The sequence below is a fragment of the Miscanthus floridulus genome, chromosome 1 (genome assembly GCF_019320115.1).
Source record: "Miscanthus floridulus cultivar M001 chromosome 1, ASM1932011v1, whole genome shotgun sequence".
NCBI lineage: Eukaryota > Viridiplantae > Streptophyta > Magnoliopsida > Poales > Poaceae > Miscanthus > Miscanthus floridulus.
Genome location: NC_089580.1, coordinates 59,961,744 through 60,028,256, shown reverse-complemented (window position 1 = coordinate 60,028,256; position 66,513 = coordinate 59,961,744). Strand labels below are relative to the sequence as shown.

Below are 66,513 nucleotides of genomic sequence, written 5' to 3'. Positions count from 1 at the left end.
ATGCGCGCACAGGCGCATGTAACTGTGCCAGCGGCAGGATGGCTTCCATGGCAGTGTCTGTGCCCACGGGTAGCAGAGCGAGAAGAGGGAGAGCAGCGTGGCATGGGTGATGGCCACGTGCCGCACGCAGCGCGCTTGGGTGGCGCCGCAAGCAAGGACCGGCATGACGCGGCGCAGAAAGGGAGAGAGAGAGCTGGCGGTGTCTTAATAGCGAGGACGAGCCATGAGAGAGAGCGGGCACCTTCTAGAGCGAGCCACGCGGGCAGCCGCGCGTCCAAACGCTGGAGGTGGCATGGAGTTGGCCAAACGGTGCACGGCGGTGAGGGAGGCAGGCGAGCTGCTGCCAGTTCTACTATAGCCGACTGAACCCTCCTCTTACCTTCTATTTTTCTCTAGATTACGCTAAGCAACGTGATCTACTCCTTTAAACAAAGTTGTTCATCCCTCTCTAATCTTCATCTTTGCTTCAAGGATCTACATCTAAAACTAACTGGTTTTGAGGTTTTTGAATTTTAAAAACATGAACATGAAACTGTGAACTGCATTCAGTTTTAGGATTTTCCAAAATCAGTTTTAATTAGCGAACTTTGGGAATTAATTAGTGAACAATCATTAATCAAACATCACAACCAATTACACATTATCAAAGTTCAAACACACTACCAATCAATGAATCAAAAGTTGCCCAACTTTTATTTGTGAAAATTCCTTTTATAAATTCCCAAAACTTGAACTCCAAAACTGATTTTTAGGGACTCTAGCAAAAATAGCTAAGTATGGAATTCAGTATTGAATTCAACATTTGAGCTCAAATTTAAACATGTTTGACTTGAAAACATTTCACCACTTTGCTTCTATTTCACAGAGCACATTTTGAACAACAAAGTTTATTTTAGCAAAATTTTATTTGTTTAAGGAATTTCACATATATAAATTCACAAAATTCCTTAGTTGATATTATTGATAGGATTTCTAACACACATACTTTACATATGAACCAAAATGCATTATGATTGATGCATCCAAAGCATGTTTGATACAATGCTTGATGATTATGCATAATGATGATCATGGTTAAGTTTTTAATTGCTTCTTAACATCTAGGATGTTACATCAAGCCTCTGAATTAAACCTAGATCCATTGTTGTGAATTACTCTTATGAGATTTGCAGAAGTTGTTTATGTTGCATCGTCCATATACATTTTTTCAGCAGCTATTTCATTTAGTAATGATCTGCACAAGACAATTAAGGTAAAAATCTTCTTTGATGTTTGTTGTAGCTGTATGGATGAATTGAATCCTGGTGTGTTGCCATTTTTTTGATAAAAGGTGTGTTGCCGTTAATGCGATATGTGTGATATTAACTTGTATTTGTATGGATTATTATTTTAAATGTTGTCGATTTTTTTTCTAAAAATTGTTGAATTTTGCACCGATTGAATTGTCAAATTCTGTATCAAAATTGCCAAAATGTTGATATAAAAATAGGGGTACAAACACAAATATCAAAATAAAATAGGGGTAAAAACGCATGGGCAAACTTGTCCTTTTGTCCAAAAGTTAACACTGTTAGGTGGACTTCACAGAGCAGGGGTAAAGTCTCCCTTCAGTTTGAAATCATAGGGGTAAAATCATAAAGTTAAAAACATAAGGGCAAAATCACCATTTCGCTTTAAAACCGGGGTAAAAACGCTTAAGCCCCAAAACAAAACACATAAAAAATTGATGTGAACCATTTCTTCACACTCAAACCGTAGGATGGCTTACAAATTTTGGGCTCATCCGAGACACCGGTGGTGCAGTAGACGAGGAGGAAGATCATGGCGCCAAAGGCCCAGGCGGTGCCGAGGACGCCGACGCAGTCGTCCGGGTCCAACTAACTTGCGCTTGTGTTGTGTGGTTGTGCCCGATGACTGTGGCCATCGACCCATGATCACGTAGAGGAACAGTAGCGTGGCCACGAACTCAGCGATTGCCGCACGGCACAGCGACCACTTCCGCTGACGGACGAGGCCAGCAACCGGCTGCAGCGCCGGGCCGCGTGTTGGCGTAGTCAATTGTTGCCGGGTGCCGGCGAACTCGATCGCCGCACTCCGCGTGCTTCTGCCGCTGCTGCCGGCATGGGAAATCGTGCATGGTAATAATGAGCCTGTTCGGCTGGGGTGAAACGATCGTAAACGATCGTAAATTTTCAGCCGGAACAGTATTTTTCTCTCACACAAACCAGCCAGCAGTACTTCTTCACGAACCAGCAACGAACCAGCCCAGCCAAACGAACAGGCTGAATTAAGCTGAATAGCGGGCTCCTTTTTTCCTAGAAAAATACTCAAATGTCAACACGGAAATTTTACGAAGCAAGCATAGGCAAAGGGTTGGGGCTAGTGTTGGAAAACAAGGGGTTTCCAGCAGATGGGACTCGTGGGTAAAGCCTTCGTCCAGCTGGATGCCCTAGGCGAAGGCTACGGAGAGTGAAAGGAGGGTCTAGACTTAATTAGGATCATAAATGTATCCACCAACCTCTTTTACACAGCGTGTGGCTCCGCCTTTTATAGGACAATGTTTGCCACCTTATATAATTACACTTGTGCCCCTTGACAGCTTAAGTATATCCCTATGAATATTCCTATCCTAGTTATCATTTCCAGGGGCAAGACCGGGCTCCACTTCCTTACACCGCCTTCACCTCATGGGCCGCCGCCACTGGCCCACTAGAGGCCCATTTCCGATCCGACGCGCCAGCACTGCGTAGGCCTTCTTGTCGCTCGCGGAGGCTTCCTGGGCTTCTTCTTGAAACGTGCACGGACTCCGTCTTCACCTGAATCACCAAACATGCGTGGACTCTGTCTTCGCCTGAATCACTAGAGCCGTTGCTTTTAGCTATTCCCGGATGCCTCCACCGCCGTCTCATGGGCCTTCGCCCCATCGTGGGTCCCAAATGAAGGCTCCGCCCGACGTCGCTGCACAACATCACGTAAGTGTTCTAACGCTGTTAGCTTGTATTTGTACTAGCCTCCGCTACTCGTGTATTGGTGTCCTAACAGTTCACCCCTTGAGGGTGAGGTCCGATGTGAGCGGGCTGTGAGCCTCAAGTGCGACACTGATGTCGAGTGGTGGAGGCTTGCCCCATTTCCCCCTGGGTCGACCGTATCAGGCCGTTGGATGGGCGACGTGTCGTTGTTTGATTCGTTGCGGTGGCTCGGTACCCGATGCACTTGCAAACAGTCGTGATCGTTGGTGTTTGGAATTCAAAGTGCCCCCCACGACCTATATAAAGGGCGGATTAGTGGGAGGGCCCCCTCCTCACTTCCATCCTGCATAAGCTTCCTTGCTCTCCCAGTGTTTTCCTTTGCTTCGTTTGTTGTGCCGCTTTGTGCTTGCATCGTCGGGTTTCTTCTGTCGCTGCCTACTGTTTGCTTTGGTTTAGGATTTAGAAGTGGCTTCGCCTTCGAGTTCTGACCTTCACTGGCCCACCTTTAGTGGTCCTTATTCCTGCTTGCTTGGTGTGAGGGCTGAGGGCTGGTCGAAGATGTACGAAGAGTGTATGTCTGCATTTGCGGAGGCTCAGGATAATTTGGAAAATATTGAAGCTTCTGTCGGAGATCTTATTCCTACTTCGCCAAGAAAGAAGGAGAAGAAGCTAATGGCCAAGTCTTGGGATTTTGGGCCTTCGCTCATGACGAAGGAGGCAATCAAGGCACTAGAGGACGAAGGCTACTTTTTGGCGAGGAAGGGTCATCCTCTACGCGACGAGACCGTTCCCCAGCCAGAGGTTGATGAGGCTGTTGTGTTCAAGGATTTCTTTTCATGTGGCCTCGGTATCCCCCGGTCTACTTCCTTCGCCTGGTGCTTGAGAAATTTAAGGTACAACTTCATCACCTAACAACGAATGGAGTTCTTACATTGAGTAAGTTTTGCTACGCCTGTGAGACCTATGGGGCCTCCCCTAACCTCAACATGTTTTAGCTTCAAAGCCAACCGAAGAAGGCAAAGGTCGGAGGGGTGGAGGTTGAATATCAATTTGCCAACTGCACTTTTATGGCAAAGAGGGGGCATAAAGATTGTGGCTTGGAGCTGTGCTGTGCCCAAAAGAACAAGTGGGAGAAGGATTGGGCTCGCTATTGGTTCTACATGAAGACCCCCGGCGTTAAGCCTAAGTCGGGGCCTAGGGTCAAGAAGTATCCTTTTGCTTCTACTATGAGTGATATGAAGCCTTTGACTCGTGTGAGGCCACCGTCGGAGGTCGACGAGGACCGTGTAGCGTGCAATGCCGCCTTCGCAAAGGCTTGCCACTTTTCCAGAGGTCATGACCTTGTTGAGGAGATGGTTAATATGAACTTTTGGCCTTTGGGTAAGTCTAGACCAAGGATGACTCTGGTGAAAATGAAGCTTCTTTTGTTTGGTAGTGAGGATGGGGAGTTTTGCCCTTGCTTCTACATCGAGCGTGTTTTGGATGAGATGGACGAAGAGTTCATTGCTGAGGTTGAGACGTCTACCTCTTTGATTATTGGTGAGATCTCTGAGAAGGAGTATCTGTCCTGTCGTGTCATCGGAGGGACTATGCCCCGGTGGAACTAGATTTTTGAAGAAATGAAAGTGAAGTATGGGGAACACAAGATCCCCGAGAAAGTTTTAAAGTCTATTGAGGAGAAGGTGGTGAAGGCTGCTAAATCTGCTACGCCCCCATTGCTATAGTCCGGGCCGGATCCAGGAAGAGGAAGGAGTATGATGTTCCGAAGACTATCTCGAAGAAGAGGAAATCGGCGAAGAGCGCCAAGGATGCTTCTGCTGAAGAGATAGCTGAGAGTACTCATGATGGGTCTTTAATTGAATGCATATCTCATTTATGGGGTTGGAGTCGATCATCACTCTATCCTTGGTTGGAGACCATCTTCTCGATCAGTTGTAAGATCGAGATGGCGGACTAGAGGGGGGTGAATAGTCATTTCTAAAATTAATCGTGTCGGCTAACCGAAACAAGTGCGGAATTAAAGCTATCGGTCTAGCCAAGACTACACCCCTCTATCTATGTTCTTTAGCACCTTCCAAAGATACTAATTAAGCAACAAGGGTGCCAGGCTAGCTAGAGCTCACCTAACCAATTCTAGACGCAAGGTCACACAAACCTATGCCACTAGTACTTTAAGCAACAAGGGAGCTCCTACACATGCTAGTAAGCAAAAGCACAAAGCCACCTAATGCTTACTAACAATGCTCAATAACAAGGCAACCAATGCCAAATTAGAGAGCGCAATTACTTAGCTACACAAACTAAGCAATGTGACTAACAAGGTCAGACAAACCAAATTAGCCACGCAAGGGAGCTACTTCTATGCTACACAAGCAAGAAGGTAACTAGTAAGCTACACAAGCTCACTAATTACAAGAGCAACTACACAAGCACAATGTATATGAAATATGAATACAAGCTTGTGAAAGGGGATTGCAAACCAACGGGAAGAACAAGGTTGACACGGTGATTTTTCTCCTGAGGTTCACGTGCTTGCCAACACACTAGTCCCCATTGTGTCGACCGCTCCCTTGGTGGTTCGGCGGCTAATTGGCAGCACCCGCCAAGCCCGCACGTCGGGCACCGCAAGAACCTACCCCAAAAGTGAGGGTAGCTCAATGACACGCTTTACTTGAGTTGCTCTTCACGGCTCCCGCGGGGCGAGCATAAACAAAGCTCTTCTCCGGAGCACCGCACAAGCTTCTTGCGGGCTTCGACGGAGACCACCACCAAGCCGTCTAGGAGGTGGCAACCTCCAAGAGTAACAAGCACCACTGGCTTACAACTCGATCACCTAGTGCCACTCGATGCAACCTCACGATGCAATCGCACTAGAATCGCTCTCTCACACAATCGGATGATCACTATTACGTATGTGTGAGATGGAGGGCTCCCAAGCACTCTCAAGCATGGACACAAAGTCCCCTGAGGTGCTCCACACCAGCCATGGCCGAGGCCACCTTCTATTTATAGCCCCATGGGCTAAACTAGCCATTACCCCTTCACTGGGCAAAACTCGGGACGACCGGACGCTCTGGTCGTATCAACCGGACGCAGGACCTTAGCGTCCGGTCAATGGATACTCGCCATGTGTCGCCACCGTTCAACCTCAGTCACTTGATCTCAACGGTCAAGTGATGACCGGACGCGCTGCTGTGAAGTGACCGGACACAGCAACCCCAGCGTCTGGTCGTTTCCAGTAAGATACCAGTCGTGACCGGACACGTCCGGTTGGTCACGATCGGACGCAACATCAGCATCTGGTCCTTCTCCACCTTCTCAGCATCGCCTACGTCACCGTACGTCAGCCTGATCGGACGCACCCTGCCAGCGTCCGGTCGAAGACCGACGCCTGCATGCTCTCTGCCGCCACTGACCGGACGTAGGACCCAGCATCCGGTCCACTCTGAGAGACCCTGTCTTTTCTGTATAGGGCGCCGGTGGCACCATCGGACTGTCTGCACTCTACGGGCAGACACTCCGCCGGTGGAGTTTCAAACCCTTGCCTCCGTTCCTTCACCAAGTTGTTCCACATCAACTCCAACTTCTTCTCCTTTGTAAATGTGCCAACACCACCAAGTGTACACCACCATGTGTATGTGTGTTAGCATTTTCACAATCATTTTCCAAAGGATTAGCCACTCAACTTGCCATGCCACTCAATCCTAGCGACGATGCAAAGATAGATCACTCAAGTGGCACTAGATGACCGATATGCAAACAAGTTTGCCCCTCTTAATAGTACGGCCATCTATCCTAAACCCGATCATCAACTTCTCTACACACCTATGACCAGTGGAATAAAATGTCCTAGGTTATACCTTTGCCATGCGCATTCCATTCCATCTGCTCCAATGTTGATGCAATACATGCACCAACACGATCAACAATGATATGATCCACTTCATATCACCACGTGATCTTGTTGGTTGATCGATCTTGACCTCACTTGCTTTTCACCGCTGCCTTCATCCATCGACGCCAAGTCTTGCTCAAGCTTCACCGCCACGCGGTCCATCACTCCAAAGCCTCCAACTTGCCCTTCACGCTTGCAACCGGTCCATCAAGCCAAGTCATGTCTTGATCTTCTCTACCTTGATCACATGACTCAATGTCATGTCTCATTTCCAATGAGCTCCTTCATCATCACATGTGTGAGCTTTGCAACATTTCCAAGCCATTTTCACCTTCATGGCATATGTTGCTCACACACATGTTCCTGTGGACTAATCACCTGTGTATCTCATATAAACACAATTAGTCCACCTAGGTTGTCACTCAATTACCAAAACCACACAAGGACCTTTCATCAGTGTCTTTGCATCTGCAACACTTAGCAAAAAGAATGCACCACCAACAGCAGCATCTAAATGGCTCCTATCTAACGGCACTAATCCATGGTAGAAGTTCTAGGTCAAAAGCTAGTCTTCCATGCCATGGTGCGGGCATGCAGAGATATACTCTTCCATTCGTTCCCAAGCCTCGGGAATCGATTCATCTGCTAGTTGTTGAAAATTAGAGATTTTATTGCGCGGAGCATTAGTCTTCCCCATGGAAAAAAACTTAACTAGAAAAGCATTGGAACACTTGTCCCAGGTATCTACAGCGTTGCGGTTAGAGTGAAACCATTGCTTAGCCTTTCCTAACAAAGAGAAAGGGAAAAGGCAAAGACGTATAGCCTCTTGGCTCACTCCCTTAATGGTGAATGTGCTACAAATCTCCAAGAAATGTTAGAGGTGAGCATTTGCATCCTCATGGGCTTTCCCACAGAACGGACTAGCTTGAACCATCCTAATTAACACTGGCTTAAACTCAAAGTTAACGTCCCCATTGATAACATTGGGTCCGGTGGCTACATTAGCAGCCGAGGGTGCAGAAAAATCACAAATGGACTTATCGCCCATGATCATGTAGGGTCGTGATAGGATATGAGGAAAAAAGGATAAACTAACTAGGATAACTAACAAGAACCTAGCTAACAAATTCAAACTTATAAATTTGATGCCAATTGTCTTCCCCGGCAACGACGATAGAAATGTTTGTTGATATTCTTAACGACTATTGAAGGATTTTGCAAGCGCACAGAACTATCGCGTAGCACTTCGCTCGGTGAGTACCGAGTGTCGAATTTATATTTTTCCCACAGGAAGGCGGAATGCTAGAATTTATAAGTGGACTAGGATTTGCCAGAGGAAGGCTTGAGTTGATCCCAGGTAGGTGAACGATAGTGAAGGATGAGTGTGAACTACCTAAACTAACTACTAAATACAAGCTAACTAGAGATAGCTAGGTGGGAGAGCGAGCGATATATCTTTCTAGTAACTAAGGGTAAACAAATAACTAAGATAAATGCGATAGTACTTCGGGGCACAGCCCGCCTACCAACTAGGAGAGTTAAATAGACATAGTCTGCAACAAGCCCTACGATTTAATAACTAGACTTATTATGGTGGAATACAGAGGATGGACAAGGCTGTTGTTTCGCTAGAAAAGCCACTAAGGGGGTCTCCATGTTTCGCGGATCGTACTACGGTAGTACTTAGTACTAAATGTGTGTAGGCGTGTCAGTATACATACGTATACAAAATTAAATAAATGTGCAATAAAACACAAGGGACAAAAGTTCAGGTAAACATCACTTTATTCATTCATAGCGAAATTATAAAGTACAATTTCCCACTTTAATATATATTAGCGCCAAGTTCCATCTGACAATCATAGGATTATGTAGCTTCTGATTCCTAGGGCCTCTAGAGGCCTCCAGTTAATTACATCCGCAGCGTTAGGACACAGAACACCTCCGATTAAGCTATGTCGAAGGTCGTCATTGTCGTCTCCAAATAAATGAGTTGTCTCCAAGTATATGCATAAGCACAAATGGATGAAAATGGTGAAGTGCTAGAGCCTCGTCGGCCTCTAGCAAAGGTATCCGGCCTCGTCGTGTGGATCCCATAATGAAGTCAAGTGTTCGGCCTCGTCGGTCACGAACAAATAATTCCGGCCTCGTCGGTCGCGGAAAAGAAACATCCCAGCCTCGTCGGTCAGGGGAAGAAAATGACTTCACGTGGTTCACCGGCCTTGACGGTGCGGAAAGGTGGTGTGATAATTGTGAGACTTGTGCTAATGAGATACTCAAGAGATTTCTCCTTGCGTGAATTTCTTAAGATAGTTGGCGCGACACTTAGTTGCCTGCCAATTCATATATGCTCGTGAACTCGAGCGCTTTCTAATGACTTAGAATTATTCGTAGGCATTATACCCGAAATGGGTTTGGGGCCTTCTTGAGCCCTTGGCGTGAATGGGCCGAGAGGTCAATATTGGGCCATCAATGGGCCGAACATATGTACATTATGTACATTGCACGTACAAGCTTGCATGGGTACTGTAACCTTTCATTTGATTTTTTGCCGTACATCGTACAAGTACATGCATGTATATGTATTTCTGGGCTGCTGCTGCCGGCTTGTCAAGGTGGACCATCGCCGGGCCGATGCATCCCTGCTGCGATAGGCATGTTGGCTGCTCCAGCCATTGCCGGACTTACTGCTGGGGCTGCAACTGAAGGGCCCATTCACATATGGACTGCTGCCGGCGTGTTCGTCATGGCGTGCTGTGTTGTTCAGCTGATGAGCGCCGCCGGGCCGCAAGTCGAGCTTGCCGGCGACGGCTTTCTCGCCGCTGCATGGACATCGCCGGGCCGCTGCTTAGGACACTGTTATGCAGTAGACGGCCTGTGCCCCGGGATGCTCATCGCCGTCGATCTGAGTATGGGGCACTTGCTGGGCCGCGCGCCGCCGCCGGCGCGTTCGTCGCAGGGCTGACTTGGCTGCCGCTGAAAGGGGATCAACACCGCGGGTCTGCTGCTTGCCTAGCTGCTGTGCTCGCCTCGCCATGGACGTCGTCGTTCCGGCACCGGTGCAGCTCGCCGCTGTGTATGCTTGCCGTGACCTCCCGTTTGCCGCCGGACAAAACTCCGTTGGGTTGCATCTCACTGCTGCCATGCGAAGAGACAAGCATAGTATAAATCTAAATATAAAGAACCTCACTATAGGCATGGGCTGCCATGTTGTCGATGATGAGGAAGCCGACGGTGCCGAGGTTTCTGTAGATGTTCGGCTCGCCGGGGACGATGTGAACGAGCTCGCCGGAGACGATGTTGTAAATGTTCGGCTCGCCGGAGAGACTATGTTGTCAGTGGCGGACCCAGCCGAATATTACAGGTAGGGCGAATCATTAGACACATATGCCAAATTTAATCTATGTTTCATGAAACTATAAATTTATACCATATTTTTATCAGTTAACAATTATAAACAGTAATTTGGTTAAAAATAGTATATACAAAAAAAAAGTTACTCTTGTTAAAAAGCACATAAGAATTTTTTATATTCTGTAGTCTATATAATTTACCGCACGTTAAACGATCCAAACACAAAATGATAGACAGCCTGTAATTCATCGTAATGTTATGTTCATTTTCTGTACTCATTTTCTACAACAACCCAACAACAAATGAACTCTGTTCTTGTACCGCTCCTTTGTAACTGCTAAAGTGGACGAATCTGCACAGTAACTTGTCTGGGGCCGGTGTGGAATTTGACATCCACATGCACATGGCCCTTGGGCTATAAACTATTGAGCCATACACAATGCATTCAGGTCCATTTGAGGCAGCCCAACAACAAGTACCCCTTCACCAATACCTTTCGTCTTAATCGCTCTAGGCAGGAAGCCACGAACAGAACGCCACCGCTGGCTCTCGACAGAAAACCTGCCGGTGAGGAAGTTCTTCAACCTCAGGCAGTCTAGGGGATGAGGGTCCCGACGGAGGGGAGGTAGGGCGGCCGCCCAACCTCGCCCTATTGGTCGGTCCGCCTCTGTATGTTGTAGATGTTCGGCTCGCTGGAGATGATGCAGTGTTTGACGACGGTGTCGGAGAAGTCGACGGCGAGGGCGGCGTTGATCGCGTCGCCGCCTCTCGTGCTTGCCGGCGATGCGTGTATGTGTGCAGCCTGGCGGCGGCGTGATGGATACTAGAGGGAGGTAGTGCTCTCCTTTTATAGGCCAGAGCTGGGGTAGCGCAGGCTTGAGGTGGTTCCCAGGATGCGCCGCCATCGATCTGTTGCGCAGGAGCGTCGGGCGTCCGTATCGCTCGGCATGCGTTCGGCCAGGCGCGCGCGGCGAGTTTGATTTCAAATTTCAAACGGAATTTATCCGCCCAGGCGCGCTCAAAGAGATGCATATCTCTCTCTCTCTTCCGTTCGTAGTTTTGGTCGCTGATTGATGGGCCCAGCAACTTGAAGATCCCCACAGCACATACGCACAAAGACTAGCTAAAAGCATACATACGTACATTATATATGGACTTGAATTCATCATCACCGCCTTAACGTTTCGGCACGTGCTCTCGAGGAGTTTCCAGAATGTGCTGCCGCAGTGACGTCTGGCGCACATACTTGTGTACGCGTACAAGTTGCATGGGCCATGCACAAATCACTTCCTGGAGGCCCATAACTAAGATTAGTGACCGCTAATGGCCGGTACTAATCAGCCCAAATAATCTTCACGTACCCGGCCATGCATGCGGGCGCAAACCGGGCAAAATAATATAGACAATTCTTATGCCACAGGGACTGTGTATTTGTACGCGTCTTTGTACATGTATACGCCGGGCAATGGGCTTAATTTAGCAACACACTAATTATTTCTACCATACTAATGCACCAAGTTTTCTTCACTTGGTCCACCCAGAAAAGCGTCCCCCGCTGAGATGGCCATCCTAAATGCACCCAAAAATTGTACACACAAAACCAACCACATTCGAATCAACCGTCCAGATCTATCATCAATATTCTCTCTCATTACTCACGCACGATCCAACGATCAGCATATTTTGTATGGTATTCCTCCTCCCCTCCATGCGCGCAAACCCCTTCCTCAGTCCTCGCACGTCCTAGCCACGACCAGCGCTGCCAGGGGCGGAGCTATAGGGTGGTTTATGTTTTGTTTTTGTTCCTGTGCGTGACTGGATCAGGGTTGTCGTAGGGAGGAGGAGGAGATCGGTGAGGAGAGAAGGGGATTTATGTCCCAGCGAGGGGACAGGGGCGAGGGGCACGCCAGGAGACCCGGCTGGTCCAGCAGCTTCGGCGGCCACCGCGGAGGCGGAGGCGGAGTCGGCGGCGCGGGCAAGGGCGGCGCGGGCTCCTCAGGCCAGCCTCCTCTCTCGTCCAACCGCAGGTAAATTACTGCCCTCCTCGTTGATTCTGATTGCCCTCTGCCTCTACGCCGCACGATTGGGTTGATCTCACCGGGATGATAGGGTTTTGATGACAACCTTGGATCTCGATTGCAGCTTCAGAAAGCCCGGCAATGGCCACGGCGGGCACCAGAGGGTGGTGAACCAGCCCGACACCACTGGTTTCTATTAATGTTTTGTGGATCGACTAGGGTAGATCTAGGTGGATGAACACTTGGATCCGTAAAGCACATGCACATCTAGACCTAGAACACTACACCGAGAGGGAGATAGGGTAGAGAGGTGCTGGTGATGAACCTGAGTCTTCAGATGAAGTCACGGTTGAGCTGGCCATCGCTGGTTCGGTGATGGAGGCAGCACACGGGCAGCGACGGGTGGAGTAGAGGTTGCATGGATGTCGATGCAGTGCAGACGGACGGCGTGGCAGTGACGACAGCGAGGGTCAGCGGAGCTTCCCGTCACTGGCTGCGCGCCCTCTTAGATCGGTCTAGGGTTTGTCGGTGGGGTTTGCGGCTCACGGCGAACCTCGTGCTTTGAGCCGCCGGCCCCCCACCTCTTTATATAGCGCAGTGCGACGGGGGCACACCAACCATGTAGGGTTAGGCGCCCCCGATCAGGGCACGTGACCAAGGCCCAATAGGCCGTTGGGCTTATTGGTTGGGAGATCAATCTAACATTCTCCCCCTTGATCTCACTATTACTTTTATCTTTAAACTTTAAACTTCAATCCTTTTATCCTTACTCATTTCTTCACAGATGATGCATAGAGCATGTCTCATCGTCACGGTCAATCTCCGATAGATTTAACAGCTACAATGCACGTCTCTGATCTGAAATAGTTACTTTAACTTTTGGGCCCTTTATAGTCCAGGAATCATAGGCTTTCCCTTAAACCCATGCCGGCTACATGTTCTCTGAACACGTTGGGTGGTAAGCCTTTTGTAAGCGGATCCGCGAGCATCTTTTCGGTACTTATATGCTCAAGACTTATCATTTGATCCCGGACTTTATCCTTCACAATATAATACTTTATGTCAATGTGTTTGGCAGCACCACTTGACCTATTGTTGTGAGCATACTGTACTGCTGGATTATTATTGCAGTATAACTTCAGTGGTCTATTGATGTCGTCAACCACCTTCAAACCGGGTATGAACTTCTTTAGCCAGTTCACCTGCCCCATTGCCTCATAACATGCTACAAACTCGGCATACATTGTGGACGATGTAGTGACGGTTTGCTTTGAGCTTTTCTATGAAATAGCTCCCCCTACGAGAGTAAACACATATCTAGACGTGGATTTTCTATTATCTCCCGCATAATCAGAATCTGAATATCCCACTATATGGAGTGAATCAGATCTTCTATATGTCATCATGAGGCTTTTCGTTCCTTGCAAATAACACAAGACTTTTTTTACCAATTTTCAATGTTCTATTCCAGGATTGCTCTGGAATCTGCCAAGTAACCCGGTAACAAATGCCAAGTCAGGGCGCGTACACACTTGAGCATATTGCAAGCTTCCGACAGCTGAAGCATATGGAACCACTTTTATTTGATCGATCTCATATTGGTTCCTGGGGCATTGAAAATCCCCATATCTGTCGCCCTTGACTATAGGAGCAGGTGAGGGACTATATTTGTGCATACTGAATTTCTTTAAGACTTTTTCTATGTATGCCTTTTGTGACAGTCCTAATACCCCCTTTACTTCTATCTCGGTGAATCTCGATCCCTAGAACGAACGAAGCTTCACCAAGATCTTTCATATCAAATTTTGAGGACAAAAACTTCTTTGTCTCCAGTAGTAGACTGACATCACTACTAGCAAGTAAGATATCATCCACATACAGGACAAGGAAGATAAACTTCCCATTCTTAAACTTTGCGTAGACACAATTGTCCTCAACATTATCTTTAAACCCAAAATTCTTTATTGTCTGATCAAACTTCAAGTACCACTGTCTTGAAGCTTGTTTTAATCCATAAATAGATTTCTTTAGGCGGCATCCCAAATGTTCTTTTCCTTCCATGACAAAACCTTTCGGTTGTGCCATGTAAACATTTTCCTCTAAGTCTCCATTGAGAAATGTCGTCTTTACATCCATCTGATGTAATTCCAAATCATAATGTGCCACTAATGCCATTATGATTCTGAAGGAATCCTTACATGAGACTGGAGAAAAGGTCTCATTGTAATCAATCCCTTCTCTTTGTGTAAAGCCTTTTACCACAAGTCGGGCTTTATATCTCTCTATATTCACTTGAGAGTCAAGTTTTGTTTTGTAGACCCATTTACAGCCTACTGTTTTGGCTCCTTTAGGAATTATCTCCAAATCCCAAACTTTATTTGCATTCATTGATCTCATTTCATCTTCTATGGCCTCAAGCCACTTTGATGAATGATCACTTTTCATGGCTTCTTCAAATGAGGTGGGATCATCCTCCATTTGAAATTCTTTAGTGTTGTACACTTCATAATCAGCAGGAATAGCTGATTTTCTAACTCTTTGAGACCTTCTAGGGGCCTCCTCATTTGGCACATTTTCTATTTGAGGCTGTTGTTGCTCCCCCTCATGTGTGGCAATAGGTTCTATAGGATCCTGAGGCACAGGTTCCTCATCATCATTCATTATTGCCATAGGCGGGATAACAACAGGTGCTGGCACCACAGTGTCTTGTACTGTCGGTGCAGCAACAGCAGGTAGTGAGAAAAATGGCTCATGAATTATTGGAGTGGGTGCATACACCCGCTTCTCTTTGAGGTCAATTTCTCGAGCTACCATGCTCCCCCTAATCATTTCATCCTCTAGGAAGACAGCGTGTCTTGTTTCCACAAACTTTGTATGTCTGTTAGGACAGTAGAAACGAAAACCTTTTGACTTTTCTGGGTAGCCAATGAAATGGCAACTCACTGTTTTGGGATCTAGCTTCCCAATGTTTGGGTTAAAAACTTTAGCCTCAGCAGGGCTCCCCCACACACGCAAGTGGTTAAGTGAGGGTACTCTTCCTGTCCACAACTCATACGGTGTTTTGGGCACCGACTTACTTGGTACTCTATTGAGAATATGAATGGCGGTTTTTAACGCCTCCATCCACAGACTCATGGGTAAAGTGGAGTAACTTATCATACTACGCACCATATCCATCAGGGTACGGTTACGCCTTTCAGCTACTCCATTCTACTGAGGTTCGCCCGGTGTTGAATACTGGGCGACTATACCATTCTCTTGTAAGAACCTTGCAAAAGGTCTAGGAACTTGTCCATATGGGGTATGCCGACCGTAGTACTCTCCCCCATGGTCAGACCTGACTATCTTAATCTTTAAATCATGCTGATTTTCAACTTCTGCTTTAAATATTTTGAATTTATCCAACGCTTCTGTTCTTTCTTTAATTGGATAAATGTAGCCAAACCGAGAGTAATCGTCTGTGATTGTTATGAATGAATCATAACCATCCACACTTTTCATAGGAAAAGGACCACATATGTCTATGTGAATAATCTGTAGAATTCCTGCGCTTCGTTTGGCATCTTTCTTAATTTTCTTTACATACTTTCCTTTTATGTAATCTCTACATTGTTCTAAATCTGAGAGCTCTAATGGAGGAAGAATATTATTCTTAACTAGTCTTTCTATTCTCACCCTCGAAATATGGCCTAAACGACAGTGCCATAATTTCGACAACGCATCGTGAGCTCTCTTTCATTTTCTGTTTCCATTGTTCGATGAGGATATATTTTCATTCACATCACATACGGAATTCACATTTTCACGAAGTGATAACAAATAAAGCTCGTCTTGTCGGAAGGCAAGACCAACACATTTATTATTAAACAATATCTGACATTTGCCATTTCCAAAATGGCAATCATAACCATCATGGTCCAACTTTGATACACTAATCAGGTTTCTTTGCAAAGAAGGTACATAAAGAACATCTCTAAGAAAAAGTATGAAGCCATCTGGAAGCTCTAGAGGAAGATCTCCAACGGCCTCAACATCTTCTTGTACTCTATTTGCGACTTTAATGAAACTTTCGCTTCTGTGCAAAGTTCTCATCGAACGGAATCCCTGTAATGAATTAGCAACATGAATAGTTGCACCTGAATCAATCCACCAAGTAGATTTTGAAAACTTTACATACAAGGATTCATTTATGAACGTAATAATGTTCTCACCTTTATTCTTCATTATCATCTTTAGGAAATCGGGACAATTCTTCTTATAATGTCCCGTCTTTCTACAATGGAGACACTGGTCTTTTTCCACTGGGAACTGCTTGTTCTGAGACTGTTGCATGGGACCCCTTTCTAGACGACTTAGAGGAAGAGCTGTTATTATAGTTCTTTTTCTTATCTTTTAGGTAGTTGACAGAACCACCTTGTGAAACTTTTATTCTTTCCTCCTCCTGCACACACATGGCTATGAGCTTTTCTAAATCCCATTTTTCAGGCTGTATGTTGTAATTAACAACAAAGGTGTCAAATTCTTTGTGCAAAGAAGCAAAAATCAAATGAATAAGAAACTCATCCTTGAGTGCCAAATCCATTGGTTTGAGCTTAGATGCCAGATTGCTCATTCTCAGTATGTGCTCTCTAATGCCACTGCCGCCACCAGAGTTCCTTTCTGTAACCAGCTGCTTGATCAGCTGGGTTGCATATGTCTATGAAGAGCCAGTGAACTGACTCTTTATTCTATCTAGGTACTCTGTGACCGTGTCACGGTCTGGAATTGAACCCACAATAGCAGGCTCAATCATGTTCTTTATCACTGCCAAACACTTCTTGTTGGCAGTGACCCATTTCCTATGCTCAAGGTCATAGGACATCTTTACGGGAGCAAAATCCCGCTCTCTGTTCTGCCATACAGCATCAGTCTCATCTGTCTCCCTCACCGGTGCCACAGGTTCTTTGGGACACGGTGTGGTGACAACCCAGTCCACCTCAGCGAGGATAAAAGTCAGGTCTATCTTTTTCATCCACTCAATATAGTTATCACCTTTTAGAGTGGGGATCTCTTTGATACAACTCATCAAGTTGTATCCTCCTGAAAACACAATTCAAATAGTGTGAGAACAGAAATAACAACAATAATTGCATGCCTTAGTTTAACGTTGGTCAAAATTAAAACATACAATTATTTTCTACACTAATTCTACATCACCATTGGGCAGAAATAGAATTAATGTATGACAAAAACATTATAATATTGCCATTAATCAACGTTGGTCAGAATAACAACAATATTATAATCAATTTAAAACATATCCATTTTTAAAATTAAATTCTCCCGTTGGTTCGAATTTAATAATGAAAATTACATCTTTAAATACGCAGCGGAAAAATATTCAATTTGATGAATTTTACCCACAGGGAAAATTACTTTTTCTATTTCTTTTGAGCCAATTTCCATTTTTCAATTTTCTGGAAAAAGAAAATGCAAAAACCAGACTCAATCTTCTCTGTTTTGGCCCAAAACCGCAGAAAACGGCTCGGCCCTTTTCTTTTCGCGCGCACAGGCCGCACCCAAGCCGCAACCTAGGCCTAGGCTGGCAATGTCCCGCGCGTCCGCGCGCCCGCCTAGGCCGTGACTTGGCCCACTCGCTCGTGGCCGTCCGTCTCCATCCGACGGCTGCCCGCGCGCATCGTAGGATCAAAACCCCGGTGACCGTCGCGGCGCCCTTGACCTAGCGCCATTCAGCCTTCACGCTCTCTCTCTCTTCGCCTCACTGCCCTCTCCTCTCCACTCAGTCTCGCCGTAGCAGACACCGAGCGAGAACCTTAGACGGCGAGAGCGAGCAGCGAGCCCGGCGTCATCTCTGGCCCCCTCGCCGGCGTGCGCGCTCCCCAGCGGGTGAGTGCGCCGCCATCGAGCAGCCTGGCCGCGGCGCCCTAGTGGCCGTTCCAACGAGTAGTTCACCCCCGACCGGCCCTTTCTTTTCCTCGCGCGCCGGCGTGCTCGACGGCGAGGTGAGCCGAGCCACCCTCTTCCCCTTCTTTCCCCTTTCGGTTTCTTTGATTCGGATTTCGGATTTTGCACGATTTCCTGATTAGGGTTAGGGTTAGGGTTAGGGACGGCACTGTTTTTCTTTTTCCCCGAATCACCTTCGGGTTTAATTCGGTTTCCAGTTTTCATCTCTATCCCAAAACCCGATCTAGGGTTTGGATGTTCGGTTCTTCACTTTTCCCGAACCATCATCTTTTCTCAGATCCGAAGGGATCGAGTTTAGGGTTCAATCGAACCCTTTGTTGGCCATTTTCTTCTATGTTATATATGCTGTTACATGTTTTTGCATGTGCATGGTGACCATCTATGGTGGCATTGCACACCTTCTTTGCTCTGGCTATTGAGGCCATATTTTAGGATAGGGTATATACTGCATGGTTAGCCACCTTATTTTTCTTGTTTATTTCGTCTCAGGAGAACCACCGAAGGGGTTTAACTTTCAGTTTGGTAGTATAAATATGAATGGGCTACCGGTATGATTTTGTTATCCCTTTTTCATCTCCAGCTTGGGGCATGAAGCTCTATATTAGCAATTACCTTTTACTTTCTACTTACATTACATCTATTAAATGTAAAATTTTGTACAGCAATTTCCTGCCAGGACAAGCTCAGCTCCTCCAAACTTGGATGAACAAAAACGTAATCAGGTATCTTTGTCTTCTCCTCTTGTTTATCTGATATTCTGATGTATGTTAATTTTTATTTCACTGGTACCTGGGTGTTGTGAACGCTTCTTTAGGCCAGATACATGTTTTGGACTCTTTTGGAGATAATATGATAAACTTTGAAGATCTCTGGTATACGGTACGTCTAAATAATTGGTATACATATTTATTTATTTAAAATTCTTCAGTACCTATTCTGTTTCTTAATTAGCCTTGGTGTTTTGATCATACCAGCTCTTAGGAATGGAAAGACTAATAAAATATGCAACGGGGCTTACAAAACTGGACCAAAGTAAATGGAAACACGGTACCAATATGACATCTTGGCCAATGAAACATAAGATCAAGGTCCCAATGCAAACAGATGGGTAAAATATCTTTACGTTTTGTGTATATGTCATTGCCTAACCATTATCTGTATGCCTCATATTTGATTGTTTGGAATATTGCCCAGCTATAGTTGTGGTTTATGGCTTCTTAATTATATGGAGTATTGGACCGGAAGTACTTTATCTGACCATGTAACCCAGGTACTTACTTAAGAATCTACTTCTAATACATATCAGTTATTTTTTAATTGGTTAGCATATAAGCAATTACTGTTTGCAGGAAGATATAAGTAACTTCAGGTTCAAGCCACCTGCGATCTTATATAACTCGCTGTTAAATGAAATAAGAGGGTTACCGGATAAAGAGCAAAAGACTAAGACCAGCGATGACCTAGATGAACTTGTCGAAGAGCTCAATGACCTTGATATTTTGATGTCGGGTAACACGAAGTTGACAAGGACGCTAAAGTGGACAAACAGAGAAGACCTATTGACGACAATTTGTGGGTTGTTCCACTTGATCGCCAATGATGAGACTTTAGAGTAAGTCATGCATTTTAAAGTACAATGTACTGTTCTAATATAGATATTGCCTTTGTCCATTCTAGATTGCTACAGCAAGTAATTTGTTCCTTGTCCTTGTTTTCAGGAAAGAGTGGATACGAAGTACACGACCATATCCAATTTCTTTAAGTCTTAGAAAAATTATAAATATTTTAGATGATGATAGACAGCTGGAACATGAAACCTTTAATATGGCTATTCAGATGGTCGCGTGCAACCAAGACATAGCGCAGAAGAAACAAATATTCCACTACATGGATCTCAAATTTGTTGTAAGTTGATATATATAAATCATTCTAAAAGATTGTTTATACATGTCATACTTAAATTATGTAATTGTATAATTATCAGGAAATAACTCATTTTGGACGAAATCCACGATGTTGTCCCAAGATTGATAATGCATACCAAGATCAATTAAAAAAAGTATTTGAGTGCTGGCCGGAAAAGCAGTACGACATTAAAGAATGTAGCAATGTAGGTTGTGTTTTGTGAATTACTTTAAAACCTTTTAAATTATTTACCACTTACAGTCTGTGTGTTTGTTTATAGATTCTACTATCATATTATCAAGACGGTCTATACACTTTATTCATAATCGACATGCAAAAAATAATCGTGCATATTATGGATCCACTTCAAGATCATGTATGCTTGAAGGGTTATGATCACAGAGATTCATATAAACCTACATTACACACTATTGCTAGAAGGTTCAATCTTGCCATGGGATTGTTAAATTATAAGATGAACGACAATATTTATCACTGGAAGCGAGAATACCCTACGTGTGTAACAAAGGTTACACATAATAAACACCGGTAATCACTTGTAATATATTTCAACTTTCATATCACAGAAATAGTTATTTGATCTATGTACATCAAATAAACAATTGATCTTCTACAGGAATTTGGGAGGCTTTCTTGTATACAGTTTCATGAAGTCATGGGATGGCATAAGATTGCCACCGATCAACAATGTAAGCATGTATAGTACATAACTAAGTTTCATAAACTACATTGAAAAATAATAACTTATTTATTGTTGTCTGCCATGCACAGCTACCAACTTCACTAAGGAGGGGATTATTGGCCGATATTTTGACGAGTAATGCAAAAGAATGTAGCGACAACATCCCTGATAATCTGCAATACATGATTAAGGAGTTAGGTAGAATCTAACTTTACAATGTGCACTTATATGAAAAGTGTTCCCAAATTATATATAGACTCAAATACAATTGTTGTGTAATAGTAATATTATGAAGAATAAATTGGTTATAATTATGAGCATCCCAAGATTAAAACCGTAGCGTTAGCACGGGCATTATATTAGTTATTCAAAAGTTTATCATTGGCCTGAAAGTCTTGGCAAGCCACACGTGTGCCATTATTTGGATATGGGCTAAGTGCACAAGCCCAATATTATCGGTAATTAGCCTTTGTGTTAATTGATGGTTCTTTATATAGCCTATATTTCGTAGCCATCATGTCATTGTCAAATTATTTTGTAAGCCTCATAAGACTCATGCTAAATGGGCTATGTAGTAATACAAGATGCCAAAATTTCATCATGCAGCTGTCACCACTTGCCACCTACCACAATCTATCCGGAGGCCTAGCCGTATCCATTGGTAATCTATAGCCTAAAGCATCACGTATAATCTACAGGCTTACTACTTCGATCCGAGCTCCGATGAAATGAGATCAAAGCACCCTAACCAGACGGTCGAACCGGTACAAACGAAAGACTACTACTAATAAGATAACCTATGCTACTAATGCCAAACAACAAGCACCTAAGTTCATTAATGATGAACACTAATGACTAAGTACTTAAAGTAAAACAAGCAATACTAGAATAAAGTACTGAAATAAATATTGAATAAAGTAATACAAAAATAAAAGAATTACAAAGGAGCTATACCAGACCCAGAAGACTCTTTCGGACTCCAAGAAACTCCGCCCTTGCTCTACTCCACTAATAGACTACTACTCTATAGCTAAAGCTAATCTAGAAAGCTAAGAGAAGCTTGGAGAGCTTGAAAAATGAATGGGGCACTTCTCCACCGAGCTCCACACCCACTATTTATAGTGTATAGTGAGAGGAGGGGTATTTGTAGGCAGTGGCAAGGTCGGTGGCCACCCTAGGGCGCTGGGCGGCGGCAGTAGGGCGGCGGCCGACCCTTGGATGCACCACCTCTTGATCCTCCGGCTCTAGTTGGCTCTCAATGGCGGTTGTGAAGCCAGCACATGGTGAAACTTGGCCGGTACGTCGGTTGGTAGGTCGGTGGAGAGCTCCCAAGTCTATGACAATGGGCCCATGAATCCACCATGAACAAATCTTGTCCATTGATCAAACCAACTTGAATGGAGGCTTGTGATTGACTTAGGACCAACTTCCACGGATCAGTGATGTGGCAGGTGCCCAGGTGGCACCGGGCGGTGCCCATGTGGAGCCGGTCGGCGCTAGCCTATGGGCCCAGGGCCACCTGTCACATCCACTTGCTCCCTTGGTCCATGTTTGTCACCATTTTGGCCAAATTTTACCATATTTCCTACATACAAATAATTCTACAAACACAAGTGGAACTAGGTGAATTATAAACAAAATTCTACACATGTGATGATGATGTACCTCACTTTACCATGCTTTTTGGTGGAATGTTGATGGTCAAAACGGGTGTTAGTGACCATCAACAAGCTCCCCCGAGCTACCCCTTTGCTGTCCTCAGCAAAGATGCGCGTTTAGCATGGAATAGGTTGTTGGATCAGGAGTTGCTACTGTGTAAAGCCCTACAAAGACTTGTATATAAACAAACACTATCTCTTGAGTTGAACATATTAGCACTTAGAGATTTCACCATCAGTCTTAGCAATGTGGGACTTATAGCATTCAACTTGATACAAGCAATTGCAAGAATGTGTAACTAGATAGATACTTTTTGTCTACTTTGGTTTAGCTCAAACTTCCTGGAGGTTTTCAAATGATTTGAAAAAGAAAACTTGCCTAAAGCTTATGTGGAGCTCAATGGTGTTTGAAATCCTCACCAAGGCCATAAATTTTAGCCTTAATTTCTATCCTAAAGCTTATGTAGAGCTCAAGGTAGGGGTAAAAGCATAGCTTACTTGAATTGAATCTGTTGCTAAGTCAAACACTTGGATCACAAGGAGCAACAAATCATAAAAATTGATCAAGATGTGCATATGTATGGTATATTTGGTGGAAGTGGTACTCCTTTGAGAAATTTCCCTTCTCTAGCTTCTTTTTGAGAGGGCATGGCTACTTTCTTTCTCTCTCTCTCTCTCTCTCTCTTTTTAACACTAGAGCTTTTTGCTCTTTTATTCTCTCTCATATTTTTTCTATAGCCCATGCCTCTCTTTTTTATGTAAGCCAGCATAGAGAGGTAACTTTGATTTTCATAGAGCAATAGCAAATGGAATGCATATATGGATGCATATCCCTAGTGTAGGAATAGCATAAATATGTGGGTGTACGTGATCTTGATCAAAAGGCATGCAAAGTTTCTCTACTCAGATCAACAAGGCTTGAAAAAGCTCAAAACAAATAAGTAGCTTTTATTGTGGCTTTATCATGTATGAATGTTGAAAGGATCAAGATGTCAAAGAGGGGTGAATTGGGCTAATTCTAAAATTCTTTGCAATAATTAAACCCTACGGTTAGCCCACTTCACCCCTTGTGCCTAGAAAGTGTTTCTATTATTCTACCGCATAAAAGTTTTGCACCCTAAGTTCCAATCCTACTCTAGCATGGCAATTCTATGAATGTAAAGACAAGAATTGAATTGCTCAAAGTAAATGCTCAAAGTAAAGAGAGAAGGAGGAACTCGGTGATATTTTACCGAGATATCGGAGAGTCGCCACTCCCCACTAGTCCTTGTTGGAGCACCCGCGCAAGGGTGTAGCTCCCTTGATCCGTGCAAGGATCAAGTGCTCCCTACGGGTTGATTCTTCGACACTCCATCGTGGTGAATCACCCACAACCGCTCACAACTTGAGTTGGGTCATCCACAAGCTATGTTGGATGATCACCAAACTCCCAATCACCACCAAGCCATCTAGGTGATGGCGATCACCAAGAGTAACAAGCATAAACTCTCACTTGACCATGACAAGCCTAATGAGAAGGGTGGATGCACACTTTGCTACTCTTGCTTTCACTAATGAGGCCTTAATCTTGGATTCTCAAATCTCAATCACCTCACTAGGACCTTGCTCTCCTTGGCACTCTCAAGGGTGTTTCTCAGCTGTTGAAATGAGCAAAAGTGATCCCTTGAGTGAATAGAGGAAGTATTTATAACCCCTCATTTAAAACAAACTGTTATGTGCCACTGCGGGGTGACCAGACACTCCGGTCAAGGTGACCAGATGCTCCGGTCAGTTCTCCCCGTCACCGAGCAGTTAAGTTGTGACCGGACACTAACCAGCATCCAGTCACAAAAACTACCCTTTGGTACCTTATTGATGTTGACCGAACTCTAGAACCCAGCGTTCGGTCACTTTGTTGCTCAACGTCCGGTCAGTAGCCGGAACCTGACCAGCGTTCAGTCAACACTGATCGAATGCGTCCGATCAGGATTCTCCCTCTCTAGAACCTTACTGGAGTTGACTGGACTCTAGAACCCAGCGTTCGGTCACTTTGCACTTAGCGTCCGATCGCATCTAGACGACTTCACCTTTATCAAATGAACTGACCATACTCTGCGCCAGCGTCTGATCACAACAAAACCAGCGTCCGGTCAACATTTGACCCTCCATTCACTTCCAACTCAAAATCATATGTGAATGAAGTTTGCTCCAATTGATCTTAGGGCTACTTAGGAGCTACCTAGTGCTAGATTTGACAAGTGTGCACCACACCTAACCCACTAGACTCACCTAGGTCAAGCTACCCATTTATACCCCCCTTAATAGTATGGCCAAAGGAAAAACAAAGTCCTAAACTAGTCTAAGTGTCTCTTCAACACCAAACGACACATAGAACTAGTCCATCCTTAACCTTGCCATCCATTCTTCGAAAACCAAAATGACTTCCATTGTAGGGCCATGACAACCATGATTACCCAATCAATTGCCATTACCATGACCTAACTTAATTGTCTCTGCAAAAACACACATTAGTCATAGTAATTGTGTATTGTCATTAATCACCGAAACCCAACTAGGGGCCTAGATGCTTTCAATCTCCCCATTTTTGGTGATTGATGACAATACAACCTTGAGTATGTAAAAGAGATGAGGTTTTCAACATGCTTGGTTCATATAAGCTTTTGATAATAAGAACAAAAGAGATAGGCAAGCTTATAGGACCCAAGCCAACATGATGTACTCAATAGTTATGAGATTAGCATGAGTACAAGTAATAAAGCTCATTTGCATCAGAGTAAAACATAGAAGCAAAGCAAATGAGCATAACCAAGTGACATGACATATAAATAATTCAAAGTAGATAGCACACATATCACATAAATATCACATCACGTAGATATCACTATCACATAAATATAGTTCGATGCATGAAAGTAAACATGAATGCATAATAGTGTATCACACATAAAAATCCAAATATAATAGATAAACTCCCCCTAAATATGTCGCTCCCCCTAAGTCTATCATACTCGATCCCTCTCCCTCTTTGGCGTCAAGCACCAAAACCTAAGGGTTAGTCGGCGGGGCTGCATCGAACGAGTCGGGTGCTGAGGTGCGGTGAGCGATCTAGAACTATGTGCCATCATCATCTGATCCTAAGTACTAAGTTGTCTAACCCTCTGTCACTGAAAGTGACGCTGAAGCAGTCTGGGTCTGCTCTGGAACTGGTGCAACCTATGACTCTGCAGGTATGACTGTAGCAGGTGGCTCTGATGATGCAACTGATGATGGGAGCATCTCTGTAGTCCTAGTAATAGGAGCAACTATGGAAGGACTAGGGACATGTAGCTCTGGCGGTGTAGGTTGCCTTGTCAACTCACTGAATGTCGCACCAAGGCTCCTAGAAATTGGGGTGAGCACTGAGGAACTCTAAAGTGGAGTGAAGCCTATCTATAGAGGTGTGAACTGTAGGGCTGACACTAGCGAGGCAAACCACTGGGACACCTACTCTATAGGTGAAGGAAACTATGTCGCTGGCTGTCCTTGACTCTAAAGCCCACTGGGCTATAAAGCTAGAGTCATAGAAGTGGTGGCAGGCTGGCCGATCTGGGGTGAAGGCTTTGGCGGTGGAGCCCCAATAGCAGTAAAAACATGCTGCATGAATCCAAGTAATTATTGCTGCATGAGGAGCTGCTGCTGCTGCATGGCCTGCTGCTACTGGATAGCCTACTACTATCGCTGGAACTCATCCTATCTAGCCTGAACCTGTGCTAGAGCAACTGTTGTCTCCTAGGCCTAGCGAGCCTGGTCCTACCTCATCCGCTCAAGAATAGCAAGTAGAGCGGGGTCTGTCTACGGTGTAGGTGGAGCTAAACTAGAGCTACCGACCTCATGATCATGTTGTCGAGGAGGCATCTGAGGGATATCCTAGTAGTCATCATCTGAACTATCGCTGGGGTCACTCTCTACCATACCCTCTTGCTAAGCATCTAACTACTCCTCCTCTGTAGCTACAATGCCCTTGATAGTCTCATCCTATTGGGCTATAGGCTCTGGCACCTCTGGGCAATGACATGGCTAGCTAGGTGCACTTGGCCTACTATGACAGAGCATTTGGGTCATTTTATATGCAGGAAACTCAGTAGTAGCACTAGAATACTCTGCCAACATCTCTGGAGGCCTCATTGTAACTGTCTTGTGAATTAGAAATGTAATCCAGTGAGCATAAGACAACTGCCTATGACCCCTGAACCCCTCTACAAGTGTATCCTCCATCTCAGATAGGATGACATCCCATACATCAAAGACTGTCTACTACATCAGGGCGTTCAGTAGCCACAACTGAATGCGAGTCAAGCCCTCATGATATCCCATCCTCGGAAGCAGGGTCCTCCTCATGATAGCATCAAGCAGTCTGGCTGTAGAAGTAAGATCCCTAGGTGTCCTGCTCGACCCCTCGCCGAATGGCTCTATAAAGCAAGGGCGGATGAGATCTGTGGGAGGCACAAGACCATTGTGAGGGCATCTAGGAGGCTATATATGTCCATAGCACACCTCGTGAATGTGGATGAGTGACTCGTGTAACCTAAGAATCTCTCTGACCCCGAAGCTCATCAGCCTATAGTCTCGGCCTCTAAATGCAAATGAATGAGCTTGTGAGCTGGGTCAATCCAAAGTGTAGCATAGAACTCACACACCCAAGATGGAACATATCTGCCTATCTGTCCAAGTAAATCTATCAGCCCTAGCAAGTAAGAGAGGTGTGGACATATCTGCTCTCCTGTAGCCGCTACAATGGCCTCAATAGAACAGACCCTCTGAGACCTGAATGCAACACCACTGTTAAGATATGCATTATAGAAATCCTCCTACAGTGGTGTATAGAAACCCTCTAAAGCATGCTCATCCCTCCTTGGCAGGAACCAGTCCTCGAACTAAACAAATTTGAGCTGCTGCACCTACTTGGCCATAGCGGCCCCCAAATCTAGATGAGTCACTAGAGGTGGACGAGAACCCCTCCTCTGTGTCTCTGGCCTCGGTGTCACCTAGGTATGGGTACGACTAGAGCGGCGAAGCTATGGCTGAGATGCCTGCTATGTCTCCTCTATCTGCTCTCAATCCTAAGTCTGCTCGGCACCCTCTGACTACACTGATGGTTGTGTCTACTGCTGTGACTCCCCTTGAGGCTGAGTCTCCTCCAAAGCAACACGGTGTCCCTCAAGCATGATAGTCCCAGCTGGACTACCATGACGACGCTCAACCTGCTCAATAGCTGCCCTTTGTGCTAGTGAAAGCTGATCTGCAATCTAAACTCCACTCCTAGCACCTCCTCTCTCTGCATGCTCTGCAACGGCTGCCACTGCTGCTGCTCTCACTGTATCAGCATTTGCATACATCCGCTTGTTCGATGTGATCTTCTTCTTCGTCGCCTTGCCTTTCACATCAGAAGGCAAGCGAGGCGGAGGCCTCGGATCCTCATCACCGGGACCACCTCCGGCATTCTTGACACATGCCATCTAGAATGATCCGCTACCTCAGACAAGAAACAACTGACACTCCCGAGGCTTGGCCTCGATTCGTACTCGCGAGCTTGGCCTGAGTTGACTGACAACTACCAAAGTGACCTCAAAAACACCAACTCGCTGCATGATAGAATAGATCGGATATATATTAATAATTTAAATATACATCTAGAGATACGAAACGCTAAGAAGCAAGCAATAGATACAAAATTGGAAATGAGGGCTTGCTACTTGATGAACCGGCGAATCGATGAGCAGAGGAACGAATCGTGGGGAGCCACCGAATTGGCAATTAGGGTTCGAACGACGTAATGCGGCACTGGATTCTAGCCTAGCAAAGGAGATGCAGCTGGTGGTGGCACTATGGTGGCACGGCAAGGCAGAGGTGCTAGGGCATAGGCGACACTGTAGTGGTGGCATGGAGTAAGGTGTGGGCATGGTGGCACTCAGGAGCGGCGTGGGACAGCTACGCTAGAGCGTGGACATGACGGCGTGCGTCAGCAGCGCTACGGGCGGCGAGGAAGACGGTGCAGATGCGATGTGGTAGTGCAGGAGCGGCGAAATTGGCTAGGGCATGTGGCTCAGTGATGTTAGTGTGGATGTGGGTTAGGTCAGGTGGTGTGGCTCTACGGTTATGTGGTGGCCCCCGACGGAAGAGATAAGGAAAGAAATAAGAGTTCGGAATATGCATGATATCTATTGACCGGACGCTTCGGTGGCACCGACCAGATGCTGCCACCTAGAGTCCGGTCGACTCTAGAGAGGTCCAACTCCCCTCGAGTCATGACCGGACGTGTCCGATCCCAACTGACTGGACGTAGCTAGAGTTTGGTCGATCCTGTCTTCATCTTCTTTGCTTGACTGAACGCAGGATCACCTTCTGACCGGACGCAGGAAGAACACTATTTTAGCGTCCGGTCACTCCTTTTCAATAGATCTTCAAAGTCCTTCGTGCTGCCTGTTCCCAATCAAGTCCCACCTTCAATAAGACCCAAACAAACACCAATTGGGACTGATGTGAATGACCTCTCTCAAACCCTCAAATTTTTCAAGTATTTTGCCTTAGGCTATAATTCTTTTTAAGAAAATACACAATAAAAAGGTGATTGAAGAGAAACGACAAAACAACATTCATGCATATGCAATGCAATACTTGAAAGTAATTCTAGTTGCTTATCAAGTTTGATCCAAGGTTAAGCTTCTTCACACGCTTTTCGGCGGTTATCTTAACCATGTTAGACAAGTCCTAAGTGCATTACCACAAAGTAAACATGTTGTATATTACAATGCAATGCAAGGGACAACACGAGCTCATTTTCTAGTGAAGTTGCTAAAATCAAGCACATTGAGCTCATTCCTCAACCGATAAAATGTTGTCTCATCTAGCGGTTTAGTGAAGATATCCGCCAATTGATCCTCGGTCCTTACACCTTCTAATGAAATATCATTCTTAGCAGCATGATCTCTAAGAAAGTGATGATGGATATCTATGTGCTTGGTGTGAGAGTGTTGAACCAGATTATTAGCAAGCTTTACCGCACTCTCATTGTCACACAAAAGTGGTACCTTTTCTAGAACTACACCATAGTCTAGCAAAGTTTGTTTCATGTAAAGTATTTGTGCACAACAAGCACCCACGGCAATGTATTCTGCTTCGGCAGTGGGCAAAGCCACACTATTTTGCTTCTTGGAGGACCAAGACACAAGTGATCTACCAAGCAAATGGCACCCTTCGAATGTGTTTTTTCTATCAACTTTGCAACCGGCATAATCCGAATCAGAATAGCCAACTAATTCAAATTTAGCTCCTTTGGGATACCAAAGGCCAATGCTTGGTGTGTGCTTAAGATACCAAAGGATTCTTTTAACGGCAATCAAATGAGCTTCCTTAGGATTAGCTTGAAATCTAGCACACATACACACAGTAAACATGATGTCGGGCCTAGATGCGGTTAAATACAACAAGCTACCAATCATAGAGCGATAGAGAGTTTGATCAACCATTTTACCTCCCTCATCTAGATCGAGATGTCCATTAGATGGTATTTCTGTCTTGATTGGCTTACATTCATCCATATTGAACCTTTTAAGAAGATCCTTGGTATACTTTTCTTGAGAGATGAAAATCCCTTCTCTCATTTGGTTGACTTGAAAACCAAGAAAGAATGTAAGCTCTCCAATCATTGACATCTTGAACTTCTTCGACATCAATTCACCAAACTCTTTGCAAGAATCTTTATTTGATGATCCAAAGATGATATCATCAACATATACTTGACAAAAGAAGATATATCCATCAAGCTTCTTGGTGAATAGTGCGGTGTCGACCTTCCCAATGGTGAAGCCCTTCTCAATAAGGAAACCCCGAAGGCATTCATACCAAGCTCTTAGGGCTTGCTTAAGCCCATATAGCACCTTGGACAACCTATAAACATGGTTAGGATATCTAGGGTCTTTAAACCTAGAGGTTGATCAACATAGACTAGTTCATTTATAAAGCCATTTGAAAATACACTTTTTACATCCATTTGATATAGTTTCATTTTATGATGTGATGCATGTGCAAGAAGGATATGAATGGCTTCTAGTCTTGCAACCGGTGCAAAGGTCTCTCCAAAATCCAACCCTTCAACTTGAGGGAACCCCTTTGCAACTAGTCTTGCCTTGTTCCTCACAACAATGCCTTGATCATCTTGCTTGTTGCGGAACACCCACTTTATTCCAATGACTCTTGCACCTTGTGGTCGCTCTTTAAGAGTCCAAACTTCATTGCGAGTGAAGTTGTTCAACTCTTCATGCATGACATTTATCCAATCCGGATCTTGAAGAGCTTCTTCTACCTTAGTAGGCTCAAAGAAATAGACAAAAGAGTGATGTTCAATAAATGAAGCAAGCTTTTGAGAGCGAGTCATTACACCCTTTGATGGACTCCCTATGATGAGATCTTGTGGATGAGCTTGTAGTAGAGGTGAATTTCTTCTATCAACCACTTGAGGGGGAGGTTGTGGAGCATCAACATCTTGTGCTTGTGTCACCATTTGCTCATGGGAGACATGAGTGTCTTCATGTTATACTCTCCCATCTTTATCACCATCATATGGCATATTTGATAAAGAAGGTGGATTGATCACTTGTACATCATCTTCATCATCATTAGGCTTGATGTCTCCAACTGGAATATTCTTCATGGCCTTCCTCAATGGTTCATCACCTACATCATCAAGATTCTCATGTGCTCCTTGGGAGCTGTTAGATTCATCGAATTCCATATCATATGTTTCTTCAACCAAGCCGGTGGCATGATTAAATACTCTATATGCTTTGGACTTTGATGAGTAACCAACAAGAAAACTAATATCACAACGTCTTTGAAACTTTCCTAGGTGTTACCGTTTCGTGTAGATGTAGTATTTACAACCAAACACCCTAAAGAAGGAGACGTCCGGCTTCTTCCCATTGAGCAACTCATAAGGTGTCTTGCCAAGAAACTTTTGAAGGCATAGGCGGTTAGATGCATAGCATGCGGTGTTGATAGCTTCCGCCCATAGAGCTTCGGGTGTGTTGTACTCATCAAGCATTGTTCTTACTAGTGTGATTAATGTCCGGTTCTTTCTCTCAACTACACCATTTTGTTGAGGAGTATATGTTACGGAGACCTCATGCTTGATCCCAACTTCATCACAATAGGCTTCAATGTTTATGTTGTCAAATTCTTTCCCATTATCACTCCTAATCTTCTTGAGCTTCACTTCAAACTCATTTTGTGCTCTCTTGGCAAATTTCTTGAAGCATGATGCAACTTTGGATTTGTCATGAAGGAAGAACACCCATGTGTATCTTGAGTAGTCATCAACAATCACAAGACAATAAAGATTTTCTCCAAAACTCTTGTATGTTGTTGGTCCAAATAAGTCCATGTGAAGGAGCTCTAGCACTCTTGTTGTTGACATGAAAGCTTTTGTAGGATGAGTGTTTGCAACTTGTTTGTCGGCTTGACATGCACTACAAAGCTTGTCCTTCTCAAACTTCACATCCTTCAACTCTCTCACCAATTCATTCTTCATTAGCTTCTTGAGTGAGCTCATCCCAACATGAGCAAGTCTTCTATGCCATAGCCACCCAAGTGTTGTTTTGGTGAATAGGCATGTCTTCAAGTTAGCATCTTCAGAGGTGAAGTCCACTAGATATAAGTTGTTGTATCTAAATCCCTTGAATATCACTTGATCATCTTCTTTCTTGGATACAACCACTTCCTTATCGGTAAATAGGCATTGAAAGCCAAGATCACATAATTGTCCAACAGATAGCAAGTTGAAACTCAATGATGCAACATATAGCACATTTGAGATTGAAAGATCATTTGATATTGCCACTTTGCCCAATCCTTTAACTTTGCCCTTTGAGTTATCTCCAAATGTGATTCTTTCTTGTCCATCTACTTCTTCATCTAGTGGGGTGAACATACGAGGATCACCGGTCATATCTTATGTGCAACCACTATCAATTACCCAATGACTTCCACTGGTCTTGTAGTTCACCTACACACAAGAGATCAAGCTTGTTTAGGGTCCCAAACTTGTTAAGGGCCCTTTATTTTCTCAACAAGTGACTTTGCTACCCAAATTTTATTAGGCCTATTTTTGTTGGGAGGTCCTAAGAACATAACTTTCATCTTTCCACTAGAGTCCTTTCTAAGCATGTAATGAGCATTGAAAGCAAAGGGTCTAGCATGCTTGGGCAAGGGTTGTGGTGGTGGAGTTTGACACTCATGGGCAAAGTGACCTTTTTGTCCACACTCAAAACACCTCTTTGGCTTTGGCTTTGACTTGTGTTGTTGTTGTTGATCTTGAGCCTTCTTCTCTTGGTTTCCCAAGTACCCAATGCCACTTCTATCCATCTTCATGACGGTATTCATTAGTAACTCACTTTGAAGATGTTTGCCTCTTGTGAACTTGCTCAATCCAATCTTGAGATGTTTTTTCCAACTTTAGCTTCTTGTTCTCTTCTTTGAGTGCATCATCATTTTTCTCTTCCTTGAGTCTCTTGTTCTTTTCTTTGAGCTTCTCATTCTCAAGAATCAAATCACCATCATGATCAAGAGTTTCTAACACTATAGTGTTGGTGGTTTTGAGCTCTTCAAGATCTTTCTTGAGCTTTTCATTATCATGCTTGAGCTTGACATAATCATCATAGTTGTCGGTATCAACCACTTGCTTGCCTTTGCCACTAGATCCTTGCTCAATGCTATCAACAATTAAATCATCTCATGATGTAGCTATATCAATCTTAACAACATCATTAGTAGCATCATGTGGCTCATTGGATAAAAATTCTTGAGCGGTAACAAGATTATCATGATTAATCTTGAGAGTTGTATATTATTCTTTTAGCACATTATGGCAAATGATGAGCTCATTATGTATCCTCTCAAGTTTATCATGTTTTTAAGCTCTTTCTTAGAAGATTTGAGCTCCTTGAGTTTGGATGACATAACATTATTTGCTTCTCTAAGCTCATCACTAGCCTTTTCCGCTATATCACATTTAGCTAAAAGAGAATCATTCTTAGCTTCTAGCTTTTCATTCTTAGCTCTAGTCTTTCTAATGATCTTAGTATATTGGTTTAGCAATTTGACAAGATCATCATATGAAGGTGGTTCATATTCATCATCATCACTATCACTATCACTATCATCATTATTAGCATGATCATCACCACTACTATCATCATCATTTGATACCTTTCGTTCACCCATGGCCATAAGGCATAGGTGTATAGAGGATGATGGTGGTGGTGTCGATGAAGATGATGAAGAGTCAATCACAATGGTGGCCACCTTCTCATTGTCACTATTATCATCGGATGAGCAAATAGATGAATCAATGTCCATGAGCCAATCATCGACGATGTATGTCTTGACATTTTTCTTCTTCTTGTGGAAGTCCTTCTTGCCTTCCTTCTTCTTGTATGGCTTGTTTTTGTTCTTCTTATCTCCATCTTCATTACTTGAGTCATCTTTTTTGCCCTTGTACTTCTTCTTGTACTTGTCTTTCTTAGGCTTGGTGCATTGATGAGCTAGATGACCAAGTTCTCCACAATTGTAGCAATCCATCTCGGAGATTGGCTTCCTTCTTGTGCTAGTGAAGAACTTCTTTTTCTTGCCATCAAACTTGACGCCATTCTTGTTGAGCTTCTTTAGCATCTTGGTGGTTTTTCTCACCATGAGAGCAAGACTTACATCATCAACTTCATCATCACTTGAGCTCCCATACTCAATTCTTGCTTTGCCTTTCTCTTGGCTAGCCTTGAATGCTAAGTCTTTGTCTTTCTTCTTGGTAGAGGATGAGTCATCTTGTGGTGTGATGTGCATGTATATCTCATGAGCATTGACCTTTCCCAAGATTTGAGTCGGTGTAGTGGTGGAAAGATCACCTTGATGAAGCACGGTCACAATATGCACATATTTATCAATGGGGAGGACACTCAAGATTTTTCTTACAACATCAGATGGTTACATTTGAGTGAGTCCAAGCCCATTGACTTCCTCTACAAGAACTATTCAAGTGTGAGTACATTTCATTAGCACTCTCTTTAGGAAGCATCTCAAAAGAATTAAGCTTTTTCATTATGAGATGATAGCAGTTCCTCATGATCACTCTTAGTTCCATCATGGAGTGCACAAATGTCTGACTATAGTGCATGGGCGTCCTTGTGGTTCCTCACCCGGTTAAACACATCTTTGTAAAGGCCTCTAAAGATGGTGTTTCTAGCCTTTGCATTCCATTTTTTATAGTTCACTTCATCACCTTGAAGGTGCGTGGGATCCTGAGGTTTTGGGAATCCTTGTGAGGTGGCTCTAAGTATTCCAACATCTAGAGCTTCTAGATACGTCTCCATTTGGATTTTCCAATAAGGAAAATTATCTCCCTCAAAGATAGGAGTAGGTCCATCCCCGTGTGACATCTTTCTCTAGGCGGTTAAGCCTAAATACTGTGAGCATGAGGCTCTGATACCAATTGAAAGGATCAAGATGCCCAAGAGGGGGTGAATTGGGCTAATTCTAAAATTCTTTGCAATAATTAAACCCTACGATTAGCCCACTTCACCCCTTGTGCTTAGAAAGTGTTTCTATTGTTCTACCACACAAAAGTTTTGCACCCTATGTTCCAATCCTACTCTAACATGGCAATTCTATGAATGTAAAGACAAGAATTGAATTGCTCAAAGTAAAGAGAGAAGGAGGAACGCGGCTGATGTTTTGCCGAGGTATCGGAGAGTCACCACTCTCCACTAGTCCTCGTTGGAGCACCCACGCAAGGGTGTAGCTCCCCCTTGATCTGTGCAAGGATCAAGTGCTCTCTATGGGTTGATTCTTTGACACTCCATCATGGTGAATCACCCACAACCACTCACAACTTGAGTTGGGTCATCCACAAGCTTCGTCGGATGATCACCAAACTCCCAATCACCACCAATCCGTCTAGGTGATGGTGATCACCAAGAGTAACAAGCACGAACTCTCACTTGACCATGACAAGCCTAATGAGAAGGGTGGATTGACACTTTGCTACTCTTGCTTTCACTAATGAGGCCTTAATCTTGGATTCTCAAATCTCAATCACCTCACTAGGACCTTGCTCTCCTTGGCACTCTCAAGGGTGTTTCTCAGCTACTGATATGAGCAAAAGTGATCCCTTGAGTGAATAGAGGAAGTATTTATAACCCCTCATTCAAAACAAACCGTTATGTGCCACTATGGGGTGACCAGACGCTCCAGTCAAGGTGACCGGACGCTCTAGTCAGTTCTCCCTACCACCGAGCAGTTAAGTTGTGACCAGACACTGGCCAGTGTCCTGGTCACAAAAACTGTCCTTTGGTACCTTACTGATGTTGACCGGACTCTAGAACCCAGCATCTAGGTCGCTTTGCTACTTAGCGTCTGGTCAGTAGCTGGAACCTGACCAGTGTCCGGTCAACACTGATCGGATGCGTTCGATCAGGATTCTTCCTCTCTGGAACCTTACTGGAGTAGATCGGACTCTGGAACCTAGCGTCCGGATCACTTTGCACTTAGCGTCTAGTCGCATCCAGACGACTTCACCTTTGTCAAATGAACTTACCGAACTCTGTGCCAGTGTCTGGTCACACAGAAACCAAGCGTTTAGTCAACATTTGACCCTCCATTCACTTCCAACTCAAAATCATATGTGAATGACGTTTGCTCCAATTGATCTTAGGGCTACTTAGGAGCTACCTAGTGCTAGATTTTACAAGTGTGCACCACACCTAACCCACTAGACTCACCTAGGTCAAGCTACCCATCCATACCCCCCTTAATAGTATGGCCAAAGGAAAAATAAAGTCCTAAACTAGTCTAAGTGTCTCTTCAACACCAAACGACACTTAGAACTAGTCCATCCTTAACCTTGTTGTCCATCCTTTGAAAACCGAAACTGATTTCCATCATAGGGGCATGACAACCATGATTGCCCAATCAATTGCCATTACCATGACCTAACTTAATTGCCTCTACAAAACACATGTTAGTCATAGTAATCATGTATTGTCATTAATCATCAAAACCCAACTAGGGGCCTAGATGCTTTCAAATGTGTATATAAGTATTTGGCTCTGGTAGGATTTTATCACCATTGAGGAACTTCTAGCAAGAGAGTTTAGCATTTTGCAAAATAAAACACTCTAGGTTGTCTTTACCATTCCTCAGATAGGTTCAAAGATTTACTCTAATCATGGCTACAACATAACTCACAAAAGCCTATTCTTGGTTCTAGCATCTGCAACCCATGAAAGCATTCAACTTAAGATGAACTCTAAGTTTATCATGCTCAAAACTTAAGAAGCATAAGGTTGTATCACAAGCTTTTGCAAAGTATCACAGAGCAACTATACATCATCTCCAAATAATTTATCATCATTTTATTAGAGCAGAGTTTCTCTCAGAATAATTTAAATGCACTCCTCTCTACATTCTATGATCATGAATATTGAAATATAAAGCAAACATGAATGTAAAGAGAGGGTTTAAGATTTTCATACCTGAGCGGGGAGAGACGACTCCCCCAAGATTGTCCTTTTGCATAGGTTGGAATGTCTTCTTATGGCTCTTTAGATTCTTTTCTTTATTGACTAACTAATACTACTAGAATGCATAAATAACTAGCTAAACCTATAACTACTAGATAACTTATTCAATAGGGATGCTACAGAATTTTATTCATTATTATTAAATTTTTATTTTTTTCATATGTGTTGCTTTAAATGCATATCTATCCTATCAGGCATTAGCTACTACAGACTTTATTTATTAACATAGAGTAGCTTAAATGCAACTAACCTATCATGCAATGTAAAGCAACTTTATTGGAAATGAAATGCAACTAACAAAAAGCGGTAAGTAAATGCAAGGAATAGAATACTTACATTTTTGTCGAGCTCAAGGTCATTCACCATTGGGTGGAGGTGTTTCCTCTTGTTCCATCCTCGGACACCTTGTTAGGATCAGGATCAGGGGATGATGAGTTTGAGGATGGATCTTTCTTTTTACGCCATCTCTTTCTATTCTTCTTCTTCTTGACAGGTTTCTCTGGCTCTTCAATCGGCTTCGGTTTCTTCATCTTGATTCTCTTCGGATGCTTCTTCTTTACCTAGTTTCTCATCAAAGAGGGGTTGTCCAAGGGTAAAAGCAAATATTTCTTTTCTTCCAGCAAAATGGAATTGGATTTGCCTAGAAGACACATATATGCAAGCATTTGTAGTGTTAAGGAAAGGACAACCAAGGATTAAAGGTGTATCATCGGCATGACCCATGTCTAAGATCATAAAATCTATAGGAACATAAGCACTCCTAACTTTAACTAATACATCAGTGGCTACTCCCTCGAGATAACGGATAGATCAGGTCGGCTAGTTGTAAGTAAACTAAAGTTGATGCTAGGGGAGTATAAAACAACTTATCATAAGTTTTCTTAGACATGATGTTAATACTAGACCCTAGATCACAGATGGCGTTATGAAAAGCATGGGGGCCTATGGAGCAAGTAATGATTGGGTTCCTAGGATCACCTTTCTTAATAGGAAATCCCCAACTATTCTCAAAGAAGTCATACCATTGCCGTGACAAGGTTGGCTGTCTCCATGGTTCCCTCAGATTTGCTAGAAATGCTATCTTTTTCATAGGATGGGATAGCAGCAGCAATTTGAGCTAATTGGGTTTCTATCATCTTATTGCAACTAAGTTGATTCATCAAGATGAAAGAAAACTCATCCAATTTAGCATTTATGTTTTCCAACATCTTGTCATGAGCATGTAGTTTCTTATTAATACTATCAGTCATTCTACTTTGACCATAAACAAGATCTTTCAAGAAAGCATAGCTATTATTACCTTGATTATTCAAATGAGAAGAAGAGTAATAATTGTTACCTCTCTGGTTGTTGGAGCGCTGATTCCAGTCTTGATGTTGTGGACAGAACCCGTTATCAGCGTTGACAAAGTTGAGGTCCTCTTGGGTTTCAGGGTAGGAATTGCCTAAATGTCCAACATCTCTATAGACTTCGCAAGTCATGTGGGAATCCATGGCTTTGGATGTCTCTTGGGCACTCACCTTCTCATAATGTTTTGGGAATCCATGCAGCTAAGATGCAACCCAAGAGGACAAGGTGGCGAAGGCTGCTAAATCTATTGCGCTCCCCGTTGCTATAGTCCGGGCTGAATCTAGGAAGAGGAAGGAGTCTGATGTTCTGAAGACTATCTCAAAGAAGAGGAAATTAGCGAAGAGTGCCAAGGATGCTTCTGCTAAAGAGATGGCTGAGAGTACTCATGATGGGTCTTTAATTGAATGTGTATCTCGTTTACGGGGTTGGAGTCGATCGTCGCTCCATCCTTGGTTGGAGACCATCTTCTCGATCAGTGTCTTTGCATCTGCAACACTTAGCAAAAAGAATGCACCACCAACAGCAGCATCTAAATGGCTCCTATCTAATGGTACTAATCTATGGTAGAAGTTCTAGGTCAAAAGCCAGCCTTCCATTCCATGGTGCGGGCATGCAGAGATATACTCTTCCATTTGTTCCTAAGCCTCAGGAATTGATTCATCTGCTAGTTGTTGAAAATTAGAGATTTTATTGCGCAGAGCATTAGTCTTCCCCATGGGGAAAAACTTAACTAGAAAAGCATTAGAACACTTGTCCCAGGTATCTACAGCATTGCGGTTAGAGTAAAACCATTGCTTAGCCTTTCCTAACAAAGAGAAAGGGAAAAGGCAAAGACGTATAGCCTCTTGACTCACTCCCTTAATGGGGAATGTGCTTCCAATCTCCAAGAAATGTTGGAGGTGAGCATTTGCATCCTCATGGGCTTTCCCATAGAGTGGACTAGCTTGAACCATTGTAATTAAAACTGGCTTAAGCTCAAAGTTAGCGTCCCCATTGATAACATTGGGTCCGGTGGCTACAATAGCAGTCGAGGGTGCAGAAAAATCACAAATGGACTTATCGCCCATGATCATGTAGGGTAGTGATAGGATATGAGGAAAAAAGGATAAACTAACAAGAACCTTGCTAACAAATTTAGCCTTATAAATTCAATGACAATTGCCTTCCCTAGCAATGGCGCTAGAAATGCTTGTTGATATTTCTTAGTGACTATTGGAGGATTTCGCAAGCGCACAGAACTATCATGTAGCACTTCGCTCGGTGAGTACCAAGTGTCGAATTTATATTTTTCCCACATGAAGGCAGAAGGCTAGAATTTATAAGTGGACTAGGATTTGCTAGAGGAAGGCTTGAGTTGATCCTAGGTAGGCGAACGATAGTGAAGGATGAGTGTAACCTCCGTTGCTTGCTCAAATTGCTCTACTCCACTACTAGACTACTACTCTATAGCTAAAGCTAAGCTAGAAAGCTAAGAGAGGCTTGGAGAGCTTGGAAAATGAATAGGGAGGGGGTATTTATAGTGTATCATGAGGGGAGGGGTATTTGTAGGCAGTAGCAAGGTCGGTGGCCACCCTAGGGCACCGAGCGGTGGTAGTAGGGCGCCGGCCAGCCCTTGGATGCACCGCCTCTTGATCCTCTAGCTCTGGTTGGCTCCCAATGGTGGTTGTGAAGCCAGCACATGGTGAAACTTGGCCGGTACATCAGTTGGTAAGTCAGTGGAGAGCTCCCAAGTCTATGACAATGGGCCCATGAATCCACCGAGAACAAATCTTGTCCATTGATCAAACTGACTTGAATGGAGTCTTGTGATTGGCTTGGGAGCAACTCCCATGGATCAGTGACAGTGGCAGGTGCCAAGGTGGCACCAGGTGGTGCCCTTATGGGCCAACTGGCGCTGGCCTATGGGCCTAGGGCCACCAGTCACAGTCCACTTGCTCCCTTGGTCCATGTTTGTCACCATTTTGGCCAAATTTTGCCATATTTCCTGCATACAAATAATTCTATAGGCACAAGTGGAACTAGGTGAATTATAAACAAAATTCTACATATGTGATGATGATTTACCTCACTTTACCATGCTTTTGGGTGGAATGTTGATGGTCAAAATGAGTGTTAGTGACCGTCGATAGTCATTAATATGTGTCATTTTAGGGGCATCACATGGTGGAGGCTCTCAAGGAGTGTGCTTCTATTGAAGTTGTGAAGCAAGATGAAGCCATAGAGGTGATCCAAAAAGAGCTTGACATTGTTGAAGGTGAGAAGAAGCGGCTTGCTGAAGAGGTTGCGGACCTTTGCGTGGGCTTGCGGGTCGTCGATGAGCTAAAGGCCCAAGTGAAAACTCGTGAGAAGGAGATTGCAGGTTCCAAAGCTACGAAGGAGTTGGCTTTGGCTCACGTGCAGAAAGCCGAGGATACTAATAACAACCTCCAGAAGGAGGTTGAAGCCAAGAGGTCTTCGGGTGCCGCCTTGGCAGCACAAGTTAACTTGTTGACCAAACGACTGGAGGAGGCGAAGACCATGGGTCTAACTGCTGCTAAGATGTATCGGGCGGCTCTGGCCGATTTTGGCGAAGCCACCTCCCCACTGTCAGTTGATGCCTCTGCCTTCACCATTTTTACTTGGATGAAATCTAATTTTGCAAAGCTGCCAGAGTTCATTGGGGCGTTGTGGATTTTGGTGTACTTTCTTGTGCCACCAACCTTTGCAAGACTCTTGGCAAGGTGGGTTGTACGCACGTCGTTAGTTTGAAGGAGGGAGAGGAGATCGAGGGGCCTTCGGAGCTTGGAGGGTCTTCGCGAGACGTCTCCAAGTCCATCAAAAATTTCACTGAAGCACTTCTAGGTTCAAGTTTGGTCGTACTGATGCAATCTCCATGGCGGAGGCTCGCCGTGCTACAGTTTGTGACTTGATTTTGTCAGTTGCTCCTTATTTTTTACTGTTGATGCTTTTGATCAGGTTCCTTTTGTTTAGTTTTTTATATATTTATTTTTTGTACTTGTGTAGGACGCAAAGAGGGCTAGAGCTCAATGTGCCAGTGCTGAGGCCCATACTTCCAAGCCTGGCAAAATGGTGGGCCAAAGATCTTCGAATCGCCGCCTCCGAGGCGAAGGAACCTGGAGAGTCTGCCTCCGCCCTAAAGTTCTGGAGGTGTAGTTTCTAGGTTTTAGTTATTTCTTTAGGCTTAGCTATAGTTGGAGGCTTCATGTATTTCACCTTACTTGCTTGCTTTTGGTGTTGTAATTTTAATATACATTTGTCCTGTGCAGGTTGCCTCTCAAGGGCCTATGCAAGATGGTGTTCCTTTAACAATGATGCAAGATGGTGTTTATGTCAGTGGAGAATTGTGGGACTATTGGTGTGCTACTTTCCCTCGATGTTTGGTCTGTGATATGTGGAACTTTGTGTTATGTGATCTAGACGATGATCGCGCTAGTTTTGTTCGTTCCCTTGCCTGGTGGGGGCCTTGCCCGCCTATTTAGTTTTTTTGTCTCTAGGTACATTATTTGTGTGGCCTTCGAGCCTTTGTAATTTGTGAAGGTGGGACTTTGTGCCTTAGGCGCTTTGGCCTTAGATGTTGCCTTCGTGCTTTTGTATATCTTTGTATGAAGTTTGGACCCTGAGTGGGTGCTTGTTTGATTGTAAAATTTTGCTTTGATTACAATTTAGGCCAAAGAGTTCTAGCTGATGGCGCTTATTTTCTTTCTCTTGCCTCTGCTTCTTTCTTCTTTGTTGTGGCTTGCGGAGGCTCTAGCGCTTATTTTCTTGCTCTTGGATGTGACTCTTTGTTTGCTTCCAGTTGATAGGGAGGCTCTAGCATGTCCCTACGGAGAAGCTGAGGTGCTCATGTTCGATCTTGTAGTTGTTGTGAAGGCTTTGGTACACTTTGAGCACTCATCGAAGGTGTTGGTCTTCGATCTTGATGCTTCTTCAGAGGCCAGTAGTGCAATTTGAGCAAGCAACGGAGGTTGATGAAGCATTTCTTGAACGTCATCTTTGCTTGCACCTAGATTACTTTGTTGTTGCCTTCGGCCATGCTGGAGCAGCTACGCTCCCATTGAACATGGTTGATGTCGGGTTTCACCATATGATATCTTCGATTGCAAGGGATGTTACGAGTCTTTGTGCGATACCCTCACGCAACCTCTAACATTGACTGCTTGCTGTTGGACTGTGGTCATACAACGCCCCATGCAGGCTGTACAACACCATATAGAGGATGAGTACAACCTCTTCGTGGCCTTTGCTAGGTTGCACGAGCTACTGTAATTATGAGTCTTTGCACGGTATCATTTGTTTTTTTCGTTTCTAAGGAAACTCCAGCCTCCATGGCTCTCTCGCCTTGCTCTATAGTGTATTGGCTCTTGGTTGCCTTGACTTCCCCCTAGTGCTCTTTTGGAGTTAGGGATATGGTAATGCACAGACTGAGGCTAGTGTTGGGGGAGGGCTCTGGGTTTTATAGTCTACTACTTGTATGATTTAATAAATCTTGGTGGTTGGCCGAGGTTTATTACTTTGATATGTTTTTAAAGCCATATGATTTTGATAGATTTACTTGTACTTGACATATCTTAGATTCTTTAATTTCATTGTACTTCATTTATTGCTACCTGGTGCCTGATATGGATAGGTCTTCTCTAGGTATTCTTCTCGTCCGATGCCTACAACAAAGGTAGCTCTTTGTTGGGTTTTGTGGCCTTTTGGCTGTTTCTGAGAAATCCTTGATGCTTGATTGCGAACAGGGCTTTATCAAGGATGTAAGCTAATTGAGCCATGGAGGTCATTCCACGGTTTAGAGCCTTCGGCTAAGGCAGTGGAAGGTCCTCTTTGTCGTGATTTGTTGTTGTCGATTGTTGTGGCTTCGTTGTTAGCCACTTTTTACCTTTGGTTTACATAGCGTTCTTGGGGGAATTTCTCTTTATATTTTAGAGGGTTTTACATGGGTCCTGCCTCATAAAAAACCTCACCTCTGCTAGGAGTCCCCTTTTGTGAGAAAAAGAGTACAAGCCCTTTTTCGTGAAATTTGAGAAAAGTGCGAAAGTTATGAAAATAAAAGTGAGGTGGCCTTTGCTTATAGTTCTGCGGAGGCCGTCTCTTTATAGTTATATATAGAACCTACGCAAATTGTCGATGTTCTAGGTATGAGTTGTTGTTTTACCTTCACCATCGGACAGGTAAAATGATCTTGGTCTTCCGGCAGCCTTCGCTATGTACGGACCTTCCCATTTGGGTTGGAGCTTTCCTATATTGGCCACGTTAGGTTTCCTTCTTAGGATTGGGTCTCCATCCTAAATTAGCTTTCTGACTACTTGGCTAAATCTCCACTTCCTAGTCTGTTCTTGGTATTTAGCAATGTTTTCAACTGCTTCAAATCTTGTGCCTTCAATCATTTCTTTGGAGTATTCTTCATCTGCTGCCAAGGCATGTTTCATCACTCAAAGGCTCTGATGCTTGAGCCCTTCGGGTAGCATTGCCTCTTCGCCGTACAGAAGCTTGAATAGTGTAAAGCACGTCGTTCTGGACACTGTGGTGTTATGAGACCACACCACCTTCTGTAGTTCTTCTATCCATTTGCCTTTGCGGGGGTTGAATAAAGTTTTCAAGATTGCTGAGAATACTATTCTATGAGCTCTTTCCACCGCTCCATTTGACTCTAGATGGTAGGCTGATGAGAAGGCTATCTTTGTGCCTATGCTTTGGTAGAATTATTTGAACTTGTCCAAGTCGAACTGTTTCCCATTGTCCACTGTTAAGGTTCTCGATACTCCAAACCTGCAGATTATGTTCTGCCAAAAGTTTTTTTTCACTGTCTCTGAGGTGATTGTTGTTAGTGGCTCTGCTTCAATCCATCTTGTGAAGTACTCGATTGCTACTATGTGAATTTGTTCCCCCCTGCAAAGGTGGTAGTGGGTCGACGAGGTCCATATCCCATCTTTGCAATGGTCAAGTGGGTGGGATGAGTTGTACTGCTGCCGAAGGCTTTGACTAATGTGGGGATGTGCTCTAGGCATGCTTCACATGTCTTAACAATTTGCTCTACATCTTTGATGTGCGTAGGCTAATAGAATCCTTGCCTGATTGCCTTCACAGACAATGCCCTTGGACCAATGTGAGAGCCACATGTCCCTGAATGGATTTATTGGAGGAGCTCTCTGCCTTCTATAAGGAAAATGGACCCTTGGCCCATTTACTTTGGATTTTGGTGTTTGATGATCAACACAACCAAATTGGACTAATGAATTTGCAAGTGATTGTTTTGTAGTTCAATAGGATGCAAGACGTGACTTGGACGAAGGCAACGTGATGATCCGATGATCAACACCATAAGCAAGACCTTAGAAGCACAAGAGAAGACTAAAGATATCAAGCAAAGTCCAAGCATGAAGATAGGAACCAAGCCGTACGCAAGATCGCGAAGAAACGAGCTCACAGAAGTGACCGAATGCTGCACCGGACGCTGGAGAAAAGTGACCGGACACACCGATCAAGAGGCTCAGCAACAGGCACGCCCGAATGCTGGACCGGACGCTAGCGGTAGATCGATCGGACATAGGATAGCAGAGTTTGGTCGAGTACAGAGAGGTTCCAGAGCGGCAAAAATGCGACCGGACGCGTCCGGTGGCATGTGACCAGACGCTGGCAGCGTCCGATCATTGATCATGACTCTAACGGTCGGGACGACTAGACGCGTCTGGTCAGGACGTGATCAACGTCCGGTCAATAGCAGGAAAGCATGATTTCATCCCCAAAGGCTACTTTCTCAGTGGGGCTTATAAATACAACCCCCAACCGGCCAAATGAGATGAGTGGAGCTGAGGAAACATATCAAGGGTGTTGATACACCATTTTAGTGATCTCCACTTGCGTAGTGCTTAGTGATTCATTAGGTGATTAGCGTAGGTGCTTTGCGAAGTGCTTAGGTTGATTAGACCACTGCTTATGCGCTTGCTCTAGGTTAAGGCCTAGTGTTTAGTGAGGTTTGCGTACCTCTTACCACTCGGTGCTTGCGCGCACCATTGTTGTACATTGGAGGGGCTTGTAGTCTTGCGAGATCACACCAACCGTGGTTGTGGTGTGGCCGCCACCGTGTACCGAAGGGAACAAGGCCTGTGGCGTTTTGATCGGAAGCTTGATAGTAAAGACAGTGGGGAGCATCTAGGAGAGGCTTGCCGGAAGGCACGTCGGAGACCCACTTGCATGTGGGGAAGGCTCGAGGCTATCCACGGAGTTACCCAACCGGGAGCTTGGCCCTTGCAAGGGATTCCTTGTGAGGGGCTCCAACGAGGACTAGGGGGAAGCTTGCGTGCTTCTCGATACCTCGATAAAAATATCAGAGTCATCGATGGGAGTTTGCATATCTCTACCTTGCTCTTTAGCTTCCGCATTTACATTGATTGCATTACTCCTTTTGTGGTGGAGATAGCAACACATTAGCAAAACCGTAGTTGCATATTTAGATAGTTTGTCTTTTGCATAGGTTTTGCTAAGGTTAGAAAAAGAAGCCATAGTTCAGAGTTAGAATTTTAAGTTGCCTAATTCACCCCCCCCCCCCCCTCTTAGGCATCACGATCCCCTTCAATTGGTATCAGAGCCGGTCGGCTCAATTTGGACCTTTGGCTTAACCGCCGTTGAGCCGACGCTTTTTAGAGTGGTTGGGATAGATACCTCTAGGCCTCCGCACTTTGATGGCACTAACTTCCTCTATTATAAAGCTAGAATAGCTTGCTACCTTGAGGCAGTTGATTTAGAAGTTTGGAGAGTCACTCGTGATGGGATGAAACCCATTAAGAATCCCGATAAACCCACAAAGAGTGAAGAAAAGGAAATACATTTCAATGCTAGAGCTAAGAATTGCTTGTTTGAATCTTTTAGCATGGATGTGTTTAACCAAGTGTTCACTTTAAATACGACACATGAAATTTGGTTAAAACTCCAAGAGCTCCATGACGGCACATCTAATGTCCGTGAGCAAAAACATTGTATAGCTCAACAAAATTATGATTCCTTTATGATAAATGATGATGAGCTTATTCGTGATATGTATTCTCGTTTGAATCTAATCATCAATGAGCTCCATTCAATAGGATTAACAAAGCTAGATGATGCAGACATCGTGAGGAAGATCATCTCCGTGCTACCACAAAAGAAATATGCAAGCATCATCACCATCCTTCACAACATAGAGAACTTGAGCACCATGACCCTGGGCATAGTCATTGGCAAGTTTGTGGCATTTGAAATGTCACGTAAGATGGGTCAAGATGAAGCCTCTTCATTGAGCAAAGGCAAAGCTCTCACATATAGCGAGAAAAAGAAGATGAAGGGCAAATAAGTTGAGACAAGCTCAAGCTCAAGCTCCTCAAGTGAAGATGAAGAACAAGATGAGGACGATGATGATGATTCAAGTGAACATGATCAATCTTCCTCCTCCACCTCTGGCCTTGATGAAGAATCAATCAAACTAATCAATAAGGTGGAGAAGATGATCCAAAGGCTCAATGTCAAAGGTGTGCCCATCCAAATCCAAGATCTCATTTTTACCAATCAAAGAAATGAGCAACGAAAGAGAGGATGCTATGGATGCGGCGAGTTGGGGCACTTTGTGGAAGTTTGTCCAAACAAGCCCACACCCAAGACAAAGAAGAAGGCATGCAAGAACCAAGCCCTCACATCAATAAGGTCATGGGATGATTCTTCAAGTGAAGAAGAACACCGTCACAAGAGGCGAGGGCGCAAGCACTCATCATCAAGCTCTTCTCGTATGTGCCTTATGGCATGAGGTAACGAAAGCTCATCCTCTAGTGAGAGTGATAGTGATGATGAAATGCCTTCTTATGATGAAATTGTGCAACAAAATCTCAATTATGCTAAAGTTTACACTAGTCAACAAAAGAAGCTCAAAAAATTAAAAGAAAAGCTAGATAGTTCACAAGAAGCATACAAAACTTTGCTTGAACAATATGAGAACTTTGCTAATCTCAATGTTGAACTATCTACTAAAATTTAGCAACATGAGGCTAGTGCAACAACAAATGCATGCACAATCAATAATAAGCAACTTGTAAAGAAAAATGAAAAATAAAAGAAAAGTTAGCTAGCTCACAAGATGCTTATAAATGTTTGCTTGCTAAAATGGAAACCATATGCAAACATTGTGATGAGCTAACTAATAAAGTTGCTAATCTTAAAGCCATTAGTACAACCCCCACCAAGACATCTAAAAAGAAAAGTTCTATCTTTAACATGTCTAAAAAGGATGCCTCTACTTCTTGTAATGATTTATGTTTAGACTCATCTTTGTGCAACCAAGTTTGTGTTGAGAAGGTTGTTGTAGATACATGCACACAAGAGGTTGCAAAGGAGAATGAGCAACTCAAGCAAGAAGTAGCTCGCCTCATCAAGGACTTGACTCAAGTAAAAGGCAAGGCGAAGCAAGCCCAACTTCATCAAGATAACACCAAAAGGGGAGTGAAGAAGCTTGATGAAGGACAAACCGTGGTTTGCTACATGTGCCACAAGGAAGGTCACAAGTCTTATGAGTGCAAGGTGAAGAATGGGGGAGGAGCAAAGAAGAAAGAGAAGAAGCAAACAAGCAAGCTCTCCAACACCTACACCAACAAGGTGGACATGAAGGCCTCCACACCATACTTGTTAAAGAAAAAGAAAAATGACAAAGTGGTGGCCATCAAGGTGAACAAGCAAGCCAACAATGGGGTCAAATGCTTTTGGGTGCCAAAGGAAATCATTTCCAACATGAAGAGCACCAAGAAGGTTTGGATCCCGAAAGGGAAGTGAGAAGTCCAACGGACTTCGAGGAATTTGGAGACTTGGCAAAGTATGGGTGTATTTCATGGGGTGCATCATGATGGACAAAATCATTGCCAAGTGGGTTAGTGAATACTATGGACCCAAATTCCCCTTCCCATGTTAGGTAACTAGATTCAATTTCCTTCAAGTAGTATCAATTTGCATTTCCTACTAGTGGTATTTCTTACAAATTGGTATCTTTAAGCATGTAGTTACTTTTCATGCCTATGTTTGCATTTGCATGCTTATATCTTTTGTCATGCATACACTAGGTATATCTTATGGTAGGCTTGCTCGGTCTCATTCTTAACCCTTGGAGCAAACCTACATGGTTTAAAATTGTTTAGGAGCACGGCACATAGCTTGTCTTTTTATTGTTCATCTAATATGTGCCAAAGTCCAAATTGTAGATAATTTCTTCCGAATATCATCTTCGAAAAATGATTCTCACATTCATGAGATGTCATCTTTCAAGTGGTATTATTGATTCTAAAATCAATGTGCATGACTTCCACAAGTATCCCACACTTGTGTGCACAAATTTAGGGGAAGGTTGCTCTACAAGTTGGATGCTTTGAGACTAACACATTTTCAAGCTTATCATGTGTGTAGTAGTCCCATTGCAAGGAAAATGGAGTCCCCGGAGTTAAGCATCATACTTCAAATATACACCACCTATTGCAAGTGGTAGAAATCACATTGGTTTCCACATGTGGTATTTCTAAACCGATATCATCATGTTGATTTCATTTTGATATTTATATGCTTTCTCCATGCATTATATAGATTAAATTCCCTTGAGCAATAATTTGCCAAATATGCATATGCCTTGCTTTCTACCATATGTATGCATATATTTAGGGGGAGCTTAATCTATATAATGTGAGAGTCAAATTTTGTGACCTATTCCACCCTCCACATAAAGGATCACAAAGTTTGACCCTCCCTTGTGCTACTAATGCCTTCCTTTTTGGTGTTTGATTCCAAAGGGGGAGAATTTAGAGAACCAAAAGCAAGCATTAATAATTTACAAGTGGTAATAGTCCGAGAAAAGGAGGATAGTGGATTATAGATTGCCTATGTAATGGGGAGAATTTGTAGGAAGCAAGGCATAAATCCATAATGCCACATAAGGACATTTGCAAGGGCAAGATAAGTTTTTATGTGGTATCCTTTAGTTTTACAAGTAGTACCTTTTAGCATCATATAATCTTGCCCCTTGCATTGCATCCTAGCAAGTAGGTAGTTTTCAAATTTCAAAATTTTTATTATTTGCTTGCTTTGGTCGTGTTGTCATCAATCACCAAAAAGGGGGAGATTGTAAATAAAATGGACCCTTGGCCCATTTACTTTGGATTTTGGTGTTTGATGATCAACACAACCAAATTGGACTAATGAATTTGCAAATGATTGTTTTGTAGTTCAATAGGATGCAAGACGTGACTTGGACGAAGGCAACGTGATGATCCGATGATCAACACCATAAGCAAGACCTTAGAAGCACAAGAGAAGACTTAAGATATCAAGCAAAGTCCAAGCATGAAGATAGGAACCAAGCCGTACACAAGATCATGAAGAAACGAGCTCACAGAAGTGACCGGATGCTAGACCGGACGCTGGAGAAAAGTGACCGAACGCTCCGATCAAGAGGCTCGGCAATAGGCGCGACCGGATGCTGGATTGGACGCTGGCGGCAGATCGACTGGACGCAAGACAACAGAGTCCGGTCGAGTACACAGAGGTTCTAGAGCGGCGAAAATGCGACCAGACGTGTCCGATGGCAAGTGACCGGACGCTAGGCAGCGTCCGATCAATTGATCGCGGCTCTAACGGTCGGGACGACCGAATGTGTCCGGTCAGGACATGATCAGCGTCCGGTCAGTAGCAAAAAAGCGTGATTTCGTCCCCAACGTCTACTTTCTCAGTGGGGCTTATAAATACAACCCCCAACCGGCTAAATGAGATGAGTGGAGCTGAGGAAACATATCAAGGGTGTTGATACACCATTTTAGTGATCTTCACTTGCATAGTGCTTAGTGATTCATTAGGTGATTAGCATAGGTGCTTTGTGAAGTGCTTAGGTTGATTAGACCACCGCTTATGCGCTTGCTCTAGGTTAAGGCCTAGTGTTTAGTGAGGTTTGCATACCTCTTACCACTCGGTGCTTGCGCGCACCATTGTTGTACATCGGAGGGGCTTGTAGTCTTGCGAGATCACACCAACCGCGGTTGTGGTGTGGCCGCCACCGTGTACTGGAGGAAACAATGCCTGCAGCGTTTTAGCCGGAAGCTTGATAGTGAAGACGGCAGGGAGCATCTGGAAGAGGCTTGCCAGAAGGCACGTTGGAGACCCACTTGCGTGTGGGGAAGGCCGAGGCTATCCATGGAGTTACCCGACCAGGAGCTTGGCCCTTGCGAGAGATTCCTTGCGAGGGGCTCTAACGAGGACTAGGGGGAAGCTTGCGTACTTCTCGATACCTCGATAAAAATATCGGATTCATCGACGGGAGTTTGCATATCTCTACCTTGCTCTTTAGCTTCCGCATTTACATTGATTGCATTACTCCTTTTGCGGTAGAGATAGCAACACATTAGCAAAACCGTAGTTGCACATTTAGATAGTTTGTTTTTTGCATAGGTTTTGCTAAGGTTAGAAAAAGAGGCCATAGTTCAGAGTTAGAATTTTAAGTTGCCTAATTCACCCCCCCTCCTTCTTAGGTGTCATGATCCCCTTCACCTTTGCTTTGAGTTATGCACTTGAGCAATGGTTGAACTACACCCTTTTTGTACAAGATGCCATCTATTAGCATGTAACTTCTTGCTCTGGCTGCTATTCTTACTATGCTTGCTTCATCTTCTGAATGGTGAACATTGTTCAAGTAATCTGTAATCAATTGCCTCCAGTCTTCAGATTCAGTGACTAGGATTGTTTTGAATGCTTTCGTGGTTGCTTGGGTTGCTGGTGCTAGTAATATTTGGTAGAAGCTCCCTCTGGAATGGGCAAGTTGTTTGCTACCACCTTCGCTAGTTCATTTGCTTCTGTGTTTTCTACTCTTAGTATACGCTTCAGTGTGAATCCCTAGAACCTCCGCTCAAGTGCCCTTACTGTGGCTAGGTATTTGACCAGCTCTAGTTCTCTTGCCACTGTATTCCTTTTTGACTTGTCTAGCCACAACTTGGGAGTCTATTTTTGCTAGTACTGTCTTTATGCCGAGTGCCTTCGCCTTGTTGAGGCCTAGTATGAGACCTTCATATTCTGCTATATTATTTGTTGCTTTGAATTTTAGCCTCGCTGCATACTTTGTGTGGAGGCCTAATGGTGCTATCAAAACGGTAGAGGCCCTAGCTCCTAGGTGTCCCCAGGCTCCGTCTGTGTATAGTGTGTAGATTTGAGGTTGAACTTGTGGGGTTTGATGCGTCCAAGGTGTTCAGTCTGCTAACGCTTGTGATTTGATTGTTGTTCTTAACACTTAGCTAATTTCAAACTGGGATAGTTCTGTTGACATTTTCCTATTCTTCTAGAGGCCTCTTTATTACTGAATATGTTGCCGAGCGGTTGCCAAGAAGGCACTGTGATCTCATGTGCTTGGAAGTAATGCTTTAGCTTCCTTGATGAGATAAGTACAGTGTACGCTATTTTTTCAATTTCTGTGTAGTTCAGATTTGCTCCTGACAAGGCTTCTGAGATGTAGTAGATAGGTTGTTGAATGACTTTCGACTCTTCTTCTTTCTCCTGAACAAGTACCCCACTGACTGTATGGTCGGAGGCTGCCACATATAACAATAGTGGTGCCTCTGGATCTGGTACTGTTACCAGGAGTTTGCTGGCCATGTAGTTTTTGAGTTGCTGGAAGGCCTCTGACTATTCTGGCCCCCATTCAACTTTGTCTCCGCCTCTTAGAGCTTTGAAGAATGGGAGGCTACATTCGGTTGACTTTGAGATAAATCTGTTCAATGTCGCTATCCTTCTAGTGAGTTTTTGGACTTCCTTTTTGGTTGATGGTTCCACCATCGAGATTATGGCCTTCGTCTCTTCTGGGTTAGCCCAAATGCCTTCGGGTCCTATGGTGTACCCTAGCATCTTACCTCTGCTGATACCAAAAATGCACTTTTCTGAGTTTAGTTTTAGGCCTACTTCCCTAAGGTTGGCGAAGGTTTCCTTTAAATCTACTATGCGATCTTGTTCACTCTTGCTCATTACCAAAATGTCGTCAACATAAGATGTGATGTTTACTGCAGCTATGGGCCGAGGACTGCCTTCGTCATTCTGGCAAAGGTTGAGCCTACATTCTTTAGTCCTTCGGACATTCTGGTGTAGCAATAAGTTCTAAAGGGGTAGTGAAACTTGTCTTCTCCTCATCTTCTTTGTTGTGCTAGATCTAGTGATATCCTAAAAAATAATCCAGGAGGGAGAAGCGCTTGCATCCTACCGCCTTATCGATGGAGGCATCTATCCTTGGTAGCAAAAATGGGTCTTTCTTGTATGCTTTGTTCAGATCTGTGAAATCTATGCACATCCTCATCTTTCCATTTTTCTTCGGTACTAGTACTATATTTGCCAGCCATTCTGAGTATTTGACTTCTCTAATGATGTTTGCGTCTAACAGTCTCTGTACATCGGCCTTTGCTGCTAAGATTCTATCATCCGACATTTTCCTCTATCGATGCTTTCTTGGCTTCATTTTGGGGTTGATATCAAGAGAGTATTGTATAATATCTTTGCTGACTCCTTTCAGGTTGGAGGCTGACCAGGCGAAGACGTCTTTCTTCTTGGCTAAAGTTTCTATGAGTTCTATTTCTTCTACCTTTGATATGTTGCCTCTGATGGTGACTTTCTAGTCTAGGACTGCATTCACCAATGGGACTGACTTTGTTTCTTCTTGATCTTTGGGATCTGTTTTGCCCTTCGGCATGTTCGGAGGCTCTGGTGAGTTACTTCTGGCTGCCTCGATAGAATTGATGTTGCACTGTGATTTGTAGATGGCTCCTTCTGACTACCATGCACTTTGATGATGTCGTGCAAAGCTAGCATTTTCATACACAAGCAGCCCATATGGATGGTCGTATTAAATTTGTTTGCAAACCCTCTGCTGAAGATGGCATTGTATCGGTAGTAGAGGTCTACTACGTCGAAGGTCACGTATTTTGTCCTGACATTTTCCTGGCTTCCGAAAGAAATTGGTAGGGATATTTTTTCTAATGCATTGATCATCTTTCCTCTGAAACCTATCAGTGGTGAATCCAAAGGCTGCAGCTGGCTCCTGCTTAATTTCATCTAATCAAAGGTATTAACCAAGATGATGTCTACGAAGCTTCCAGAGTCTATGAGAACCCTATTGATTTCCCAGCCTGCTATATTGGCTTTGATTACTATGGTGTCGGCATGAGGGTAGCTCTCCAACTGGAGGTCTTGTTCTGAGAAGGTGATGGGTGTCTTCGACCAATCTGTGTAGCGTACTAGACCTTGCACTGCTATGTTGTTAACGAGCCTGAGGTGATCTTTCTTCTACTTTTTTGTCTGGAACTCCATTGAAGAGCCTCCAGCTATCGGAAGTATCATGCCAATGGTGGGTAGTGGTGTATGTGGATTGAGCTGGTTTTTCTAGGTTCAGCTCATTTTTGGGGGAGGCTAGCTGTGGTGAAGGTGGTGGCGGAGGTAGTGCTTCAAGTTGTCTATTGTGCACTTGAGCTGGCTGGCTTATCTCTATGAATGTTATGTGCGGAGGCCTTAGGTTTATATAGGTAAGGTTGGCTTCTACTCGCTAATTACTTGCCTACCCTTGTTGCTGGGTGCTTGGTCGCCATGCGGGTAGGAAATTGGGGTAGTATGCGGCTGCTAAGGTGGATGGGTGAATTTGATTGGAGTTGAGACTTGGATAGATTGGGCAATATGATTGCTGCGAAGGTACAGGAAGGTGTGGTTGACCTCCCTAGCAGGTTGTTGTGGCGGAGGTTGAGGATTTGCCTTGTTTTTTATTCTCTCCTGAGTTTTCTTCGCATCTGGGCAATCCCTGGTGATATGCCCTTTGTTTTCTCCATAAAAGAAACAATACTGCCTTCGTTGTCTTGGTTCCTATTTTTGTTCTAGTTCTTCCTTTGGTTGTACTTCTTTCCTTCGTACTATTTTTGAGGTGCTTTGTTTGGGGCTACCTCCATCATCTGCTACCCTTGCTGGCTGCTCCCTTGTTGTTCTATGTAAAAACCTTGTTGATCTGGCGGTTGCTGAGGCTATGACTGGCATTGGCTTATGTTGCTCCTTTATGCATTTCTGCTATTTTCTTGGTATTGCTTGTTCTGATTTTGCTCTTCTAGTCTTCTGTGAAGGTCATTGTCTGATCTGCAATACTTCTCAAATTCACTGTATAGTTCTTCTATGGTACTTGGCTTTTCCTAAGCCAGATGGGTAGTGAAGGCTTTGATGCGGAGACCTTTAATTATTGCTTTAATAGCCACATCTTCTAGGACATTTGGTGCCTTCGCTTTGAGCTGCACGAACCTTTGAAAATAGTTCCTCAGTGCCTCACCTTGATTTTGCTTGCACTGGAATAGGTCCATCGAAGTCAGGGATTTGGTGGTGAACCCTTTGAAGTTTGCTATGATCTTATCGCGGAGGTCCTCCCATGAATATACTGAACTTGGCTTCAAAATGGAATGCCAAGCTAATGCGTCACCTTCGGCTGCGACAAATGACTTGGCCAAGACAGTATCATTTTCGCCTACAGAGGCTACTACTACCTCAAAGCTCATAATAAAGTAGCGTGGGTCGGATCTTCCATTAAACTTGGATAGATTGATAGGTTTGTAGGAGGATGGCTAGGCTGAGTTTTGGATTCCTTCGGACAATGGGGGTTTAGAATCTATGGTTCTATGGACTGGTTGTAAAATGTAAGGAGTGCCAAAGGTAGGTTGAGCGGCCATACCTGGCGAAGGGATGGGTTGGCTTTGATTCGCTGAGTGGTGGAGCTGGATGGATGTGTTGGATTGGGGCTGGCATTGCTGCAAGCTTTGTATCTCCGCCTGCAGGACAACTAATTGTTGCCTGATCTCCGCTGCCTGCAATGATGTCTGTACTGCCCTCTGGTTTGCAGCAAATGTTGCAGTCAGCCTATCTCTTTCTTACTGTGTACTCTACAACTGGGCTTGCAGTTGTTGGAGCACCTGCCCCGGGGTAGGGTCCGGAGCTGGCTGATCTTCAGCTGCCGGAGGCTGATCTTCGACCACGGGCCCTTCTACACCTTGGTCTTCTTGGGCGCTAGCATAAGTGCTGTGGGCATTACGCCTGGGTCGTCCCCTTGTCGAGGGCGTCGCAGGTGTCCTGGCAGAGGCTGTTCTTTTCCTTGCCATCATGGGTTTTGCTTGGCCAACACGCGGTGGGTGTCGATGTTGGAAAACAAGGGGTTTTCAGCAGGTGGGACTCATCGGTAAAGCATTCGCCCAGTCGGGTGCCCTGGGCGAAGGCTACGGAGAGTGAAAGGTGAGCTCAGGCTCAATTAAGGTTTCATAAATGTACTCACCAACCTCTCTTACACAGGGTGTGGCTCCCCTTTTATAAGACACTGTTTACCATCTTATACAATTACACTTGTGCCCCTTGACAGCTTAAGTATATCCCTATAAATATTCCTCTCCTGGTTATCATTTCCAGGGGCAAGACTGGGCTCCCCTTCCTTGCACCGCCTTCACCTCACGGACCGCCGTCGCTGGCCCACCGGAGGCCCATTTCCGGTTCGACGCGCCAGCACCACGTAGGCCTTCTTGCTGCTTGCGGAGGCTTCCTGTGCTTCTTCTTGAAACATGCGCGGCCTCCGTCTTCGCCTGAATCACCAGAGCCTTCGCTTTTAGATATTTCCGGATGCCTCCGCTGCCGTCTCATGGGACTTCGCCCCATCACGGGTCCCATGTGAAGGCTCCGCCCGGCGTCCCTGCACAACATCGCACAAGTGTTCTAACGCCGTTAGCTTGTATTTGTACTAGCCTCCGCTACTCGTGGATTGGTGTCCCATCAGCTGGCTACCGAAATCAGCCCGGATGTTATTAAAAAGAAAAAAAACAGCCCATAGAGTCAAATGTTGCACGTTGGGAAATCAGCACACGATGCAAACACACAAGCCCAAAGAAACCCCCCATGACCAATCAGGCCTGGCCTAGCCACGAACCCATGACCCATCACGATTTCAGCTTGATGCAATTCGGTCTTCAGGCCCTAGAGGTCCAACAAATCAAACAACCATGGACTGGATCGGGTAACATTTGTTTTCGTGAATGTTCTGTTGGAGGCCTAATGCCCTGATTGACACCCGTCGGTACTGGAGCACTTAATACCTTTTCCTCTCCACGCAGATGTCTTCGTCATCAATTTAGTAAGAGCCAGTGAACCACTGCAGCTTCACTCCACACAGTACTTTACCATCACGATTACTGATCGGGCCTGATAATTGGCGCTGCAAAGTGCCAACGGGCGCCAGGCGCACATCGCAGTGGTGCTATCTTTCGGCTCCGAAGTTTCTTCCCATGACTAATTTACTCTACAAGTTACTAGACATGAGGGTAACAGAACTCGTAAAGAAACCCCCCACATTCATCACACACTACTGCTGTAATAAACTCTATCAGATGCAATGTGCCACTTGCCCACATGACCGTAAACTACTATGCCCGCGCGCACTGGCCGACTGGCGCAGCAGAGCAGCTTCAATAATACGCTGGAATCAATCAACTATCAAGCAACACAAGCTTTCCCGAAAACACAAAAAAAACAAAGCGCTCAAGGGCCAAAGCTACGTGAGACGGTGAGTGGATAAGATCGTGCCCCCCTGGCCGGCAGATAACATTATCCAGGCCGCGAATCCCTGGAGTATATTGTTATAGTTGATCTCTTTGTTTTTCTCTCTCTCTCTCCCAGCGATCCTTTTTCCAGTTTTCCTTGTTCTGAGGGCAAACTACAGCTGTTCACGCCTTAAACAATGCCAGTAGAAAACTTCGTAAGCGTGTACCCAATCAGCAGGCGCGAGACGCACTGAAGAAAGCTCATCGATCCGATGCATGCATGAATGGACAGCCTTGCACCAAATGCGCACCTGTACTGGCAAACCGCTTCGCCATTCGCCAACTGCAGCTCGACGATGCAACTGCAGATCATCGACGTGCCAACGGCGCTTGTCGCAAAACCATCGGGCAATCGGCTCCTCCTCCCAAAGTTGTCCGCGTCTCGTCTCGGTTCTCGCTCCGCTGTCCGCTCCCATCCATCTGCCTGTCGTCCTGTTTCAGGCGCACGCTGACGCTGCGCAGGGCCAGGGCAAGAGAAGGCCAGGCAGGCGCCCGATCCTATCGGCGCAACTCGCAAGTTGGGGTTGGTTCGCACGGACGCGCGCGGCCCGCCCCAACGGCCCACACGCATGTGCGCAGCGGCCGTGCTGGTGCGGCAAGCATCTCCACTTTGGATTAGGAATTTACTAGGATTTGTTTTAGACAAGCCTCGGTACGAGATATACGACTTTATAGTTTTTGAGTTTTCATATTTAAGGTTGTTAACATGCTCTAAAAACTAATATAAAGTTTTAGCAGCATATTATGCCACTGAAATTTGTATTATTTTTTTTAGCATCTTAACCACTCCAAATGTGAAAACTCAAAATTATAAAGTTGTATATCTCACTACGGGCTACAATTTTAATATAAAATATATATTCATTTGACACTATATAAAAATAATATTATTTTTCTAATGCGACAAGCGCTAGGTACGCGATCATTATGCTACTGAAATTTTATATTATTTTTCGTACATTTTAACGATCTCAAATGTAAAAACTCAAAACTATAAAGTTGTAGACCTCATTGAGAGCTATAACTTTCATATAAAAAGTATCTTCATTCGACACCATACAAAAATGATATTATTTTTCTAATGCGACAAGCATTATACGCGGTTATTATGCTCCTAAAATATTATATTAATTTTTTGAGCATCTTAGACTCCTCAAATGAAAAAAAAAAACAAAAAACAAAAGTAGTAGATCTCATCAAGGACTACAATTTTCATATAAATTTCATCTCCATCCAACGTCTAATCAAAGAGTTATGATTTTTCAAAAGTTTTGTCTTGTCACGTCACTCAAGGTGGCGCGACAGAACAATACTGTCACGCCAGCGGGAGTGGCGTGGCAGCGTTTTCCACGTCGGAAACGCCGTCTGACGTGATGGATGTTGCCGTGCCAATGCATGTGGTGTGCCAACGTTATTTAATCGCGCCAGTGGCGCGCCCAAAAAGGGTTAAATCCGCAAAAAAAATTTAGGAGCGATTATTATTAAGATATTAAATAAAAAAGATTAAAAATAAAAAAATTCGAAAGTGCGGGCGGACGCCTCCATCTGCGGTGCCGCTCCATCATCCCCTTTGCTCTCTCCCCTTCCACACCCCAGCGACAACAACAAGATCGATCCTTCCCTTCTCTTCGCACACCCCAGCGCCAACAAGATCGATCCTTCCCTTGTCTTCAAGATCTCGCCCCCTGTATAGGCATGGCTGCACACGGCAGGATGCGCCGCCGTAGCCGGCGGATGCGTGCAAGCTGCAAGAGGACTAGTGTCGGCAGTGATGACCTGATGAAGGCCCGCGGTGGGATCCGTGGCCTCGTGAAGTCAGGCGACGGCAACGGCATGTCGGCTGACCGCGGGATTCGAACAGACGCCGGCGCTTATTTGCATGGGTTTATTTTATTTGTATGGCCACTGTTACTGTAATCATTACTGATTGCCCTGAAAAGATGACAGACCCTTTTTATAGGGGTATTAAGGTAATTTCATAGCGGTACTGAATTGGCCACGAGCGCTTATTCATGGATGGAGTGAGTAATATATAAGCTTGGTGAAATGAGCACATTATTGTCTCGTCGGAATAATCCGCCAACCGGGCGCCATCCGGCGTGTTTGTGCTTCCTTTCATTTTGCGTGTTGGGCGCGACTGTAGGTAGGCCTACGCATGTACGTCCTCTCGCTCCAGCAGTTGACCATACGGCTACAGCTGCGGTCAAATCATTGGTTTAACATTAAACTTGGGAGCCAACTTGGACATCTCACTCAGCTATAACACGTCAACAAGTAACGAACCGTGCATCGTACGTTGGTGTTTATTACCCTATCCAACTCACGTGTGGACACAACGGTGGACCGTGCAAGTGGTGAAGTGGATCAACCAAGTTAAGCCTGCACCGCATCTGGTCAACGTTGGTTGCCTCAGAGAGATGGTGCAGGTGGATATGTTAAAAACCTGCTCGATTTGACCTACGTACTCCGGGTTGTGTTTAGATTAATTAACCACGTCCTCTCGTGGCTCGCTCCACCCCAGCACACGTGTGACGTGTGCCTGGCGGCAGCCTAGCACCGGTTCCCTCTACAACTTCACGTCTCCCTGCAGGCTGCAGCTCCTCCTCCCCTCTCTTCCTCCCATCCCAAGTCAACTCATCGGCTTCGCTTTCGCTTCTCTGCAGGACTGCAGCAGCACGCACAGAGCGATTATTGCGACGATGCTTCTCTCTACTCCTACGCGCACAAAAGCACGACATCTCGTACGTACACGCCGTCCGGTTGGGTAGAGAGCGGCAGAGGGCCAGAGGACCAGTCGGCAGGCCCCTCCTCGCGACGCCGCATCTACGCCGTCCGTACACGTACCAGCGGTGGGCGGTGGACCGGTGGTGGATCACAGCGAGGCGCCACCGGTTCTGGACCACAGACGCAGGACGTTGCTCGCTGGTCGCTGCTCCCTGAACACCAACACGAGTACACGACGCCCCACCCCTCTGAGCCCTCTAACGCTGGCTCAGAGGCTGGAGCACTGGACTGGAGCATCGTGGCCTCGGATCCTGCGGGCCCCTCCTCCCCCAAGCGAAAGCCGGAAGAAGGCGACAGTGCCGCAACCACGCGGGTCCCGCGGGTCACGTGAACGCCCGCCGGACGGCCTCTCCCAGCATGACAAGTGCCGACCATCTTCCGGACTCGACACGCGGCGCTCCGCCGCTGGCCCGCGCGTCGCGACACGGCGACGGAGGAGGCTGCGACAAGGTAATGGCGCCGGTGCCCCAGTTTCCCCACCACTCCACCTCCACTGCACAAAAAAGGTGAAGGCGCCGGTCTCCGTCGCAGCGCTCGTCTCCACGCGCGCGGGCAGTCGGAGCAACGTTCGCACGCGCGCGAGCAGCCGGCCACCGCCGCCTCGTGGCCATGCAGCTGCCGGAGCCATCTTGCATTCTTGCGCCTTGGCCCCGAGAGCAGCTGCTCCATTCGTCGGTGTCGCGTCGCTTGCAGCCAGGCGGAGTGGATAAGGCATGATTTAGTTCTCAAAAATTTACAACCCAAACTATCACATCGAATCCTACGACACATGTATGGAGTATTAAATATAGACGAAAAAAAACTAATTGCACAGTTTGGTTGGAATCACGAGACGAATGTTTTAAGACTAGTTAGTCCATGATTAGCCATAAGTGCTACAGTAACTGACATGCGCTAATGATTGATTCATTAGGCTCAATAAATTCGTCTCGCAGTTTCCAGACGAGCTATGTAATTAGTTTTTTTTATTAGTATCCGAAAACCCCTTTCAATATCCTCGAAATATCCAATGTGACATCTAAAACTTTTCATTTCACGAACTAAACACAGCCTAAAGAAGCGGTGGATGTAGTTGTGTGGATGTGGATGAGAGTCACGGCTTCACAGTTCACAGGAGACAGCCTCACAGTCACAGGATTGCATTTTTTTAATTGAAAAGAACCTGGGTCTCACTTCCAAACCCAAACCCATACCCAATTTCACCGGAACAGAGGATTTGCCTTCAAAATAGTTTCCATTTGATTTTCATCGACTATGTGATAGAGTATTTATTTAAACTTGACATACTAATACATTTTTTTCAAAAAACTTGGTTAGAATTAGAGAATTTGATTTAGGACAAAGCTATCATGAACAATAATATAGAACAGAGGGAGTTGGTTGTAGAAAACCTTAATCTTCTTTTTTTTTCATTTTCTTAGCGGTTGTTCATGTTAAGTGACCATATTTGACATGAATAAATTTCATTGTCTTTTCAGTTGACAATTTGTTGTTTAAGAGTTTACTATCCACAACAAGCCCGGCGTAATCCCCATCAGCACCAATGATCTCATGGTGCAAGTCCTTGCCCTTAAACCCAGCTTGATCCGCTTCTTTTTTCATCCAGAACAGTGTTTTCCTCTCACAGATTCCTCGAGATTCCTCTAAAATTCTTCCAAGTGAACGGGGCCAAATCTTTTTCTCACGATCCGCAAACATGTGACTGTCAGAATTATTAGTAAGTGTATTTGAAATTCTCCTTTCTTTTTTTGTTCTTTTGGATCATATTGTTTCCTTATCATTTTCAGACAAAGTACAAGCATTTTATTCATGGTATGCTTCAGAACAATGCGTGTTATGACAAAAATAATCACTTCTGGTTAGGTTTTCTCATGAAGTGTTTAATCAGTAGGTTCTCATTGTTTAATCAAGCCAATTCTCACGTGAAGCCCCATTTCTCACATTAAAACCTCACATGCTTTTGTCTCTAGAACTTCTGACCTAGGTAAGCCTTCTTTCTTTCCAGTTGTTTCTTAACTTTGGCAACTCAGTTGCATCAACCCGCTTCTTGCTCCAAGATGAATTCAATATATAGACAACTCAGTCCAGAGATCACCGGGTATAGGCTTGGGCACACGTTTTTTTCTTTCTATGTAGGTGATTCATGTGCACTGCATGAGGATGATGGTCGTGTATGTAAACGTGGTGGTGCTATCAAAGAATCAACTTGACCATCTTTGATTATTGTCCCGGTGCTACTCACATGCTAAACCTAGTAATAAATTGATGCACCATCAAGACATAGAGAAGTACAAGGTGGCAAAGAAGACTGCAAAGCGAGCTGTGAGTATGGCAAAGGGTAGAGCGTACGAGGATCTTTACCAACATTTGAGTACGAAGGAAGGAGAGAATGACATTTATAGGATGACTAGGGTTCATGAGAGAAATACAAGGGACTTCAACCAAGTTAAGTGCATTAAGGATGAAAGAGAGCATCTCTTGGTGAAGGAGGATGAGATCCGACATCGATGGCAAGAGTATTTTGACAAATTGTTCAATGGTGAGAATACGGACCCAACCTTTCAGTTGGATGACTCTTTTGATGACACTAATATGCGCTTTGTGCGAAGAATCCAAGAATCTAAGGTCAGAGAGATGTTGAAAAGGATGAAAGGAGGTAAGGTGATGGGACCGGATGGTATCCCAATCGAGGTGTGGAGATGCCTCGAGGACATAGCTATAGTATGACTAACCAAACTATTCAACCATATTTTTCGATCGAACAAGATGCCTGACCAGTGGAGGAGAAGTATATTGGTACCGATCTACAAGAATAAATAGGATATTCAAAGTGGTACTAATTACTGGGGAATTAAGTTGATGAGCCATACTATGAAGCTATGGGAGAGAGTTATCGAGCATCGCTTGAGAGCAATAACGCGGGTCTCTATGAACCAATTTGGTTTCATGCCCGGAAGGTCAACCATGGAAGCCATTTTCTTAATAAGACAAGTTATGGAGCGGTATAGGGAGAAGAAGACGGACCTACACATGGTTTTTATTGACTTGGAGAAGGCTTATGATAAAATACCAAGAAATATTATGTGCTGAGCTTTGGACAAATATAAAGTCCTAACGAAGTACGTCGGGCTCATTAAGGACTTGTACAACAATGTTGTGACTAGTGTTCGAACAAGTGATGGAGGCACAAATGATTTCCTGATTAGGATAGGACTACATCAAGGGTTAGCTTTGAGCCCTTATCTATTTGCCTTGATGATGGATGAGGTCACAAGGGACATACAAAGAGACATCCCTTGGTGTATGCTTTTCGCGGACGATGTAGTGCTAGTTGATGAAAGCCGGATAGGAGTGAATCAGAAACTAAAGTTATGGCGGGAGACTTTTGAGTCCAAAGGTTTTAGACTCAGTAGAACTAAAACTGAGTATATAAGATGTGACTTCGTCACTACTACTCGGGAGGAGGAAGATATTAGTTTGGAAGGTCAAGTAGTGCCCAGGAAGGGTATCTTTCGATATTTAGGATCAATGCTACAGAGAGACAGGGATATTGATGAAGATGTTAGCCATAGAATCAAAGCAGGGTGGATGAAGTGGCGCCAAGCATCTGGTGTCCTATGTGACAAAAGGGTACCACAGAAGCTAAAAGGCAAGTTTTATAGGACGGCGATTAGACCTGCTATGTTGTATGGTGCAGAACATTGGCCTACGAAAAGACGACATGTTCAACAGATAAATGTCATGAAAATGCGTATGTTGCGTTGGATTTGTGGTCATATAAGAAGGGATTGAGTTTGGAACAATTATATACGTGATAGATTAGGGGTAGCGCCAATTGAAGAAAAGCTTGTCCAACACCGGTTGAGATGGTTTGGACATGTCCAACGAAGACCTCCAGAGGCACTGGTGCGTAGTGGAATCCTAAGCCAGGATAGTAACGTGAAGAGAGGCAGAGGAAGACCGAAGTTGACTTGGGTAGAGGCAATAAAAGGAGACTTGAAAGGATAGAATATACCCAAAGACTTAGCCTTAGATAGGAGTGCTTGGAAAATAGCTATTCATGTGCCTGAACCTTGATGGCTTCTGCTGGGTTTCAACTCTAGCCTACCCCAACTTGTTTGGGACTTAAAGGCTTTGTTGTTGTTGTTGTATAGATGTTGGTCATGTTCGTACGGAGTATTGTACATTACCCCTATTTAAAGGCACATGGAATCAACAATTTTTAGACAACTTAGAATACAATTATTTTAGACAACTTAGAGTCATAGATGAGGTTTTAAAATTTGGGGAATGCATTCATGGCTAATGACTCTACTGGGGAGCAGCAGTCCAAAACCACAAAAGGCAGCAAAATGAGGGGGAGGGGGAGGGCACCATTGCCTATGACAGAAGTAGGATGACAGTTGGGTGGCACTTGGGCGACGAAGTACGTGCAATCACCAATGCGCGACATAGCTGGCTTAGCACAACTATGGGCGCTGATTAGGGAGGGAGCAAGTTGAAAGGTCCTAATGGCTAATGGCCCGTGATTTCTCGTCGCCGGCGAGATCTCCGGCCATGACCGAGGCACTATCATGTTCCCCACATCACCGCGCGTTGATTGGTGGTCCTAGCTGGACTGAAAATGGCTTGGTTCGAGCTCAACGCCGGCCATGGCGGCCACGACGGCGCGGCTGCATTACGCCGGCGAAATGAGGCCGGTAGCGGTGAAACAAAAGGCTTGGGAAGACTCAGTGGATGTCGATGAAATATGATCGGCAGTCTATCTAGGGGTATGCCCAAGGTAGTAGATTGTCGGCAGACAGATGCGCAAGCCACAAACAAGACGGTGACGCAAGACAGACACAGGGTTTTATCCAGGTTCGGCCGCCAAGAAGGCGTAATACCTACATCATGCGTCTGATTGTATTGTTGTATGTCAATAAGAGATGTTTTTTAGAGGGGTCCCCTGCCTGCCTTATATAGTCCAGGGGCAGGGTTATAGATCTAGAAACTAATCCTATCCAGTTACAATTGCCATAGGTGGCCGGATAAGGACTCCTATTCTAACCGACCAGGATCTTGCTTGATCTCCAAATCTGCCTCGACTCCTTGCGTGGGACTCCGAACAGGTTGGCTGGGCCACGCGTCATCTTCCAGTGGACCGGACCCCCTGATCCAGGCCGGCCCAAGCCTAGCCATAAGGGTATAGGGATTAATACCCTCACAGCTAGTCCCCGAGCACCATGTATTATGCTGCGACACGCCGTTGGATCTCCTTCGACTAATGCGATCCGTCTTCATGTCATCTTCAACTGATTGAAACATTGACTAATCAAATGCGCCAGCATTCTGATCAGAACTGAGAGCAGTAGACCACGATTATAGCCAAAGAGTCTGGTTGTTCGAAGAATGCATGGTGCTCTTAAAGAAAAAAGAAAAAGATTTCTTTCCTTATCAAGTGTGCCCACTTGTATTTCTGATAAGAAATGTAAGTGACCCTTGGACAGTAGTAATCTTGGCAATCAGTCAAAGCGTAGGGGTCGATAAAATAAACACATTCACCACAAGGTGAAGTGTGCCCACTTAGTCCCTGAGCCTGGTAGTAGGTGACGTAGGCACGTGGTGCCAGGGTCTAAAAAGAATTTCCACTGAAGTTAAGAATCCAGTCGTCGTACAATCAATACGAGATGCACCGGCAGGTGCATCGTACTGATGTAGTCCTCGAGCTTGCTGGAAGGAGAAGTATAAGCCTTGTAGCAAGGTCCAAATAAATGCCTCTCGACTGTATGTGAGTACACGTCACATGTAGCCAAGGAGAGCAATCGCCGAGCATTCTTCGGAACAGTCCCCGAGCTTGGTAGTGGTCGGAGCAATCCCTGAGCATGGTAGTGGTCAAAACAGTCCCTGAACACGGTAGTGGTCTGGGCAGTCCCTAAGCATAGTAGTGGTCGGAGCAGTCCCCGAGCACGGTAGTGGTCTGGACCATCCCTAAGCACGAGACATGCAGCGAAGAAACGAATGCCGCTTGTACTATTATTTGGTGTATTTATTTATCTTCTTACTCTGTCAAGTCCAATCTGACACGTCTAGTCAAAAAAGCAGACGGGTATAGCACGTCATACTGCCTTCTTGTCCTTTCAAACAAACAGTCACTTGGCACCTGTAAGGAGGTGCGTCAGTGTGGGCCCTCTCACACTAGCAATGAAGAGGCGCATACACTGATAACGAAGGGGCGCATATATTGGCATAGATCTCGAGGTTGTGAAAACAACCGTCTACGGTGTGTGCGCACGTCCCCCAAGAATCTCGGGTAGACGAAATGGTGGAACTCTTGGTTATTTATAATATAGAACTGGTAAGTTACTTTTTACCGATCCCCATTACCATTCGCCGCCATAGCCTTCTTCTTCCTCTTGCCAACCCTAATACCTCTGAGATCATCACTAATCACCCCTCCACCGTATCCACCTCCTTAGCAAGGGTGGATTCATGGCGAAGAGTGACGCCCAGAAGAAAACCGGAGTCATGGCGAAGGAGTGGTGGAAGTCAAGAAGCAACGAGCAGACCATCGAAGACCTCGTCATCATGGGAGTACTCCACAACAAGGCACTCGCAGGATGGCGCATGCCAGAAGGAGAAGGGTACCCCGATCCACAACCAGGTGAGATTGTGGTTTTCGAAGATTTCTTCAAGCAG

The 66,513-nt window shown here is 44.6% G+C and overlaps 2 non-coding genes across 2 annotated transcripts; both read left to right on the top strand.

The window, feature by feature from the left end:
• Positions 1 to 7,439: 7,439 nt before the first annotated feature.
• On the top strand, positions 7,440 to 7,548 carry LOC136511600 (small nucleolar RNA R71). Its single transcript, XR_010772771.1, has one exon. It is a non-coding gene; the product is annotated as a small nucleolar RNA R71 (small nucleolar RNA).
• A 31,468-nt stretch (positions 7,549 to 39,016) lies between these two features.
• Positions 39,017 to 39,123, top strand: LOC136511851 (small nucleolar RNA R71). The gene has a single exon (XR_010772885.1). It is a non-coding gene; the product is annotated as a small nucleolar RNA R71 (small nucleolar RNA).
• Positions 39,124 to 66,513: the final 27,390 nt, after the last annotated feature.